The sequence below is a fragment of the Panthera uncia genome, chromosome X (genome assembly GCF_023721935.1).
Source record: "Panthera uncia isolate 11264 chromosome X, Puncia_PCG_1.0, whole genome shotgun sequence".
Lineage (NCBI taxonomy): Eukaryota > Metazoa > Chordata > Mammalia > Carnivora > Felidae > Panthera > Panthera uncia.
Genome location: NC_064817.1, coordinates 19,092,200 through 19,157,469, shown reverse-complemented (window position 1 = coordinate 19,157,469; position 65,270 = coordinate 19,092,200). Strand labels below are relative to the sequence as shown.

At 40.5% G+C, this 65,270-nt stretch overlaps 1 protein-coding gene across 1 annotated transcript; it reads left to right on the top strand.

Moving 5' to 3' along the window:
* The first annotated feature begins 12,217 nt into the window (after positions 1–12,217).
* KLHL15 (kelch like family member 15) lies at positions 12,218–47,674 on the top strand. The gene is made up of 3 exons (XM_049643607.1): positions 12,218–12,687; positions 25,186–25,897; positions 43,779–47,674. The coding sequence occupies exons 2-3, from the start codon at positions 25,193–25,195 to the stop codon at positions 44,886–44,888; spliced, it is 1,815 nt and encodes a 604-aa protein (XP_049499564.1). The 5' UTR covers positions 12,218–12,687; positions 25,186–25,192; the 3' UTR covers positions 44,889–47,674.
* Positions 47,675–65,270: the final 17,596 nt, after the last annotated feature.

Here is a 65,270-nt window from a genome sequence, read left to right as displayed (position 1 = left end):
GTCTCCCTCTCTCTCTGACCCCCCCCCGTTCATGCTCTGTCTCTCTCTGTCCCAAAAATAAAAAAAAAAATAAAAAAAAAAAGAATCTAGATTACCTGTGTTCACTGAATACTTAAGATGAAAAGGAATATATGCATTCTATCACATACGTTTTAGGTACAACAGTTTACCTAAAATGGGAAGTTCTATTTCAATAAATGCATTCATTGGTTAAGTGATGGTAGAGACTACAATGTATTATGTTTGAATGGAGGAATTTAGTTCCTACATTTAGGAACTCATACATTTGTAAGTTTATAAATTTAGAATTTCTCTTACATTCTGAATAGTTACATCAGCCAATTAAGAAAACCCACTGAGGTGATAAAAATGTAGAAATATTGAATCACTATGTTGTACACCTAAACTCATTATTATATGCCAACTATACTTCAATAAAAAACGTTGAACTAGGGGTGATGGTTGCACAATTTTGTAAATATACTAAAAACCAGTGAATTGTATGGTTTAAAAAGGGTGAATCTTATGGTATGTGAATGAAAAATAAAATTAATTGATAATAAATATAATATGCTTCATTGTCAGAAACTTGCACTGGAAGTAGAAATGTCACAAAAAATAATATTCATAAAAAATTACAGTACAGTTAAATATTGGCAATGACTCAACAAGTATTAACTTTATTTAACCTTCACAACAATCTGACGACGTAGATGGTATTATTCCCACTTTACAAGTGAGCAAACTGAGTCCACAAAAGATTAGATAATGGGCCCACAATCCCACAGTTTATAACTAACAGAGCTGGAATTCATAGGCAATTACGAGTATACTCTTTTTAAAAAATCACCTTTGAGGGGTGCCTGGGTGGCTTAGTCCGTCGAGCATCCAACTTCAGCTCATGTCGTGATCTCATGGTTCGTGGGTTCGAGCCCCACGTTGGACTCTATGCTGACAGCTCGGAGCATGGAGTCTCCTTCAGATTCTGTGTCTCCCGCCCTCTGCCCCACCCCCGTTCGACTCTCTCTGTCTCTCTCTCTCAAAAATAAAAGAATCAGCTTTGAGATAAAATTTGCATACTATGAAATTCACTCATCTGAAGTATACAATTCAATGGTTTTTAGTAAATTTACAGAGCTGTGTAACCACAACCCAGATTTTTGAATTTTCCACCACCCCAAAGAAATCCCTCGTATCTATTTACAGTCAATCCCCATTTCCATCTCTGGCTGCCGGCAGCCACTAATGGGCTTTGTCTCTACAGACAATTTCTGGACATTTCATATAAATGAAATCATACAATATGCAGTCTTTCGCATCTGGCTTGTTCGCTGAGCATAGTGGTTTTGAGGTTCTTCCATGTTGTTCATTCCTTTTTATTCCTGGGTAAATTCCATGGTATGGACATAGCACATTTTGTCAATCCCTTCACCAGGTGATGGATAGTTGGGTTGTCTGCATTTTGGGCTACTTTGAATAATACCATGAACACATGTGTACAAGTTTTTGTTGGGAATAATGCTCATATGAACGTTTTTATGAAAACATGTTTTCATTTCTCTTGGCAAAGATCTAGTTGTGCAATTGCTGAGTCCTACGGTAAATCTATGTTTAACATTTTGTGGAGCAGCCAAACTTTCTTCTAAGATAGCTGCACCATTTTATAGTCTTATCAGCAGTGTGTGAGGGCTCCAGTTTCTCCACATCCTCAACAATACTTGATACTGTCTCTTGTTTTTAGACATTCTAGTAGGTGCGGTTTTCATTTGTATTTCTCTAATAACTAATGAGGCTGAGCATCTTTTCATGTGCTTATTAGCCATTCATATTTCTTCTTTGGTAAAATAGCTATTCCAGTCCATTCTTAAGTTGGGTTGCTTATTTTATTATTGAATTGCGAGAGTTCTTTATATATTCTGGATACAAGTCTGTCTCAGATACATGATTTGCAAACGTTTTCTTCCACTCTGTTGCTTGTCTTTTCATTTTCTTAATGGTATCTCTGCAGAGCAAAAGTTTTTAACTTTAAGTCCAATTTATTTCTTCTTCCATGAATCATTCAGTGGGTATCATTATTTAAGAACACTTTACCTAACTCAAGTTCACAAAGATTTACTCCTAGGTTTTCTTCTTAAAGGTTAACAGTTCTAGCTCTTATATTTAGCTTATGATATATTTTGAATTAACTTTTGTGTATAGTGTGAGGGAAGGCTTTAACTCCATCTTTTTACATGTGGATATGCAATTGTCCCAGCACTATTTCCCTTCCCTATTGAATTGCCTTAGCATCTTTGTAGAAAATCAATTGACCATCAATTGACCATATTTTTGGACTCTCAACACCTTTCCATTGATCTACATGTCCAAACTTAAGCCAGTACCACACTGTCTTGATTTCTGTAGTTTCATAGTACATTTTGAAATTGGAAAGTATTAAGACTTCTAACTATGTTATTTTTCAAAACTGTTTTGGCCCTTCTAGAGCTTTTGCACTTCCATATAAACTTCAGAAACAGCCTGTCAATTTCTGCCAAGAAGAAGAAGAAGAGAAAAAGAAAAAAGAAAAACAAAGAGCCTGCTGGGTTTTCGATATGGATTGCTTTGAATATGTAGACCAATTTAGGGAGACTCACCATCTTGACGATATCGAGACTTCAATATCACAGGGCTATCCTGCCTCACCTATACTTAGCATTAAATTAATGCCCCTCACCCAAACAGTGCTGCTCTCTTCTCAAGTCCCTGGGAAGCATGAAGCTCAGCCGTGCTTCGGCCTGAGCCCTGTTGCTCACGTAATGCTTTCCCAGCTTCTCCTTCAGCTCCCACCGCCCTGCGCTGTGGTGGCCCGAACTGACTTGCCCAAAGTCCCTCTCTGCCCTGTATCGACAAAGACAGCTTGTCCGGAGAGAGCTATGCGATTACTGTTTTTTTTTTCTTTTTTTAAGAACTTCGTTTTAGAACCAATAAATAACCTCAGAGCCTGGCTTCAATCCCGTCTCTATCCTTAACCACACTCAAACCCTAAAGCTGTGCTTCTGGCAACAGTAATTACTGAAGGCGGTTTTTTTTCACTTCTTTCATTGCGCAAACACCATGTAGCAGCTCTTCATGGCTCCCGCTCACCTCAACTCTGGCGCTCACACTTAGGATGTGTGTGTGTGTGTGTGTGTGTGTGTGTGTGTGTGTGTGTGTACGCACATCTACTGAAATGCTGTGCTTATGAATATGTGGCTTGTACCTTGAGGCTTCTATAGTATTGCTTTTCATTGGCTCATAAAGAACATAAAAATGATTAACTTTGGGGGGAATTTGTTCTTTCTAGCATTTTCATTTACAAGGAGGCATTGTCTACATTGTTCCCAAGTAGATAAATTTCATTAAAATGATGACATTCATTTAATCTTTTATAGATAGTGGAATTATAACAACTTACAATAAATACTTTTCTATCTGGCTTGCCATACCACACTCTCTCTTTTACCCTTATCTCACTCGCTACTCCTCAGGCTCCTTGACAGCTCTCCATCTTTTCCTGGATGACTCCCTACTATTGGTATTGCCCCAGGGCCCAGTCCTAGTTCTACTTCTTTCAGCCCTTGGTAATCCCATAAACACTTCATGAAAATGTGGCTTGCAATGTTGAGGCTTCTGAAGCATAGGGTTATTTTTCATTATTTCAGAAGGAGCACAAAAATGATGAACTTTTTAAACACTTGTTCTTTTTGACATTTTCATTTAAAAATTTTTTAAAGTTTATTTAGAGAGAGCGAACGAGCAGGGGAGGGGCAGAGAGAGAGAGGGAGAGAGCATCTCAAGCTGGCTCTGTGCTGTCAGTGCAGAGCCCAACTCTGGGCTTGACCTCTTGAACCCTGAGGTCCTGACCTGAGCCAAAACCAAGAGTCGGAAGGTTAACGGACTGAACCATCCAGGCACCCCTGACATTTTCATTTTCAAGGGGACATTGTCTACACTGTATTTCAAGGTAAATATATTCAGTTAAAACAGCAACATTCAGGCCACCTGCGTGGTTCAGTTGGTTAAGCGTCTGACTTCAGCTCAGGTCATGATATCACAGGTCATGAGTTCGAGTCCCACATCACATAGGACTCTCTGCTGTCAGCACAGAGCCCGCTTCAGATCCCCTGTCTGTCTGTCTGTCTGTCTCTCTCTCTCTCTCTCTCTCTCTCTCTCTCTGCCTCTCCCACACTCAAGGTCTCTCTCAAAAATAAACATTAAAAAAATTAAAAGAAAACAAAATGGCAATGTTCACTGCACCTTTTATTGATGGTGAACATTGAGCAACTTCTACTAGTCTCTCCAGCTTGTAGCATACCATACTCCGGTCTCCTACACCTGCTCCCTGTTCTCTGGACGGCTCCCAGCCCTTGGTGTGCCCCCTTCTCTTTTCACGCCCACTCATTTCAAACCTGCTCCTCTTGAGGTCTTCCCCATGTCAGGAAATGCCAATTCCATCCTTCCAGTCACTCGGGATGGAAACCTAGGCGACTTCCTCATCTCCTCTCTTTCCTTTATTGCTACATCCAGGAAATCCAGTTGGCTCTACCTTCAGAATATTTGCTGAGTCTTGCCACTTCCCACAGTGTCTCCTTTAGCTTCTATTTCATTGTTAGATGAGTCTCCTTATCCCAGGTCCCTGCTTACATGTTCATCCACTTTAACTGTTTAATAGCCTAACTTTTTATTTATTTGTGCGTGCATATTATATTTCCAGTGGTTTTCTTTTCTTCCGATGTTACTGACATACAGCACTGTAGAAGTTTCAGGCATACAGCGTAATGACTTGACATGAATATATTGTGAAACGATTACAGTAAGTTAACATCCATCATCTCATACAGATAGAAGAGGAAAAAAACGTTTTTCCTTGTGATGAGAACTTTTAGGATTTAATCTCTTAGCAACTTTCAAATATCCCATACAGTAGTGTTAACTATAGTCACCATGTTGTCCATTACATTTAGGCCTGAATTCTATCATTTACACGAGCAGCCTTAGTGTTAGTGGTAGTGCTCCTCTTCTCAAGAGCTGCCAATGGTTCCCAATTTCTCAAAGGCCAAGGCCTTACAATGGTCTAAAAAGCTTTACACAGTCTGGTCCTTCACCTCCTTCAAGTCAAAGCTCAAAAGCAACCTCCTGCGTTGATTATCCCAGTTAAAACTGGAACACTCTTACTAATCTTTTACCCTGCTCTGTTATTTCCCACAGCGCTCATCACATTCTAATAGGCCACAGAATTTGCTTATATATTTTGTTTACTATCTGATTTATGTAATCTTTGAGATGGCAAAGGCTTTTTATATGTTTTGGTCTCTGACAGATTCCCCAATGCTTAGAACAGGACGTGACACACAGTAGGTGTTCATAAATACCGACGGCATGAATAAGTAAATTAGCATAGTAGATTAGGATAAATTAGATTACTATTAGATTACTATAGCAAATAATTTACGGAATTAAGTAGGAGTAAAAATGCAAGATCATTTAATACGTTCATCAGTATGACATCATGGTACAGTGGAAAAAGCATGGCGTGAGAGGCCACACAGGAGGGGAGAAGCCTTTACTGCCTCGGTCTAATACGCAGCAGCCTTGGTGGTTCTTCTTTTCCCTCTCCCCTTCTTGTGTACTATGCTGTCATCCTACAGAATTATCAGCGGTTCTCTAAATAAAGCTGCCTTGCTGTCTCTTCTAGGCCTGGAAAGCCCTGCGCTGTGGGGGATCCTTTACTCTCTTCCCTTTCCCCTCTATTCTTCCCTTTGCCCTGAATTTAGAAATTACTGCCTCGGGGCACCTGGGTGGCTCAGTCGGTTAAGCGTCTGACTTCGGCTCAGGGCATGATCTCACGGTTCGTGGGTTCGAGCCTCATGTCGGGTTCTGTGCTGACAGCTCGGAGCCTGGAGCCTGCTTCGGATTCTGTGTCTCCCTCTCTCTCTGCCCCTCCCCCAATCACACTCTGTCTGTCTCTCTCTAAAAAATAAACATTTAAAAATTTTTTTAAAAGAAAGAAATTACTGCCTCTGAGACTTGTTAGACCCTCTCAAGCCTGAATTACACCCCCCTACCCTTGTGCTGACTCACATAGCACCCCATGTTGTCTAAACCTGTCACCATGTATTGGGGACTCTGAGACCAAACCTGAATGTTTTTAAACACTTGTTAGCTGGCCACAAGCACAAAACAGTTATTCTCACAACTGCCAGCAGAGAATTGCTTGCTAGGGCTTTAAGGATGGAAGTGAAATATGAAGAAGCATTTGGTTCCAGAATCACATTGTTGAGTCCTCTTGGCCATACAGAAATAAGTCAGGTTATCAGTTCATTTTCATTGAGGTAACTCCCCACATTGGTGAAATAACAGAACATAAATACAGTAAAACCTTAGTTTGCAACCATAACCCGTTCCGGAAACATGCTTATAATCCAAAGCACTTGTATATCAAAGCAAATTTCCTCCTAAGAAATAATGGAAATTCAGATGATTCATTCCACAACCCAAAAATATTCGTTTAAAATGATTACAATCCTGTAATACAATACAAAATAATAAAGAAAATGCAAAATAAAGAATTTTTTAATGTTTACTTATTTTTTAGAGAGAGACACACAGACTGTGAGCAGGGGAGGGGCAGAGAGCAAGGGAGACACTCTGAGCTATAAGCACAGAGCCTGACGCAGGGGTTGAACTCACAAACCGTGAGATCATGACCTGAGTCGAAGTCAGATGCTTAACGAACTGAGTCACCCAGGCGCCCCAAGAAAACACAAAATATAAAGAAAAACAAATTAACCTGCACTTATCTTTGCAAACTTTCATGGCTGGTGTGAGGGCAACAAGAGAGAGGAGGGTTATTGCGTAGGATGACTTTCACTGTCACTAACAGATGTTGACTACAGTACAATGTGAATTAACTTGTCATAGACTGTATTTAATGCAACTGGCGATAAGGCAGCAGAGGAAAGTTTCCCTCTCTGCAGGCAGCCTGACCTAGAATGAAGCAAAGCATTCTTAGGCTTACTCTTGTCTGGAAAAGCAAAGGACTGTCCATCAGTGCTTTGAAGTGACAGAAAACACACTAGTGACAGTTGTGGGCACCTTCCAACGTTCTGAAAAATTACTGATTTCTGCCAGACACCGTGGCCAAACACCAAACACCGCATCCGAGCATGGAGATGATCATCCACAATCCCGCAGTGAGAGAGAGAGAGAGACAGACAGAGAGAGAGAGAGAGAGAGAGAGAGAGAGAACCATTGGCTCAGTTGTGATCTTGTGACATTTGGCATCATGTACTACTTGTATTGCAAGACATCGCTCGTTTATCAAGTTAAAATTTATTAGAAATGTTTGCTTGTGGGAGCGCCTGGGTGGCTCAGTCGGTTGAGCGTCCGACTTCAGCTCAGGTCATGATCTCACCGCTCCTGAGTTCGAGCCCCGCATGGGGCTCTGTGCTGACAGCTCAGAGCCTGGAGCCTGTTTCAGATTCTGTGTCTCCCTCGCTCTCTGCCCCTCCCCCACTCACGCTCTGTCTTTCTCTCTCTCTCTCAAAAATAAATACATATTAAAATTTTTTTAAATAAATAAAAGCTATTAAAAAAGAGAAATGTTTGCTCATCCTGTGGAACACTCGCAAAACAAGTTACTTACAAGGAGTGATGTCTTGAAATATGAGTAGTACGTGATGCCAAACGTCACATAATCACAACTGAGCCAATGGTTCTTGAAATTCACTTTGATACACAAGTGCTTTGGATTATAAGCATGTTTCCCAGAAGGATTATGCTCACAAACCAAGGTTTTACTATATTTCTTTTTTTTTCTAAAATTTTTTAATGTTTATTTTTGAGAGAGAGAGACAGAGTATGAGCAAAGGAGGGGCAGAGAGAGAGAGGGAAACATAGAATCCGAAGCAGGCTCCAGGATCTGAGCTGTCAGCACAGAGCCCGATGCGGGGCTGGAACTCGGGAACGCAAGATCATGACCTAGGCCGAAGTCAGACGCTTAATCAATTGGACCACCCAGGCACCTCGGTTTTACTATATTTCAGATACACTGTCTCATGGGGGAAGTGCCCTTTTGAGGGTTTTTGTGTGTGTGTGTGCCCACATTCCTTTTGGATGTTTAGGGACCTGGTACTCTCCTAGCTGAGCCCAAGGCGTGGATTTAAGGACTCATGAGATTGGGGAAGAGAGGAGATGGGACAAGCCCTTTTTTTTTTCTTTTTTTAAAGTCGATTATAATCAATTTACACTTTTTTCAAATGCTTATTTATTTTTGAGAGACAGAGCGCGAGCAGGAGAGGGGCAGAGAGAGAGGGAGACACGGAACCCGAAGCAGGCTTCAGGCTTTGAGCTGTCAGCACAAAACCCAATGTGGGGCTCGAACCCATGGACTGTGAGATCATGACCTGAACTGAAGTCAGACACTTAGCCAAATGAGCCATCCAGGGGCTCCTCTTTTTTTTTTTTTTTTAATGTTTATTTATTTTTGACAGAGAGACAGAGCATGAGCAGGGGAGGGGCAGAGAGAGAGGGAGACACAGAATCCGAAGCAGGCTCCAGGCTCCGAGCTGTCAGCACAGAGCCAGACATGGGGCTCAAAACCACATGCTGTGAAATCATGACCTTAGCTGAAGCCGGACCAACTGAGCTACCCAGGCGCCCCAGGACAAACCCTTTGATATGCTTAGGAGAGGGTTCCCACCTAATGATTACAATTCTGACTTACAGATGGCGAGAGAAGACATCCCTGTTTAGGGATCTCTAGAAGTCATGTCCTGTTTAAAGCGACTGAAGTTTCCTTGTGATGGCTTTAGGTTTTTGCTTTGCTAGAGAATTGGAGGGAGAGTCAAGTTTGTGAGGCAGGAAGTACACAGAAAGAGCTGGAGAAACGTGGAGATGTGATGACACACCAGAAAGCTAGAGATAGATAATAGGACAGAAGCTATGAGGAGCCATTCCAAGCAACAGGTGACCAGCAACAACCAAGGTATGTAGGCATTAGCCAGGAAGCCTCCAACATTCACGAAGACACGGATTTCCTGTCAGTCATGCAACATAAAGTCTCAAGTTATTCTACTGGGTTGTAAAAACAACAAAGTTGAAAGGCTGGAAAATTTGGGGACTCTCAGATTGCATTAAAAAAAAAAAAGCTTAGGAGCACCTGGGTGGCTCAGTCAGTTAAGCGTCTGACTCTTGATTTTGGCTCAGGTTGCCATCTCTCAGATCGTGAGATCGAGCCCGGAGTTGGGCTTGGGATTCTCTCTCTCTGCCCCTCCCTGGCTTGCATGTGCACGCTCTCTTTCTCAAAAGAAATAAACTTTAGAAAAATATTATTATTGTAGTAATCTCTATACCCAATATGAGGCTCGAACCCACAACCCCAAGATCAAGAGTAGCATGCTTTTCCGACCGAATCACCCAGGCACTGCTCAGATTGCATTTTGAAGGTTCTGTCTGCAATAGGGACCAGAAAAAATATTTAGGACAACAGCTACCAACCTGTTGGAATGTGTCAGTGTACAGGTCTTGGTGTGTACCAGCGGAAGTTGGTACTGATTTGGGAGGATGCTGGTGCATCCTGAGGGACTGAGATGGACCGGACCCCAACAAGATGCCTTAAAAACCATCAACAGCTATAAAGTCCCTGTCCAAACAGTTTTCAAGAGGAAAGGGAATGCATATGTAACTTTATTAGAGTTCACTGAAAATACAACTCTTTGATTCCCAGAGATTAAAGTGGGAGCTAGTTACATGAAAAGTGACTACCTTATCACAGACGCTAGGCTTCTGAAAAGCCAAAAAAAAAAAAAAAAAAAAAAAAAAGTGGGCAAGGAAAGGTTATAGAGTATCCTAAATCCTCACAACCCCCTTCCTTGGAACTTCCTTCCAACTCTACCACCATTCTTAGACCCAAGCCTCTAACATGCCTCGGGACATTTCAGACTGCAAGGTAGCAGATTTGAGGAGTATCCTGTAATACTTATGTTAGAGGGCTAGGAAAAGACAGCCTCCCTTTCCCCAGTGGGACTCTACCAGTGTGAAAAGATGCCCTCAAGGTATTTGGGAGCTCCCATTACTTTCCAGTAATTGGTGGGAAAAGTAATTGAATACAGGAATTACCTAGAGGAGTTAGTATAAATGATGTGGTTTCACTTTACTTGGTGTCAGAGAAGCAGAATGCTCCTTACAGCACTAGACCCATCTATACCCTTTTTTTTCTTAAATGAAAGTGAGGGAGGTATCATAGATCACGTATAACTTTTTTTTTTTTTTTTGAGGAATGGACTCTACATAGTAAATATACAGATTGGTGAAAAGACACAGCACACAGAAACAGTACTTTTAAAAAAGACGTTTTGGATATAACGGAATGTCATATATGAGGCCACGTCATGCCATAAGGGGTGTAATGATCACAGTGGTTCATGACATTACTCACTGTAGGTATATATACCAGCTACACACAACACAGACACATTTCAATTCCTGCTTGATTCAAGAACGTAAGTCTCTCTCTGTACAGGTCAGTGCTACACTATGTATACCTCAAAATGTATGTTTGTTGGCTAATACACAAGAATCAAAATTCACCCATTTTAAATGTTCAAGAATAATGTATGAAAACGCAAATGTTCAAAGTTATATGTATGTCATTTTAAAGTATATTTTATGGCTTACAGTTTTTTAAAGCTTGTTTTATAGTTTAAATCAGAAAAAGTAAGCTTATTTCCCTATTTCCTTAGGATTCAGGTGATTCTTTATTTTTTCCCACGAACTAGTCTACTTCAGCAAAAAAGTACACCGTGTGCTATCTTGGCCTCTTGGGAAACATGACATGTTCAAGTTTGCTAGAAAGAGATAATGATCGCTTTTAGCCACACACCTCACTGTAAATTCATGGGGATATTGGTGTAGAGAGAAAATGGCGGTGGGGGGTGGAGTGGGGGTTAGGGTAGGAGATCCTCAGTTTTAGATTAGAAAGGGGCACTGGATGACTTAATTTAAGGTTAGTTGTAGAACCACTGGCCTCCAGCTGTGTATTTCTGTCATTTACATTTTTCTCACAAAGAGGTTTCACAATAATAAATTTACAAAACAGGCTTTAGTATGGTTCTACATTCTTAAATCAAGTACGGCGATATATTTAAAAAACATTAGCTCAAATTCTACAGCTGATTTATTTAAAAAGAACAACCACCCCAAAAATCACTGCTCTCTGAATGTTCGTTCTTGCCATCTTATTTTGACGCAAATAGAACAGCGTTTTTAGATCCGACATTTCTGTGGGGCAGACATGCCGTTTTCTATGAATTTTCCCACCTCTGGGAAATGCATTCCCGAAAGAGTAATTGCTGTGCAATAAGCCAAGTGGAACTATGACGCAATAATCTCCTGCAAGTTGCTTTACAAAAATGATGTCATTTGGCGCAGAAGTAGTCAATTTTATAAAACAGGTAGGTAGGGCAAGGCTTCCTCCACGTCGTCGCAGACTCCCCCACCCCCACCGTGGTATTCAAGATGCAAAAAGACATTTTCCGGGCGCCCCAACCCTCAACTTTGTCGAGGGTGGGCGCACCCGCAGTAGCTTGAGACCACCTCTCATGCAGACTAAGCGAGACCGCTGCGAGGGGATAAGCACCACCCGGCGTTCCCAGCCCCGACGGCGACGCCACGAGGGAAACCGCGTCGAGCCGAGGCCGCAGTGCAGCGCCCGGCCGCCTTATTCTCTCGGTGGGGCCCGCCGGCGTGGCCAGCTTGAACGTGGGGCCCCGCGGGCGTGGGACAGCCCTGCCCCCACCCCGCTCCCACACCCGCTCCCGCTCCCCCGGCGCCGGAAGTGACGCGAGCTGGCTGAAAGATGGCGGCATTGGCGCTCGACCAGGGGGAAGGTAAACACCCTCCGGGCCGTGGCCCGCGCGCGGGCCCCCTCGAGGCGCCGATGGGGGACGAGGGCGCCTCCGAGGCCTGCTTTCCAACTGTTGCCTTCCCACCCTTCGACCTCCCTACCCGCGTGGCAGGCTTCCGCGTTGCGACGACGGCGCATGGAGCCCCCTGCCGGCGGGCCCCGCCTCCCTGGGCCGGCCCCGGGCGGCTCCCGCGGCCCGCAGGGGGCGCGCGGCCCGGAGCGGCCCCTGGCTCGTGGCCCCGCACGCTCCGCCCCTTGCCCGCCCCTTTCCCGCCTTCCTCCACCCCCGGCGTGGGTGATCCTGAGGCTCGGCGCGCTTCGGGGCAGAAGCCCGGAGACGCCGTCGTCGACGCCGCTACCACCCGTGCATCTGCCGCTGCCCGCAGCCCCCCAGCCCCTTTCCCCGCCCGTGGCCCCGAGTCGGCCCTCCAGCCGAGCCCCGCCGGGCGCCGCGAGGCTCCTGGCGTTGGCAAGGCCGGGCCCGGCCCCGACGCCGCGCCGCCTTGCGCCTTGTGCGGAGCCCGACTGTCTCGACTCGCGACTCAGCGCTGTCTTCTTTCCCAGGACTGGTTCCGAGGGGGCCGCAGGCGCGCAGACTCGCCCCCCGCCGGAGCGCCCCGGCCCGGCCCGGGAGCGGCCCCTTGTAGAGGTTCGAGGAGCCTGCCGAGTGCCATCCCGGGGCCCGACCGCCCACCGCCTGGCCCGCCGGCCCGCTTCTTCCTGATGCAGACTGCCGTCCACTAGAGGCTGGACAGACCCCCGAGGTGCGTAGCCGCCCCTGGCCCTCCGGCCTGCAGGAGCCCGGGCTTCGTCCGCGTCCCCGCGCTCGGCACCGATTTGGTAGCCTTTTCTGCACAGACCCGAGTCAAACATTTGGTAGACGCCGGGAACTAATTTGTCTTTGAGTTTACTTAAATTGTTTGAAATCTAATTTTTTTCAGGGAGGGGGGGGAGAAGGAAGAAGCATAATTCAGCCATTTTTTGCAGCACACAGCTGCAGGTACCATGATTATTTTCTCCCTAACCCGTTCCTTCCCTTTAAAAATTCTGTTTATGCCTGGAATAGAAGTATGCGAAATGCGAGGCATAAAACGTGGAATCAGAAGGTCTGGGTTCGACCGGGTGACGCTGAGAAAATCGCTTACTGATCCTCGGTTTCTTATCTATGAAATCTAGTCGGTAATAGCCACATCACAGGGTAGTGAGGACTATATGAGGTCATATATATGAAAATAACCTATAGCTGTAAAGTGTTGTAAAAATGCAAAGCAATTTTTTAAGTAACCCTTGCCAGAGTGGTTAACGTTGTAGTGGCTAACTGTTGCTGCCTCTTTTTTTTTTTTTTTTTTTCTGTATTATAAGAGTAAGCAATAAGTACGGAATAGCGAAGCAGTGCTGTGAATCGACCAGATATATAATAGTCACGTTGCTTGGCCTTCTTCCTACGAAATGCTAACTGCTTATTTAAATAACGGTATTCTTTAATTCAAATTTAACGTTACTGTAGTGCTTTGCTTTTCATTTTTCTAGGCCGCTTATGCCCGTTTTCTTACTCGGAATATTTATTTAACACTTTGTGTTTAGTCTTCTGTGTTTTCCGAATTTACATTTATTTTTGTTGATCTGATTAAATTGTAACTTAGAAAATGCTTTTAAGGTATATTCTTTAATTTTAATGCTGTTTTTCATATCTAGGGAACAGGATGCCTGGATATCTCTACTAATTTGAAAATTATTTTTGAAGAGCTCACAAATGCATTCAGATTTCTGTAATTCTTAACAGATCTAGAAATGTGTAGAAATTTTCAACTTTTTGGCAATGTACTAGTATTTGTGTAATTTAATTTTCTTTTTAAGTCATCACAACACTTAGTAGGTGCTTAAAACCAGTTTTTCAGTGGTAAAGGGTGTTAATTTGCGCTCTATTGCTGATTTAACTTGGGAGAAATAATAGAATAGTAAATATTTGTGGTTTGGACTTATTTGTCAGATTTTATAATACATATGTGTAAAAACAGATCAGTATGGAATAATTCTTACTGGGTACATCAAAAATGTACCATGTAGTATGTTTTGTTTTAAAAATGGCCCACAAAAAGTGAAAGAGAAGCATTTTTCTTAGTATATTGTTATTTTTAGCCAACAAATGGTTTTCTGAGACTTTTTATTTTATAATCTAATCCTGGTTGTTTTTTAGAGTATGCTTTTGTGTTTTGTAAAAAGATCGAGTAATATAAGTGGGTAGGATTAAATTAGATGGTAGAGCCTCTTGTAATGTGCTAGGCTTTTATACATTGGACTTATCGTTTGTCCTGAAGAAAAAATTTTGGTAAATCATTGCTTTATTGGGAATTTCAAGGTTTGACCTTCTCTCTGCCTTGATTTGGGTTATCTGGGGCAAAAATCTTGGAACCAGGGCTGGCTTGGCCTTCATGGGTGTTCAGAAGGGCCTCGAAGTTGGTATAATAATCTGCACATAAAACTGGCATTGTACAATATAAAGGTGAATGATGAAACTCATGCTAATTTAAATTTTTAATTTTTCTTTACTTAGAACGCGTTAAACAGCAAATAAAAAAACACCAATAAGTCGAGAGATACCTCAGAAGAAAGGAGAAAACTTTTTATTTTAGTACCTTTAATGACACTTTTTTCCAGCTTTTGGATAAGGGGGCCCGAATTTTCATTTCACTTGCGTCCCAAAAATTAGCTGGTCTGCTGTCAGCTCGCCCTTCACTTTGTAAATATTTTAAGAGTAAATAACGTTAACTGTAAGGAGAATTAATATTTAGTTTGAGAGGTTGGATTAATTTATTAGCGTATATTTTCTCTGAACTAGCATGCGGTAGTTTGTGTGGGGTTTTTTTATTGAAAAGAAATTAAGAGTCACTGGTGAAGCCTTGTAGGATACTGATTAAACATAGAGGCTCTGAAGTGGGACGGACCCCAACTCCACCGCTTAAGGATCAGGGCCTCGGGCAGGTTTCTTAACCTCTGTGAGCTTTGATTTTTCTCATTTTTAAATCAGGGGTGGTTACAGAACATGGATCGTTATGCGGTAAATGAACGGATAAATTTATCTGTTCAACAAATATTTATTAAGCACTTATTATGTGCCAGGCGCTGTTATTTCTAGGTTGTGAGGGATACAACAGTCAAAGCAAAACCAGAAAAAAGAAAAACAACCCAAACAGTAAACTAAACAAGGACTCAATTTTAATATACTATAGAGAAAAACTAAGCAGAAAAGTAAAGTGAGGATTTCTGGCAGTGGGTTTTGTTTTTTTGTTTGTTTGTTTGTCTTTAATTTTAAAGATGGGGTTTGGGGAAAGCCTCACTGAGATGACACTGGAGTAAAGGCCTGAAGGGAGCCCTATGTATCTGGAGATATAGTGATCCAGGTAGAGGGAACAGCAAGTGTAGAAGTCTTAGGATGGGTGTATGGCTGGTTTTCAGGAAATAGCAAAAGAGGCCAGTGTATCTGGGGCAAGGGGTACAAGGGGGAGAATAATAGGAGATAATACTATTATTGCTATTTTAAGAATCATCGGAGGGGCTCTTGTGGTTCATTTTTGCTGTGGGTATATGTTGTATTGCCGCTGGTACAAAAGTGGAAGGCCTTTTCAGAATTAGAAAATTTAACTTTGGAAGAAATTAGAAAAGGGGAGGTATTTCCTCAGATACTCTGTTTTTAATATAAGGCCTTTAAAGCTCATCTGGCTGAATCATTGAAGCAAATAAGAACAGATAGAAAATTTATTCTTTGTCTCTGATAAAATCATTGAATTTAGTTAATGATTCTACATCATTTAAAGATTTGCAGGAAATCTGTATCAGGACATCAAGATCCCTTCCAAAAGATTTAGTTTGTTTGTATAATTCTTGTAGAGAACTAAAATGTTAACACTATAATATTGATGTTTTCTTGTTAGGATATAACTTAGAAGATTTGGAGTTTTATTCCCCAGTAGAGGCTTTTCCTAGAATTCTCACTGGATCCAATCTCTAAAGGCTAGGGAAGCTGTTTTCCATGACATCACTCTTGGACTACTACTGCTTGTAGTGAGAAATAGGCAGAGCATTAAATGAAAATCTTCTGATGAAAAAATAGCATTGAAGCAGGAGTGGTTTTTTTTTTTTTCTTATAAGTTTTCTTGTGGTATAGAATGATTAAATGCTAAACATACCTGAAAAGTGAAGTAATTTGGATAATAGGTGCCAACCTGGCTGGAGGACCCAGAGCCTTCCTAAAAGCTCAGTTAAACGGTCATTTGCAGTTTGGTACTGAGTTGTAAGAACATTTAGATAGATAAGAAAGAATTTCCAGTATTAAGTAAATTAAAGTTATGTTGCCTTGCCTCCCATATTAAACTGAGTTGTCTCTCAATTTGAATAGCGTATCCAAGAATAAAATGACTGCTAATATAGGATGTTTTTACATTTTTCTTGCTTTTAGATTGAGAAGTTAACCACTTTGAGATTGCTGAACTTAAAATTTCTTTTTTATAAGTTAACAGAAATTGTGAGAAACTCCATGATTCTATTTTTGTCTATAGTAAGCCTTGCATTTTCTTTTCAGTGTGCGAGTATGGGATTTTCTGCATTAGGCATCAGCTTTGGTAAGCCACCAGTTTGAGGAAGAAGGTAGTATGAAATAATTTAAATTTTTCGTTGAAAACAAGTGTATCAAGCTTTGAGAATCTAGCTTTTGTTCCGAATGACTTAAGATTTTGTATGAATTTTCAAGGAGCTTTGGGAGGAACGTGAAAGCAGTAAATTATTGCTTAAGGCATAAACATGGAGGTTGATTTTGAAATACCTTCTATTTAAGTGCCTAAAATTTTGCCTTGAGATTGGAATGGCAGCCTTCTAACTGAAAAGGAAGCATTTAATTTCTTTGCGTTTAATTTCCTGTCCAATTTTACCCCCATCAGACTTCTTTCTTTACTGGTCACTAGAGAGTTTGAACTGTTAGAAATTTCTGTGATATAAATAGCAGTAATAGTCTTCCAGGGCAGAGGTAGGAAGAATATGTTTTGTGCATGTGTGTGTTGTCATCAATCTCTTATACTGTCAGGAGCACTCAAACCTTTTGGTCTCAGGACCTCATTATTCTCTTAAATATTTGGAGGACCCTTAAGAGCTTCTGTTGATGTGGGTTGTATCTATTTATATTTACTAAAATAGAAATTAAAACAGGGAAATTAAAAAAATATTTGTACATACAGTTTATTTAAAAAACCCATTACAGGTTAATCTGAATAACATTTTTTTAATGAAAATTAACTGTCTTCCAAAACCATACTAAACTTGGTGAGAAGAGTGGCATCATTTTGCAGATCTGATTAATGTCTGACTTAAAGACAGTGGGCTTCCTATAGGCTTCTGCATTCAGTCTGTTACCGTATCACACGTGTAGCCTCTGGAAAACAGAATGAAAGTTCTGGAAAAGACAGACAACTTTTAAAATTATGACTCTGAAAATAGTTTTGACTTGGTGGATTTCTTTTAGGGGACTAGGACCTCATTTATCCCTGGACTGTACTTTGAAAATCACTATACTAATCATTCTTAGGTGTAGAAAATACGAAGGTTTCTCTTTAATCAGTGCCAAGTTTATGAAACAAGACAAACTCTTCAGTATTTTTTTCCTAGTGAAGTAATTATGTCTTGTCATTTAGTTTTAAGTTGGTTCCCCTTTTGAAAAAAAAACCTGCCATTTGAAATTCTGAAGGCCAAGTGTAGAATATTTGTGTGTGTGTGTGTGTGTATATGTATATATATATACATATAAGTTTATAAACCATGATTTCCTTTAATCTGATGATCTGTTTTGAAAAGTGAGGATACAGAATTTATGTGCATGGAACATCTTGTAAGTCAGTAAATACCTCTTCTCAAAACCCCTGAATGGATTTTTTTCGCCAGACCTCATTGATTTATAGTCCTTATTTGAGTTTAGTTTTACAGAGATTCATTCTTAAAACTATTTATTCCATGAATTGCTATAATTTTAAAGAAAATTCTTATGCATAAGATTTTGTGGGTTTTTTTTTGTATCCTTATAATTTCCTCTTTGTAGGTATTATTTTTTTTTTGTTTGCTTACATGGGTGTTTTGTGTTTTTATTTTAAGCCTCACTTTTTTTTCTTTTCTTTGTAGCTTCCAGGGTATGGATTGTGAACAAGTTGGTTTTGTTTCACATGTTCCTTTGTAAGTTTGGTTGTTTGATGCCTTAAACATGGATGTTGTAGCTCTGTGCTGCCCAATAGAATATAACACAAGACACATGTAATTTAAAATTTTTTACAGCCACAGTTTTTTTTAAAAGTAAAAAACAGGTGAGGTTACTTTTAGTGTATTTTATTTAACCCATTATATCTAAAGTATTATTTCAATGTGATTAGTACAAAAAATTGTGTAAAGAGATAATTTACAGGGTTTTTTTGTACTAAATCTTCAAAAATCTGGCATTCATTTTATACTGAGAGCACATCTCAATTTGGACGAGCCACATTTCAAGTGCTCTATATCCCCATGGCTAGTGGCTTATATATTGAACAGCACAGATACAGAGAGTGGCTACCCTGGTTAGGGCAGAAAAACTTGAAAAGCCCATAAAAGCTAGAAAATTATACTTGTGTGTTGAGAAAAAGTAGAAAATAATGCCATTGTAAAATGAAGTCCAGTGTTTTGACTACCAGTAAGAGATCTCCTGATCTCTTAGGAATTTTCATTTTAATAAACTTTAGGGAGATGTGGGGTCTGTAGAGGTGATTTTGAGAGGTACCAAGTTCCTATGGGTTTTTTTTTTGTTTTGTTTTGTTTTGTTTTTTTTTTTTTGGATGGTAAAGGAGCATTAGGCAAGAGTTGAACAATGAAAGCCATCATTGATTGACCTCTGGTGGATGCCTTGCTCTGGGCTAGGCATTGAAGTGACTTCATTTAATCACTACCCCAATTCAATAATAAGGTGGTGGTGATGATAATTCCTAATGTATGAATGGAAACTGAGGTCAGGAAGTTAACTACATTTCTCCAGGTCATGCAGGTGGTGAGTACTAGAAAGCACTCTAATTTCAAAAGTTTTGCTCTTTCTAACAAAACACATTTTTTTTGTAAATTAAATTCTAGTTTTAACTCTATTTCTAACTAGTTGTATGACCTTGAAAAATTTCACCCATAGACCTTAGTGTCTTTATCAAGTTAGAGTTGGCCTGGCTCCTAAGAGACTTCACTGATAAGACAGGTTGGGGTTCTAAGGAAGTGCTGTTGCTAGGGAGAAGGGTTCTCTAGAGACAGCTGGACTTGTTTGTTTGTTTGTTTGTGATCTCTACGTGCTCTGTGGGACTTGAACTCACAACCCCGAGATCCAGTCGCATGCTCTACTGAGTGAGCCACCTAGGCTCCCTGAGGCAACTGGACTTTTAAAGTGGCCGTTTGACTCTCTTGGTTCCACTAGCACCAACTGAAGGGGCCTAATAATGAGCCCTAACATTATGGTGTACTTAAGGGCCATATACTGTCTTTACATGTATTAACTAAGTCTGTACGTGTATTAACTCCTGCAATCCTCACAGCAACCTGTGAGGAAGGTTCTGTTGATACTGGTGCCTGCTTTTTACAAGTGAGGACATTAGAGCACAGAGAGGCTCAATATCTTGCCCCAAGGTCTCAAAGCTAGGAAGAAGTTAGAACCAGGATTCAAAACAGGCATATGACTCCACACCTGTGCTTTTAACTCAACTATTTCCATTTAGAGATTAAATGTTGGTCAGTTAATCACGGAGTATTTTATTGTTTTCTCCTTATAAAAATAAAAATACAAAATACTGCTGTTGCTCTAAAGCTATTACTTATTAGTCTTATTGATAGATGCACCAAACTTTTTCATGTAGAAGTTACTGATAAGTCCCAGCTATCACAAATTAGTTTTAGAAATCAATTTAGATCAAGTAAACTTCACAAATGAATTGCTAAGGCTTGAAAAATAGCTACAGGTTATTTAGCCTGCACACCTACGTAAGTGCATTATACCTCTGTAAAGTCTTATAAAAAGTAGGAGAATAAATGAGAAATTATCTGACTAAAAATTTTGAGGTCCTCATGGTGAATGTTCTCAATTTTACAGATGCAGAGATAAGACCAAGAAGGTTTGAATAACTTAAAGTATAGCAGTTTCTGTTCTAAAACCATATTAGTTAGGGACCATGGTTATGTGAAGGGAAAACACACCTATAGTAGTAAAGTAGGAATTTGTTCCAAGCATGGAAGGATTTCTCTTAGAACCCAAGGGCAGGAATAGAGCTGAGCCTAGGAACTGGAAAAATGAAGGTGTTAGGGAGCACTCCCTGTCCTCTTGTCTTGGCTTTATCCTTCTTTCTCAGTTCACTGGCTTTCTCTGATATTCGGCCCACATGGCAGGCAGAAGTTGGTGCCTACAGCTGCTTTTTGACATGTTCCAGTTCCAGTCATACACAGTCAGTGCACGTCTCTCTCTTTTTCCTTTTTCTAAATTCTTGACAAGAGAGTGAGTGTTCCTCTTGATTCATATTTCCCACCCCAGTCTGACCGTATGTGACTGGACAGGATCACAGAGTGAAGCCTGCCTGCTTGGAGTCCCCCTTGGTGTGCTGGATCCCAGAGGAGTATGGGTGCTGTCCTTATATTTTTTAGGGTCTTTTGACTCACAGTTTACCAATCATTCTCCTTTTTTTTTTTTTTTTTTCTTCTTTGCCCTTTTTTTTTTCTCCCATAGTAAGTATCTGGAACCTGAATTGTTTTTTTTTTTTTTTTTTTTTTTTTTTTTTTTTTTTTTTGAGAAATCATAGTTTCTCCTTTTATTTTTATTTTAAAAAATTGTACTTTTTAGGGGCGCCTGGGTGGCTCAGTCGGTTAAGCATCTAACTTCAGCTCAGGTCATGATCCTGGGGTTTGTGAGTTCGAGCCCCGCGTCTGGCTCTGTGCTGATAGCTTGGAGCCTCGAACCTGCTTCAGATTCTGTGTCTCCCTCTGCACCCCCCCCCCCCCCCCCCCCCCCCCCCCTCCCCCTCTGTCTCTCAATAATAAATGTTAAAAAACTTTTTTAATTGTACTTTTTAAAATTCAAGTATAATTAACATGGTCTTATGTTAGTTTCAGGTGTACAGTATAATGATTCAACAATTTTATGCATTTCTCAGTGCTCATCAGGAGAAGTGTACTCTTAATTCTCTTTATTTTCACCCATTCCCCCTGCCAGCTTCCCCTCTGGCAATCACCAGTTTTTTCTCTGTGTTAAGAGTCTGTTTTTCGTCTTTCTTTCCTTGTTCATTTGTTTTTTAAGTTCTACATATGCGTGAAATCATATGGTATTTGTCTTTGACTTATTTCACTTAGCAGTATACCCTCTAGGGCTGTCCCATGTTGTTGCAGATGGCAAGATCTCATTCTTTTTTTAATGGCTGAGTAATATTCTATAGTATGTGTATGTATGTACATACACATACACGTGTTCTTTATCCACTTATTGATCAGTGGACACTTGGGTTGCTTCCATATCTTGGTTACTACAGATTAGTACAGTCACTGTGGAAAACAGTGTGGAGGTTCCTCAAATAATTAAAAATAGAATTACCATATGACCCAGTTATTCCACTTCTTGGTATTTACTCAAAGACGAAAACATGAATTCAAAAAGATATATGCCCCTCTATGTTTATTGCAGCATAGTATCTCCTTTTAAAAATTTCCTTCAGATGAAACCTTTTCCAGAAAGGTGAATAATAGCTGTTGGAGACCTTATCAGATAGTGATAACTGTTGAATAGAGAGTGTTACTTTGACAGGAAGTGAAATATATGGTATTCTAGGCATTGTCAAAATAACAGATGAATAAAACACAAAGAAGTCTATTCTCACGTATACAAACCCTGAGGTCGAGTCTTCTATTACTAAATCTCCATTAAACGTGACCAGTATCTTGACAAGTCACAGTGATAATTGGTGTCCATAATGATCCTGAGAAAGATAATGAAATATCAGACATTTCATCTGGTCCAATTTATTGTATTTTTAAGTTCCAGTTATTTTGAAAACTGATCATTAGTGTGATGTGGGTAGTCTGCTATTAACCATAATGTTTGATTATTCAGATACCACGCCGTGTGACGTTCCTTTTGTTCCCAGTGCGCATTTGTGTATGTATGCCTCATATCACTTGGAAGATTCTAAGCTCATTAATTTTACCTTTAAAAATAATTCAGGAAAAAACCCCTCATATCTTACTTTAATCTTGAATGTGTTAGTAAAGTTGTTTTGCCAAGAATTACTTGTAGCGTCTAAATTATTTTATATCTGTTTTCCACATGGTAGACAAACCTCTTGTGTTCTGCCTTCAAAGTGAAAATATAGCTTTTGGAACAATGGAGTACTAATAAAAAACTTGATAGTAATTTCACTGTGTGCATACTTTGCTGTCTTAGGTAAGTGATTGTATATATATATATATATAATTTAATCAGTAAGACTTGCAGGTAAGTTAGGGACAAATTGAGTGAGAGAGTCACCTAGACTGCCTCTTGGTAAGATGAGGAATATGGAAGAAAGAACCGGTTGGGAGAAGGTCATATTATGATTACTTTTAGACATGATGTTTTTGAGATCCCAGTGGGACACAAGAAGAAATGTTTAGCAACCATTCACTATTTGGACAGAGATAGTCAAGGTTTTGGTAAAGGTAGGTGTTAGAAGAAACCATGGGTTTAGATGAGATCATTGAAGGAGATACGGTGTTAAGATGAAAAGAGAAAAGGTCCGAGAACAGAATTCTGGGGAACACCAGTGTTTAAGGAACAACTCAAGAAAAATGAGGCCAGGGAGGAGATTGAGAAATAAACAGCCCAGGAATAGGAAGAGAATCAGGGAAGTAATTTCATGAAACTGAGCCAAGGGAGTAAGTCATGTTGCGGAAGGATTCTGCAAAATAGGGACTAGTCTATAACCATTGGACTTGGCGATTAGTTTTTCTTAATATTTTTAAAAATGAATTTTCAAAACAATCATATACTTTTGCTGCAGATAGATTAGAAAACACAGGTCAGCAAAAGGAAAAAAATTAGAACTTCTTGATACTCTGCCATCCCGAGATAACCATTTTTAACATTTTGGCATATTATTCTTTCAGACTTTTGTCTTGCTGATTAACAAAGGTGTTTTTTTTTTAAGGTGACTTCAGACGGGGGTAACTACTGAATCAATGGGTTAATACATCAAGAAGTTAAATATGGGGTGTCACAGATAACATTGATGAAACAAAGAAAAATACCGTGATAGTCTACTCACAAGATTGGATACGTAGAGCTGTTAGCATGTCCACAGAAGATGCCTTTCACTCTCAGCATCAGAGGCTTCTTCCAAATCCAGGGTGCAGAGGGGATTCCTGAAAGGCACATTCCCCCATGCCTAACATAATGCCTGGCACACAGAAGTACTCTTTTAGCAAGTAAAGGAGGAGGTTTTGGTAATAGAGTGGGGAGATTGGAAAGGAAAGAACTTGGGAGATTGTGTCCAACACCAGAAGATCTAAGCTGGAGAAGGATACAGGTAAAGTTTGGAAACGATAGACCAAGTGAAAAGGGAGGCAAAGATTAAGCCAGAGTGAAGAGTTGACAGTTAAGATTTTAGATGGGGACCAGTTATGGATTGTGTTGACATCTAGCAGGTACAGGAATAAGATTTTAAAATGGAGTAAAGAGGGAGGCCGAAGCAGTTGAGGTGGTCAGGGAAATTTGACTCTTCAGGTTTTGGATGAGTGGTCTTATGTGAACATCGAAGAGGTGGAGAACATGAGTCTTAGCCAGGTGCCAAAGTTGTTGGCAAACGTGCATGAGAGAGTGATCGATCTGGATGTGTGTTTGTGACAAGTGACAAGAAGCAATAGAAGATGAATTTTTATCTGAGCAAAAGGCCGTGTTTTAGAAAAAGGACAGTAGAGAGCTAAAAAGGAGCCTTAGAAAGTAGGTTTATAAGCTATAGAGGAGTATGTTTTCATATTTAAATCAGACTGCGGGAAAAACTTTGTGACCAGCAGGAGGCTGTAGGGGAGTTTGTTTTCACTGAAGCAATATTCCACAGGGCACAGTGGAAAGGGTAGGGAGGGAATTCGGGGAACGGAGGAGGCCCCAAGCTGTGTGAGGTTGAGAGGAGAGGATAGATGGCTGGCGGGCAGGGTATGAGGGAGGGTGCTTGTGTGAAAAGGAGAAAATTGCTTTGCTTCATAAACAGTCTAATAGACTGAATTAGTTGATTCTGCTTCGGAGATCTAATTATCAGTCCACTGTCTCGGCTTCATTTCTCGGATATGCAAAAATGTGGTTTAATTCCCTTTAAAAATTATATATTTATATTTTAAATATATAAGCAATGTGTGATCATTGTTTTCTTAGGATAAGGTTAATGAGGTAAGTAAAAAAGAAAAGGTAAACTTCAACATTTCTTGAAATCCCATTACCCAGGGACATCGTTTTGGTATATATTCCTCCAGACTTTTTCTCATCTAAACATATGTGTGTGTATTTAATTTTGGAAAATGCACCAAGTAAACTGTAGTTGTGTGCTTTTTTGTTTTTTCACATAACAGTACCTAATAAATATCCTTTGTCAGAGTAGGTATATTGCTGCCATCATTTTTAGTTGTTAAAGTTATCCATTATAGAACTGCATGCACCATATTTATTTAATAATCTCTTGTTGGGCTTTTGAATACTTTCCAGTTGTTTTTTTTTATTGTAAGTAAGGCTAGAAAGAAAATCTTGTGTGTGTACAATTTGGCGTATTTATCTCATTATTTTCTTTGGGTAAGTTTCTAAGAGTGTTCAAGGTCAACTGTGGTACTTTTTGGTTTGGTTTCTTTCTTGTTGTTTTTTCTCATAATTTAGCGTTTGGCTGAGAAATTCTTTTTGTGTTGAAAATCTGGGAACATATTGAAATATATTTGGTGAACGGTGTAAAATCAGTGGGATAGGCATATATTGTTTGTAAGTTAACAATTTACCATTGTTTGATAGATACGTGATCATTTAGATATATTTTTCCCCAGGTAGGGAAGCCAAAACATTATCCTGCAAACCTTTAGGTTGTCTTCTCCCAAAGGGCTTGTACATGTATGATTTAGGCAGTGGAATTGAGATGATTATGAAAAATTGTTTAAGCTCTTAAGTTAATAATGTCTTCAGAATGCATGGAAATGATTAACACAGTTTTCTTTGATTACCTTTCTTCCAGGTGATTCATGGCAGGGGACGTGGAAGGATTCTGTTCCTCCATCCATGACACCAGTGTCTCTGCTGGGTTCAGAGCACTGTATGAGGAGGGATTGCTTCTTGATGTCACTCTGGTTATTGAAGATCATCAGTTCCAGGCCCATAAAGCACTCTTGGCCACCCAGAGTGATTACTTCAGAATTATGTTTACTGCAGACATGAGGGAGCGAGATCAGGACAAAATTCATTTAAAAGGTTTAACTGCTACTGGTTTCAGCCACGTGCTTCAATTTATGTACTATGGAACTATAGAACTGAGTATGAATACTGTTCATGAGATCCTTCAGGCTGCCATGTATGTTCAACTTATAGAAGTGGTGAAGTTCTGCTGCTCTTTTCTGTTAGCCAAAATCTGCTTAGAAAATTGTGCAGAAATTATGAGACTCTTAGATGATTTTGGTGTTAACATCGAGGGAGTCAGGGAGAAGTTGGACGCCTTTCTGCTAGACAACTTTGTGCCACTCATGTCCAGGCCTGACTTCCTGTCTTATCTTAGCTTTGAGAAGCTCATGTCTTATTTGGATAATGATCATCTGAGCAGGTTCCCAGAGATAGAGCTGTACGAGGCTGTGCAGTCTTGGCTGCGGCATGATAGAAGACGCTGGAGACATACCGATACCATCATACAGAACATCAGGTTTTGTTTGATGACCCCATCCAGTGTTTTTGAGAAGGTTAGTGCATTTGAAAGCAATAGATAGGACTCATATAGGTGACATTCCCAGGCTTGGTCAGGAGCTAAAAAGAGAATAGTTTATAAGAATAGTTTATGTGTAAGAAGTCTGATTTGTTGTAGCTTGTGCATTTAGGTTTTTAAAAACACATTTTGTGGGTGAAAGATGAACCAGGTAGGTAGTAGAGTAGTTTGTTTTAAGTTGAAGCATAATTACGTAATGCAAAATATTTCAGGTTTGCTTTAGCTCTTCTTTCTTTTCACAAAGTAATTACATCTGAACTGCATCAGGCTAGCTCTGTTTTTAAAAATTAATTTAAGTGATACATGCTGAAATTAGAGTTGAGAGGAGTTTTGTAGTTCTGAATGACGTGCATTAAAGCACTTTGGTGTTCCTCTAAAACGTAGTGAGTAAACATAAAATAGCTCTTGAAAACCAATAGGCCCTAGTGGTGATTCTTCCCTACCCATACCTAGTTGATTTTCTTCCCTGCTCTTCAGTAGTTCTGTTTTTCCCATTTCACTGTGAATACTAACTAAATTTAACCATGAAAACATGTTTATGTCTAAAACCATTGTTTTGGCATTTCTAACTAAATAGGCCATCAGTCATCTATCTACATTGATCAAACATCCCTGTGCACATTTTACCATGTAACAGTTCTCTCTTAAAAATAGTCTTTCTTCAAAACAGCCTTGCCCTTTTTGCATGTAAGCATATTTCATTTTTATGTCAGAGTCTCACTTGTGATCCTTTCTTGCGGAAAGGAGAGAAAGTGGTTTCAGTAATTGCTTAACTTAATTGGTTTCTAATCACATGGTTACCTCTGGGGGTCTGTTTACCCTCTTGCATCTTTCTAGAAAGCGCACTTAAAGCTTTGGTCGACACCCTTCATGTTAAATAGTTACTCAGATTTAGTTACCAGGCCTGACGATAAAAATATAATATTTGCAAAGGAGAGTTGTTTGCACCATTTGAAAAATAAACAAATTTGCGACTTCAGATAACACTCAGCAGCCTGGCATGTTCCCCCCCCACCCCAAAATGTTGTGAAATGTCATTAACTTACACTTTTTTTTTATAAATTTTTTTTTAACGTTTATTTATTTTTGAGACAGAGAGAGACAGAGCATGAACAGGGGAGGGGCAGAGAGAGAGGGAGACGCAGAAGCAGAAGCAGGCTCCAGGCTCTGAGCTGTCAGCACAGAGCCCGACGCGGGGCTCGAACTCACGAACTGTGAGATCATGACCTGAGCTGAAGTCGGATGCTCAACCGACTGAGCCACCCAGGTGCCCCTAACTTACACTTTTAATAGAGAATTCAATTTTATGGGATTTTATCTTTATTCTCAAAATGTACTGATCTAACAGAAATAATTGAGGCTAAGAATACATTTCTTAATCACTTTTTGTTGGATAATAACCACTCCCAACATCAACTATATAAATCATTTGTGTCTGATTTGATTTTTTTTTCCTTACTGTTGTTTTTATTGCTCTCTTTCCCTGGGGAATCCTGTTTTGTCTTATATATTAAATGCAAATGCTTTCCCACTACTAAAAGAAACAAAAACCCTCCCGACTTCAGTCCAGATGGAAGTACTGGTGAACAAGAAAATAAAATTTTCCTCTTGTGGTGCAATATGATGGATAATTTTTAGCAGTAAGTGATTTTTAAGTGCTAGAGCAGAGCCTTTTTATATTCTAATCACCAGCTCAAGATGGTCAATAGTGATTGGCTGAAATGAAAGTTAATACCGTCAGGTAGTTTTGTAAATTATATGAAACATTACTTGTACCTTCTGATGGATTTTGTTTGCTTATGTAGTATAAGAGGTGGTTATTAACCATTGGCCAGGTATTGAGCATCTCATCAGAATAAAAATGTTAGGGCTTCCTACTTGAGTTAATTTCTTAGGAAAACTTCATAAAGCCCTGGCCACAGAGAAATCTTTCAGTTCTTTGTTATATAGTGTAAGTCTTTCACTTTTATTTTAATAATACTGGTAAGATAAATAGAAGGTAGGTGTCTCTGATTCTTACCTTTGCGATATGAGAGTTAATGTTTATCAAAGGAATCTGTGGCTTTCTATTTTATTTTAATTCCAGTAGAGTTAACCTACAGTGTTATATTAGTTTCAGTAGGCCTGTATGGCTATCTACATTTTAAGAACCACTAAGTTAGGCAATTTTTTTTTTAAGTTAGGCAAATTTTTTTTTTCTCTTTTATTTTTTTTATTTTTTTTTATTTTTTATTTTTTAATATATGAAATTTACTGTCAAATTGGTTTCCATACAACACCCAGTGCTCATCCCAAAAGGTGCCCTCCTCGATACCCATCACCCACCCTGCCCTCCCTCCCACCCCCCATCAACCCTCAATTTGTTCTCAGTTTTTAACAGTCTGTTATGCTTTGGCTCTCTCCCACTCTAACCTCTTTTTTTTTTTTTTCCTTCCCCTCCCCCATGGGTTTCTGTTATGTTCTCAGGATCCACATAAGAGTGAAACCATATGGTATCTGTCTTTCTCTGTATGGCTTATTTCACTTAGCATCACACTCTCCAGTTCCATCCATGTTGCTACAAAAGGCCATATTTCATTTTTTCTCATTGCCACGTAGTATTCCATTGTGTATATAAACCACAATTTCTTTATCCATTCATCAGTTGATGGACATTTAGGCTCTTTCCATAATTTGGCTATTGTTGAGAGTAAGTTAGGCAAATTTTTGAGAGCTTATCTCTAGAAATAAAACTTCATAAACCAAACTAAAATGGAAAATTGGGTTGGGAAATAAGAATTTGAACTATTTTATACCATACTGTTTTGAGCTCCCTTGAAAATAGGGCCCATCTATTTTTCCATAGTATGCTGCAGGTCTCACACAAAGCCATTTTAATATCCATTATATATTCATGGTGCCAGAAAGGGCACAGGAATAAAGACGTGTTACATCTGCGCTGGTCCTTTTTTAGTATGAGAATCTACATGGGGAAAAGCGTAGGCAGTTTTGATTTGTGGTTTTATCCTATTTGCCGAAATTTAGAAAAGTGGAATATTGATACGCACTTCTTATTTTTAGCTTTAAATTTTTAAACACTTATTATGAGACTTTCTAAACATAAAAAAAAAAAAAGTCTGAGGGGCACCTGGGTGACTTCGTCATTTGAGCGTCTGATTCTTGATTTTGGCTCAAGTCATGATCCCAGGGTTATGGGATCCAGCCCTGAACTGAGTGTGGAGCCTGCTTAAAATCCCCCCATCCCTCCCTCTGTCTCCCTCTGTCTCTGCCTGTCTCTCTGTGTCTCTCCCTCTGCCTCTCTCCTCCACTAGCTCCCTCTCTCTCTTTCTCTAAAAAATAAAAAGGGCCGAAAGAATAGTGAAATGATCACCCATAAACATCCTGTAGGTCAATGTTTTTATCATCTTGTCACATTGGCTTTAGGTATGTGAAACCATTTCAAAGAAAGTTGTAGATACTATTACACTTCATCCCTAACTACTGGAGCAAGCAGCTGATCTCCCAAGAGTAAGGAAATTCTCCTACATAATCATACCATTATTGAAGTTAACAATCATTCCTTAATGTCATGTAATACCCACTTCGTTTTCTGGTTTTCTCACTTCTCCCCCAAATGTCTTTTTTAGCTACTTTTTAAGGATTTAATCAAGGTTCATACAGCATATTTGGTTGTTATGTCTCTGTTTTCATCTAGAATTTCTCCTTATGATGAGGATGTTTAAACACAGAAAAAGTTGGAAGAATAGTATAATGGATACCTATATAGCTGTCATCTAGATTCAAGAACTGTTAACATTTTACCATATTTTCTCTGTCTAGATTTTTTCTTTGCTGAACCTTCAAAAATAAGTTGCAAACATCATTAATGCCTCATCCCTAAAAACTTACATGCCTCTTGTACGAATAAGGACTTTATCCTACCCAAGTTCATTGCCATTCCATCTAGGTAAATTAACAATAAGGCCTTAATATCATCTAATAGCTAGTCCATATTCAAATCTTCCCTTTTCTCACAATGCCCTAGAATCCAGTCATTATTTATGCATTGCTTTTGGTTTTCATGTATGTCTAATCTTAACCTAAAACAGTCCCCCATTTTTTTTTTTACATTTATTTATTTTTGAGAGAGAGAGAGACAGAGCACAAGTGGGGGAGGGGCAGAGAGAGGAGACACAGAATCCGAAGCAGGCTCCAGACTGAGCTGTCAGCACAGAGCCTGATGCGGGGCTTGAACTCAAAAACTGTGACATCATGACCCGAGCCGAAGTTGGATGCTTAACTGACTGAGCCACCCAGGCGCCCCAGTCCCCTACTTTTTAAAAAGAAAGATCACTGATTGCCTTAGTGTATCCCACATTGTGGATTTATCATCTTTTTTCTTTGTGTTAGTGTTAACTTATATTTCCTCTTTTCTTTATGTGTCCCTGTTAACACATCTCCTTTTCAGTGTTGTGATTTTTCAGTAATGGCTGCAGGAAAATCTTGTAATGCTGAAGAAGTCTTGGAAAAACTACTTAGTAACTCTGATCAAACTTAGAATTTACCTTTCTTTTTTTTTTTATATTAGGAAGTCAGGTAGCCCAATCCTCTGACTAAAATAGTCACAAATTTTATTCACACTATTCCATTAGATTTCTTTTAGATTGATGAAATTTCCCTCCTTTAAAAAAAATTTAAATCTAAGTTAGTTAACATAGTGTAATAACGATTTCAGGAATAGAATTTAGTGATTGATCACTTACACATAACACCCAGTGCTCATTCCAACATGTGTCCTCCTTAATGCCCATCACCCATTTAGCCCATTCCCCCTACCCAACACCCTGCCAGCAAAATTGTTCTTTGTATTTAAGAGTCTCTTATGGTTTTTCTCCCTCTCTGTTTTGATCTTATTTTTGCTTCCCTTACGTTCATCTGTTTTGTACCTTAAATTCCACATGAGTGAAATCATCTATTTCTGTCTCTGACTTAATTCGCTTAGCATAATACACTCTAGTTTCATCCATATTGTTGCAAATGGCAAGATTTCATTCTTTTTGATCACTGAGTTATATTCCATTGTATATGTATACCACATCTTTATCCATTCATTCGTCGATGGACATTTGGACTCTTTCCATACTTTGGCTTTTGTCGGTAGTGCTGCTATAAAATCTCCCTTTTAAAAAAATTTAAAGCCTTTCCATTCAATTTACTGGGGTTAAAACTAGCTGAAGTGTCAAAAGATTACTCTTACTGATAAAAATTTTAGTGTATATCTATGACTCTAGAACTGCGCTGTTCGATATGGCCACTGCTTGCGGCTATTGAATACTTGAAATGTGGCAAATCTGAATGGAGATTTCAAAAATTAAGATGACATAGGATGTAAATGACCCCATTACTAATTTTTATATTGATTACAATTTGAAATGATATTTTGGGTATATTGGGCTAAATAAAATACATTATTAAATGTTTTTTACTTTTTTTTTTGTTTGTTTATTTTTGAGAGAGAGAGAGAGAGAGCAGGGAAGGGGCAGAGAGAGACGGAGACACAGAATCTGAAGCAGGTTCCAGGCTCTGAGCTGTCAGTACACAGCCTGATGCGGGGCTTGAACCCACGAGCTGTGAGATCCTGACCTGAACCGAAGTCAGATGCTTAACTGACTGAGCCACCCAGGTGCCCCAATGTTTTTTACTTTTTTAAATGTACAGAAAATGTAAAATTAATCATTGGCTCACATTTGCGGCTCTTTCTGTTGCACAGCGCTGCTCTAGAAGTTCAAGGAGTGAGTTGTTCATTAGAAACTCTGAATCTGCATACAATAAGCAGCTTTTCTCACATATTAAACCCTTCTCCTGGTTTCTCAGCCATTAGAAATGTTCTGTACAGTTTAGTATTAAATGAACTGACCTACCGAACTATTCTGTAGAGTGGCTGATGAAGACAGCTTGAGTATAGCATCTCTTTGTCAGGATCCTTACCCTGGCCTCATGAAAATTAAAAGCTAGTGAGCAAAGCTTGGTGAAACGAACCTGTGGAGATTTTAAGTCTTCTTTGGAAGTAACAAACAGATCTGAGCAGAGGCTTCCTAGTGCGGAAAGGGGATGTTCTGCCTCTCCCCAAGGAATAGCCCTCCTTCACTCCAGGGACCTGAATCATGCTCCGTAGCTATGCTGAAATCTTTAGGTTTATTCTTCTACAATATCTTTCCCCTTAGTCCTCTACTGGGTTTTCTCCCCAGCTGAAAACTTTTGTACTGAGTACTCTGTGGGAGCATCACCAAAGAGATCAAGACTTCCAAATTTCCTCCTGGAATTCCTTAGAAGCAGTGATTCTCCTTATTTGAACACCTTATGTTCAGGTCGCGCGTACGCTAAGCGCTCTCCGCGTGGGTAGAATCTATAGGTTATCTCCATTTTATAGATAAGAAAACAGGCTCAGAAAGGTTAGGAATCTTATCCCATGATGAATGACTGAGTGAAACCTAGGTCTGCTTGCTTCCCACTGCAAGGGCTTCCTATTACAGCTGCTGGAGCAGGGAGGGAGAGGCCCCTAAGGTGCAGAAGCATGCACTTGTCTCTGTGGCCCAGCTTGGGTCATTTAGAAGTTGCTGTCTAGAGTCATGAAAATTCCAACGTGTTTGCATGAACAAAATACAGCCTGAGAAGTGTAATGGCACTGAAAAAAGTACAGGGTGTGGGAAAACCTTCAGATGTGAAAGCACAATTCTGGGGATGGCAGTGTATAAGAAAGCTGAAAATAAATATCAGAATCTTGTCCTTTTAACATAGTTGTTGAAGAGTTCTTATGATCCCTTTTATCTGTAGTGGATTCTCAATTTTAAAACTAGACTTCAGTTTCAGTTTTTACTCCTACAAATGTCTGTGGCATGTTTTTTTACTAGCTCCGAGGGTCTTTGCATCTTGGATTTAAATAGTTTACACTTTGCTTTCTTTGGTCCTTTGGTTTTTAAAAAACAATTACTGCCTTACTGAAAACATTGTATGAGGCAAATCTATATTTAGCCAAGTGCATATTATACTTGACTTTTTTGCATGGGAAAGATCTTTTCAGCAAAATTGTTAAATTATTCATTAAAATACCCATATGTTGATTCTTTAGTACAGTGATATTTTAACATTTTGAACCCAGGGTCAGTATGATAAATATGTATATGGTAAGAGCTTACCAATGATCCCCTTAGAAATTGTATCAATCAGAAAATCTTCCAATTTTTCACAAGGAAAGAAAATGTATTTTAAATCCTATAAAGATTTACAAAGCAAATTTGTTTGGCTTATAATTAGGCTTTTACAGTTGATTTTTCATTGGCTGTTGACTACGGAAGCAGATTATATACATGTATTCTGCTTCATTCCAAATGTTTTTATAAACTAGCTCATGATATTCAGACTCCCTACTGTGCTTTTTTCCTGATCTATTAAATGTAATTCATCATCTTCCCCCCAAATTTGGATGTATGTAACTTTTAAAGAGCAAAGTTTATGTTTTAATGAGAAAAAAGCTCTTTTACTGAGAATATATTTCGATTTAACAAATCATATCTGCATTTTATGAAAGCTTATTATAAGAATAAAACTTTGAGGTAATTTTGATAGTCTGCTGAAAAAAAACTTCATTACTAGTGAAAAGTAATCCTAGGATCAGAATAAAAAATGCTTCAGAAGAGCTTTCCAATACTTTTTTTAAGAAGTGTCTTTTACTTAAAGTACAGAATTTGTGGCTTTAAAAGCTACATCTTAAAATGGGGATAAGTGATCTTGTACTCACCTTGAAACGGATAGAATTCAAGGATTACAAATTAAGCGTCCAAGTATAGTATACCTTGGATGCTTAAGAATACTAGTAGCTCTCAGAATTGGTCTTCACAGAGTGTTCCAAATATTTGCGCTATTAGCATAGTTGATTTAGATAGCATTAACAGTGGACTATATGACACATGAGGAAATCAATTGTTCTTAATGTCCTGCTTGGATGGTGTGATATTTTGGTTAATTGAGGTACAGACCACTTGTAATGACGTTGTATGGATAAGGACGCATCTGTTTAAAGTGCAGGTGCTGTATACCCTTTAGAATTCCTTTACTTAGGAGCTGTGACACGTTTTGACTGATCTAGCACTTGAGCAATCCAAAATTTCTGTCTAGCAACAAGACCATTAACTGTAGTGTTAATTACGGTTTAACGGAAAACTCAAAAAAAGTTTAATTATTTCTAATGACTTCAGCTATAGCCAGACAAATCTAGAGGAGAGAACAGAAGTTTCCTTCTGACCCACACGGAAGTACATGAGAAACACAAGCAGTGCTGTATTTGACAGTACAAATATTTTTTACAAAGACAGTAACCTAGATTTCAAATGTGAAATTTGGTTACAGTTCTTAATGGGTTTGAGTTGTTTTTGAAAAAGTTTAAAACCCCCTTGAATACATTAAATAGTCCTTATACAGCTATAAACTTGAAATTGCTTAACAATCAACTCACTTGCTCCTTGGAGTGAAAGCACAGAGATGACCAGGTTTTCTGTTGGAAATTAGGTCAATAGGGTAAGCGGACTTTCACCGTTCACTTAATGTCTTTTTTACATCCATCTCTTTTCCCAGCCCCTCCTCCCCCAGCCCTGGGGACTTGGATGATTGTAATTAACACATGCACAGTTCTTTCAAAATCACCCAAGGTGTTTTTCTTCTCTCAACTCTTCTGCCTTTTATATATAGAAGTAGAGTGCTCTTGTTTTCTATCTTTGACTTGGATTCATCCCAGGTTTACAGGTTCGTGGAGGGTACAGTAATCCAGGGTGTTGACTGCTGTTAGATCCCCTGGGAGAGAGACTGTCCGTAGAGGGTGTATTAAGCAGGCCAGAACCTACTGAAAATGGTAGTTCACAAATTTAGTCTTACTTGCTGATTTTCCTTTTAAGTAAAATAAATGGGAGATGAAAACAAAAGTCTAGAATTGGAAATTAACTGTGGAGTGAAAGGGAAGGAGGAGATGGAGTGGAGACAGCTGTTTTCTTATAAAAGGAGAAAAATGTTTTAATGAACGAGGGAACAAGGAGGGAGAGAAACCAAATGAGAAGCCGAAATCAAAAAAGATCAGAGAAGTCAGAAAATGGAGGCAAGGTTAGAAGCAGGAAAGGAACAAGAGCAAATACTAAGATTGTAGGCTTTAGAGTTTTAATTCTCTAATATTTACTCAAAATGTTACATGAGTCATAGGTAAGCCTTGCTCATTCAGAAGTTAATTGTAGGATTAAACCTTTTATTTGGCTTTCCTTCTCTTTTAGCATATTTTTCAATAAAATTAAAACATTTACACAGTTGAGAATATTTCCATAAGTAGGAAAAAGTCCTCCTAAGTTGTGAATTGTAGAATACAGTTGTACTATCTAAATATTAGTATAACCAGATAATAAGATGGTCCTAAGGCTTTCTAGAAATTACATAAATTTTTACCTTTTAGGCTTGTGCACGCTTATTTAATTTCTAGTGATGTTCAATGACTACTGCACTGGAATTGGAAGCAAATTAGACTTTCTGAGCATATTTATTTTTTGAGTTACATATTTTTCATCCTAGGAAAGTTGAAGGGATAGAGGACTAACCAAATTGTGCTCAATCTCTTATTAGATTATTGTCTTGAGGAGGGTCTTCTCCCTCACCCCCATTTATGCTGGTCACTTGGCTTTTGAAGTTCTATTCGATAATTTAGATTGTTGCCTGCTTGAAGAAGAGAGGATAGGTAAATCCTTACTAAAATTTGTCTTTACTGTTTGGTGTTTGACTGCAGTTACAGTATTACTGAGAGGATTTGTACTTAGCAGGAACTGATTTTTTTTTTTCTTATAGCTTTATCCTTGGTCATTAACTCAGTTTTTCAGGACAAAGGGATTAATTAAAGGTATCTTGCACCTAGCTTTTTGTAATTTTAACATAAATAAGTATGAGCTTCAGTTCTGAGCATGAATTTATAAATAGACTTCTCATACCAAGGTGGATGCTTTTGTAATATGGCACATAAAGACTGCTCCACATTTTGCTGAATATCAAAAATAATACTAGATGTAGCTGTGGTTCCCAAAGGTATAATTCGTTTTAGTAACTGCTTTATTTCTGGATATTTCTTTTGAGCAGATTGGATCATAGAGAAGGGATGATAAAACTGATAGCTAGGACTCTGTCTTCCTTCCACATGATCCCTTATACTCATCATTCTGAAAATTAGGGTATCATTTTTGGATGTAGGAAGGGCCAGAGGTGTCTTCATGCAACTGACTCCTATCGTAAGGAGAAAATGTCTCAACTAGAGGCTTGTCCATGGTCATACAGTGACTTAGGGATGGCATCAAGCCCAAGACCTAGGATCTTTAGTTCAGGGAATATTTCAGTCCCCAGTGGCACCTCCAACCCCCACTGATGGATAAGCTAATAAAAGACGGGGTTTTTTTGTTTTTTGTGGGGTTTTTGTGTGTGTGTGTGTGTGTGTGTGTGTGTGTGTGGTTTTTTTTGTTTGGTTTTGGTTTAGTAGAAGTATATTGGGCATTTAAAAACATTTTGAAAGGTGAAATAGCTGTTAATATCTTAAATTGGCTAAAGGCCTAAAATAATTTTAGATTGTAGCCAGTTTTTTTTAAAGTGACCTCTACACCCAGTGTAGTGCTCAGACTTAAAACCCCAAGATCAAGGGGCGCCTGGGTGGCTCAGTCGGTTGAGCGTCCGACTTCGGCCCAGGTCATGATCTCACGTCCGTGAGTTCGAGCCCCGCGTCAGGCTCTGTGCTGACAGCTCGGAGCCTGGAGCCTATTTCAGATTCTGTGTCTCCCTCCTCTCTGACCCTCCTGCATTCATGCTCTGTCTCTCTCTGTCTCAAAAATAAATAAACGTTAAAAAAAAATTAAAAAACAAACAAACAAAACCCCAAGATCAAGAGTCACATGCTCTACCAGCTGAGCCAGTTAGGCACCCCAGACTAGCCAGTTATAGTAGATTTTTTTAAATTGCAGATTTTTAATCACGTGAAGTTATGTAGTAATAAGCTCTGTAGAAATGCTTGTTTTATTTATATTGCCAGTTTCACTTTAATTCTTTAAAACAATTTTTTTTAGTGTTTATTTATTTTTGAGAGAGACAGAGTGCAAGCTGGGGAGGGGTAGAGAGAAGGAGACACAGAATCTGAAGCAGGCTCCAGGCTCTGAGCTGTCAGGACAGAGCCCAACGTGGGGCTCGAACTCCCAAACCATGAGATCGTGACCTGAGCTGAAGTCGGACGTTTAACCAACTGAGCCACCCAGGTGCCCCAGTTTCACTTTAATTCTTAAAATTAAGAATGATCTATACGAATTACCTTTACAATTAAAAAATTGAATGAATGGATTATGTAACGTTTTGACAGCAACAGGAGAAACCTGGAATATTTGCCCAGTGGTAATGGCTAGCTCCTGTTTGTTCCACTTAATACACATTTCCAGGAGCCTCATTCAGAATTAATAGTACCTCACATTTTCTCCTGTACATGCATGTGTGCACACAGTTACATGAAACTAAAGATCAGAGGAAATGGCCAATTTAAATTTTCAGATCACTGTTTTTAGGAGGTATCATACTTTTATTTTTTATGCAGCATAAGACAAAATACTTTTCATAATAAAATTTTTAAGTATCAAGAAAAGCGATAATGAATATATTCTTTCTAAGTGTTAAAACAAGACCGCTTTTTTAATCCTGTGAAAGGATAAGGAAAGTAGTTCTTCAGAACATGAAAGAAATGTCATTTTTCCCCCATATCTTTCTTTTGGAAGTAACTGATCTAGAGATAAACTGTTATGTGAGCGAATGATGGGAGAAATGCTTTCTCTATGAAAAGATGAGCCACATGTTTCTTTTTTGATAGCTTTCTTCATTAATGTATCTAAATGATTCCATTCACATAGAAGGTTTTAGCCCTACGCTTTTTGTTTTAAAGCAGAGTATATCTGTAATTACTTTGTCCAGGATTATCAGAGAGGCATTAATTCCCCATTTCTATAATGAAAGAAGAAACTAATTATGCTTATTGATATTATGTAGTTGTAGAGGAAAATTGTAGTTCTGGGGAAAGAGCATGGTAGATCTAGAACTTCTAGCTGTGGCAGAGAGTAGGAGCTGAATTTCTTAGGTTAGAAGACATTTTACAGTATAACCAACTATCTCAGAGGCACAACTTCCATTGTTGGGGGCTTACGGTTAGAACAAGCTGGATAAAGATATGTGGCTATGATAAGGACTTTTAACATAGAGTTGAAGTAACTCTTTAAACTCTTTGGAACCCTGGTTTCAAAGGAACACAATAGAATGAATGGAGAAGAGGACAAAGGGACCGAAACACTGGGTAGGAAACAGACAGGAAAATGACTTTAAGAAGCACTTAAGCTGGTTCAGGTTGATGGGATTTGCAAGAGACTGGGGTTGGAAGGTGGAGGGCTGTCACAGGCCATTGTGCCTAGTCCTCATGTGACACCAGAACCCTCTCCACTCCTGACAGGCAGTCACACATGGACTACCTGAAGTGACAGGATTGCTCACTGACTCCGGAGGTAAACAGTCCTGACTTGGGGCAAATATGTACCCATACCCTTTTTACTATAGTCCTTGTGAAAAAGCCAGATACAGACCTGTATAGATCCTGAAAAAGGGCAAGTCCCCCAAAAGTTCACTGGTAACCATATGTTGTATGTGTATACATGTTTTCCTCTGAATACACTACCAGCTGTTCAAAGCAGGCCACTTTTATTTTTTGAGAATATTGTATATATTCTTCAGTTATCATTTGACACTTTGAACATCTGTGTTAGTGCATGTGGATTAACTTCATTCTCTTCATGACTGCATATGGTAAAGTCTGCATACCACAGTTTATCCAACTGATGTCATTGATATTTGAGTTGTTCCTGGTTTCTGTGCTCTTCTACTAATGTGATGGATATCCATTATCTTGGTAGGTCTAATTACAAAGCTTTTCTCTTTGTTGGCCTAAAATCTTCCTCCAAACTTCCGCTTACTGGTCCTGAAAATGGTTGCCATCTTTCTCCTGAGTCTTCTCTTGAACGTAAACATTGCTGATCACTTTTACCATTCTTCCTATGGTTTAGATCCCTTCGCTGTCTTCAGACTGTGGTCCACTTTGTATTGTCTAAATTGTAGCGATGGAACTAAACGCTCTGAGCCGTGGTTTCATCTGATGGAGAGGGTGGGATTGTCTAATTTAATTAGGTCCATGATATGACTCTGCTCTATCACATTGTACTGAGGATAGTCAGTTACAGCTTTACATTTAGAGTTCATGGATCGTTGGAGCATTTGATAAAAGCTGTGGACTTCCCACCATCTAGCCTTACCCCCGGAATGCATTAACACAATTATTGCTACAATTGCAACTAGTTCATGGATCCCTGGTACTTCTCTTGATGATTAGACTTATTGATTACTTTGCCAAAGCCATAGGTTCTCTCATTGTCTACTGGTTCTGTTACATCCTCGGACATTAAACTGGAAGTGTCAAGTTTTGGCATTATTTGGTGGGTCTGCTGCCTCCCAGTGTGTAACACTTTCTTATTTGCAAGTGGTATTTTTTAACAATTCAGGATCAGCCTCTGGCTAACTAGTCTAGTTTGGAAGTCTGGCTTCTAGTCGTTTTCCATTCTTCATGATTCCGCACAGATTACGGAAAGCAGTTAAGCAACCTTATATGTGAAGCCTCTCAGGATCCCAGAATGTGATCTTGAGATGAAATGACTTGAACTTAGTGACAATATCTTATCTAGTTTTTCTTTTTTTTCCTTAGCCATCTTGGATTTAAGTTTCTTTGTCATTGTGTTTGATCTTCAGATTGGACAGAATAAAACATTGTTAGCTGAGAATGGAAATAAAATAGAAGACTATTTGTCTTTGCTAATATTACATTAACCATCCCATCCGGGAGGGGCTTCACTTTTGCCTCCACTTCTTTTTACTTTAACCTCCAAGATGCCACTTAATTCAATACCTGGCACTTTGCTAAGTCACAGTTCATCCTGAGGCGTTAGCCTTGTTCACAGTATTCTTACAGCTCCATCTCACCCTTTGTAATACTTGTTTTATGCGCCTGTTTTGTTTTGTTTTGGCCATCTGTTGTAAGTGGTTTTTTAACATCTGAATTCCAGAAATCTCTCTGTGCTGCACATCAGATTTTTTAGATACTTTCCCCTTTTCTTCCCCTCATCAGTGTGTTTTGCAATTATGCAGTCAGCATTATGCTTTTGAGAGCCTCCAAGCCTTCTTGAGCTTCTTTACACAGTTTCCGATCTTGGAATTGGTCCTAATTTTCCTTTAAAACACTTGAAATCTGCCTGTCCAATATGTGCAGTGTTCCCCTTCCTTTTTCCATCTCTAAGTGACATGGCTGCTTTTGGGAAAGCTTCCTTCTCTTCGAATCTTACCAGTCAGGTTTTACTGGGGAGGATTAGGTCCAGGGTAAGTTTGACTCATTACTCCTCTCGTTTCTAAAAGACTGAATTTTTACACAGACCAAAAACACACCATCAGATGCATTGACTTAAGTTGACGGACACTTCCACAGATGTCCACTGGTGAGTAATAATAGCTAATAACTGCTATTATTTGTTGTACACTGCCACATGACAGGCACCGTAGTAAGTCTTTTTCACTTGGATTATCATGCTTATCTCCTACCTTAGGGTTATGAGGCATAGGTGCTATTGTTATCTCAATGATACAGATGAGGAAACGGCTGTAAAGATGTTGAGTTACTTGCCCAAGATCCCACAGCTTGTTGAATGTGAGTCGGATATTTTCTAAATTGGATTCTTAGTTGTCTTACCAGGCTGCTTGACGTGGTGCTTAATTACGGTGCTAGACCAGATTCTGTTACTTCAAAACCTGTGTAGCTCTCAGGCCACTGGCTGTGCACAGTAGGCACTTAAATACTTAATTTGAGGTTTATGTTTCTTGTTGATTTCCAGGGTATTGCCTTTTAGTCTTGCACATATGAAAAAGATGAGAAAAATGGGCGAGGTACACTATTAGGCAATTCATAGTAGAAATGAATGGAAAATGAAAAGATACGTATTTTTACTAAGCAAATATATTTTTGATGGTTTTAGGAGACCCATTTTTTTAATGGCAAGATTCTTCTTGTTTATAAATAATGATACATTAAAAACAAAGAATGCAAAGATGTTTGTGAAGTTTTAGAGACAATCACTATTAACACAGCAAACGTACACAAAATCTTCTTTAATTGGGATACCAGTTTACTATTGCTTTTTAAAAACTGAATATATTGTGAACATCATTGCATATTGATAAATACTCCGTGAAAATGGCTTTATAGGTTTCCATTGTTTCTCATAAGAGATTGAGGCTCGCTTCATTTCCTTTATTCTTCTATATGTGAAGTGAAAGTAGTAGAGAATGAGAGTTCATCTCATATTTTTATCATATTAGTACTCTCTTTATTGAAATTACTTGTTTACCATTACTCATTATTTTGCTGTGATTTCTTCCACACTTAATATTTTGCTAGGAAGAATTGGGTTGGATGCCCAGTCATTTGTGATCCATGTGATTGATTCTTTAAGAACCATTATATTATCTTTTCTTTGAGAAGGGTCATTAGGCTAATTCATTAAATATGTTAAGTGTTCTGGGGCGCCTGGGTGGTGCAGTCGGTTAAGCGTCCGACTTCAGCCAGGTCACGATCTCACAGTCCGTGAGTTCGAGCCCCGCGTCAGGCTCTGGGCTGATGGCTCGGAGCCTGGAGCCTGTTTCCGATTCTGTGTCTCCCTCTCTCTCTGCCCCTCCCCCGTTCATGCTATGTCTCTCTCTGTCCCAAAAATAAATTAAAAAACGTTGAAAAAAAAAATTTAAATATGTTAAGTGTTCTAAGAATTGAGTTTGTCATTTGAAGAGTTTTCTAAAGACTAAAGGAAGCTGTGCTGTAACCTATTGGAAATTGATCTTCGGAGCAAGACTGTCCTGGTTCAAGGTTCAGATCCCAGCTCTCCTGGTTTTAGTCATGTAAACAATTTGGGCAAGTCACTTAAGATTCTAAGCCTTAGTTTTTTCATCAGGAAAACAGGGATGATTATTAGTCTCTCGCAGGAGGAATAATTTAGCTTGAGATGTTGCACATAAGGCCCCCAGTGAAGTAATGACGTCCGTTTGTTCTCTTTTATGTAGTAAGACCAGGAATTCTCTGCTGGCCTGGTTAAATCCACCGAAGGACCCCTTCTCAGAATAATGATTTTAAATCCATAAAATTAACTGCTTGGGATCACAAAGGAAGCCAATCGTATTGAAACGCAGTTAACAAAATACTTAAAAACACATTTGCGGTGCTTTCTGTTTCAAACTTTTTGGACCAAGGTGGGCGTGAATGAGAAAACTAGGGAGGAGGAAGGAAAAAGGAGAAGAAGGAAAGAAAGCTCCTAAACATTTATGTGTAGTTCTGGCTCCCTCCCACACAGCCACGCTGGGTTCCCTGTACACTCCTAGACGTCCCCGCCTCAGCATCCTCCCACCAGTGCAGATTGATCACCAGCGAAGTGGAATGCCTCTCCAGAGTCCCTTAGTGATCCCGCTCTCACGAGCGCCTCAAGTCTAAATCCTCAGATCAGTTCAAGTCATCGCCTTTGCTCCCTGTCTCTACTTCACATCAGTCGTACTCTTCTGCCCGTCTTCTGTCTACAATAGCTGATTTTCCCCCTTGAAATTGAAGATTCTTGTCTCATTCTTGCCACTAGGATACAAGCTTTTTCTTCATGGATTCCAGCTTCCTACCTCTTCCACGAGGTAACCCGTGAGTGTTTTGGGCCAGTTTGGTGTATGTTCCGTGTCCTAAGTTCTACAGAACTCCCATATTACACCCTCATTCCCAACTGTCAACTGCCTTGTTTATTTACTTACTGGCAACTCTATCTATTTTCATTTCCCCAGACACAGATTCGAAGTTCTTTGAGGAAAGAGACCCCATCTTAACATTTTTATGTCCCTATAGAACTTAGCACAGTACTTAAAAGTGCTTCATAAGATCTTGATAATCGTCACAATGAGGTAGTTCCAGCTCCAAAAAAAAGAAAAGAAAAAGAAAAAAAAAGTTGGGGCACCAGGTGGCTCAGTCGGTTGAACATCTCACTTTGGCTCAGGTCATGATCTCATGTTTGTGAGCTCAAGCCCTGCATTGGGCTCTCTGCTGTCAGCGCAGAGCCCTCTTTGGATCCTCTGTCTGTCTGTCTCTCTGCCCCTTGCCCTCTCTCTCTCAGAAATAAACAAATGTTTTTTTTAAAAAAAGGAAAAAAACTTGACCTTTCCTTGTCAACTGGGTTATGATTGTAGGAGTTGATGATATCAAACCAATTCTTTATATCAAAAACCTGAGAATTTTATATATATTTAAATTTTTACTAACTCACTAACTTGATTGCCCAAGTTTTTCAGTCATGGCTGTTCTTACAGTGTTCCTTGTGGTTAAGAAAACCATGGCCATGATTTCCTCTACTGTGAAACCTCTGTCCTCATAGCCACCACTTGTATCCCAGGGCCTGACATACAGTAGATGAATGATTAGTACATTTTGTTAGAGGAATGTAGCTTGTGCCTGGAAAATAAATATTTACTTTAAAAGGCTTGGGGATGTGCATAGATTATTATGAAAACAAATATGATAAAACTTAAAAAATAGTATGTGATCTTAACAGGAGAAACAGTTTTAGCAAAGTAAGCCTCAAATCGTACACTAATCATCTTAGTTGGCTTTGATATCTTGTTTGCCATTGATGTTCTTTCTTTTGGTTAAATTCTTTTACTTGTATTCTTAGGTTAAGACATCCGAATTTTATAGATACTCCCGACAGCTGCGCTATGAAGTTGACCAAGCACTGAATTACTTTCAGAACGTTCACCAGCAGCCTTTGTTGGACATGAAGTCAAGCCGCATCCGTTCTGCCAAACCCCAAACTACAGTATTCCGAGGCATGATTGGACATAGCATGGTTAACAGTAAAATTCTTCTCTTAAAGAAACCAAGAGTCTGGTGGGAACTGGAGGGCCCACAAGTTCCTCTGCGCCCGGATTGCCTTGCTATCGTCAATAACTTTGTGTTCTTGTTGGGCGGGGAAGAACTGGGCCCGGATGGCGAATTCCATGCTTCTTCCAAAGTGTTCAGGTATGACCCCAGGCAAAACTCTTGGCTCCGGATGGCAGACATGTCTGTGCCACGTTCAGAGTTTGCAGTTGGTGTCATTGGAAAGTTTATTTACGCTGTGGCAGGCAGAACCAGAGATGAGACTTTCTATTCAACTGAGAGGTATGACATCACCAATGATAAATGGGAATTTGTGGATCCTTATCCAGTTAACAAATATGGACATGAAGGGACAGTGCTCAATAACAAGTTGTTCATCACTGGTGGAATCACCTCGTCTTCCACCTCCAAACAGGTGTGTGTGTTTGACCCCAGTAAAGAAGGGACCATAGAACAGCGGACCAGGAGAACTCAAGTGGTTACCAACTGTTGGGAGAATAAGAGCAAAATGAATTACGCAAGATGCTTCCACAAGATGATTTCTTACAACGGCAAGCTTTATGTCTTCGGTGGCGTCTGTGTGATCTTGAGAGCCTCTTTTGAGTCTCAGGGATGCCCTTCCACAGAAGTGTACAACCCAGAGACTGATCAGTGGACCATTTTGGCATCCATGCCAATTGGCAGAAGTGGTCATGGTGTGACTGTGCTGGACAAACAGATAATGGTTCTCGGAGGCCTTTGCTACAATGGTCATTACAGCGATTCCATTCTCACTTTTGATCCAGAAGAAAACAAGTGGAAGGAAGACGAGTACCCGCGGATGCCCTGCAAGCTAGATGGTTTACAAGTATGCAACCTGCATTTTCCGGAATATATACTGGACGAGGTCAGACGTTGCAACTAATGACATCTTTCTCCCTTTAAATAAGCCAAACAAAAAATTTGTTTGTGACAGAGTAGTTAATTAAAAAACATAAAGAAAAACCTCACCAGTTTTACTATCAAAGCCATTGGTCTAATATCGTAAAAAATTCTTCATTCTGTGCTAGCATCCTTTTTTTTTCTTTTTAGTGGCCTCAAACTCATGCAATAAGTTAATTCGAAGCGCTAGCTCTTGAAACTACTTCCAGAAGCAGTTTAATAGAGTGATCCACTTATCTGGGAAGTTGATTTTATGCTTTAAACATTTCTTTCAGATGTCAGCGTAGGAGTCATGCCTCTTCTAAGAGAAGACCTGATAAGTGTCACTGGATGTAATTTCGGTTCCTATCTCAATCTGAAATCTTTTGGAACATTTATTTCAGTGTATTTCAGTCTGTTAGACCTTTTGGTTTTATTATTTACGTTAAAACTCTTGACCTTTTTGCATGGCTTTTTGCTGAAAATGCAAAAATATAAATTTTCTACAAAGTTAACTTTTTTATATTCAAAACACTATTTCTAAGCTGCCTTCTCTTCTCTGCATTGTGTTAGCGAAAGCATACCCATACTTGCGTACATCTTAGGAACATACAAGGCACATCTCCTTTTACGCGTGGTTAGGATTCTATATTTTTAAGCTAGTGCACTTGCACACACGGTTTGCCATACTTGTTGAATTTTAGATGTAACGTCTTTTCATGTACTAACATTTTTAGAAAGTTAAAATAACTGGAGTCCTCATTTGGTATCAAAGTAGCCTATCTTCAGTCCATACTGATTCAGTAATATTTGAGCTCCTTGTATTCCTGAAACATGTATGGATTTCTGAAAACTAACATTTTGTATTTTATTTTCAAAAGTAAACGTTTAGTGTTCCTTATCAATGTATGTCTTCTTTTTGAAAATGTTTTTCTTTGCAGTCTGTTTAACGTTACCCTGTTTTTAGTGAGAATCGGAGTGGTATATGCAGTCCTGGCCCTGCAGCGTGCAAGCACTTTTAAAGAGAATTTAGGTAATACCAGACTCCTAAATAAAGGCCCCCTAAAAGTAAGTGCAACTCCCGTTCTTTACATTCAAGAAGGCTGCTGCATCTGTTGTTGAATGGAAAGTAGCATCTCGTGGAAAATTTGAGTTCATTTTTGACTTAGAGGTAAGAAATAGAATTACAGTCTTACTGGTTATATCTACTTGTTTATTTAGTACAAAATATTTAGTGGCACTGGGGATGTAAGCCCTCAGCCTTTGTTTTATTTACTGAAAGCTACTAGCATGAAGGATAGTAACCTCAAAATTCAGAATGCATCAAAGTTAACTGTTTAAAAGCATTTATAAAAGTGTTGTAGGATTAGCTGTGCACCTTTCAAGTCTTTCAACTCGAAGGAAAAACATGTAGTTGACAAAATTAAGCAAGAATAACCAGGGAGTGGATCGTTCAAATTGATGCCATTTTCTCTTGAGTAAAGTCTATATCTGATACAGACTAGATCTACACTGGCAAAACTTGCCAGAGCTTAGGATATTGGTGCAATATTGCAATGCCTTCTTCTATGGCTGTTGTATAAATTTTCTAGTTTCACTTTTTTGGTTTTGTTTTTTGTTTTTTATTTTTTGTTTTCATTTTTGTTTTTTTGTTTTTTTGTTTTTTTTGTTTTTTTTGCTGCTGCCACCACTGAACACAAAATGGAAGAGTGAAGTCATGATCTTGTTTCCCATGGTAATATGGGTAAAAGTCTTCTTCTACCTTTTAAAAATCATTTTTTAATCATTTTATTTTTGAAAACTAGGAATTAGATTAGCCATTTAATTCTTTTTCTAATATATTAGTTGGTTTAGTGCTTTGTGTGCTTTCTTGCTTTAAAGAAAATAATGATAATGTCTTCATTATTTTCCTCATTGTTGTCTTTTGCTGGAAAAGACCGAGACAGGGTACCCCTATCAGGCTTTTACACTTTTACACACCAGTGGTGGTTCTTGTTAATTGCTTAGATACGACTTCATAGTCCTAGTTAGCGTAAGATCTGGGCAAACTGTTGACTATTCTTGGTCTTCCACTCTCAAGACACAAGACCAAGATCACAGTTCGTGTTTTGGAAAATTTGTGAAATCTTAACTTGAACTAACTGTGGGTTCAGCTTCACACGTGAGTCATGTCTGACCTGATGTTAGCTGTAGTCAGTTTTGAGCTTTAAGAACAGTTGGTATTGCTTGGGTTCTGAATGTATGAGAAAATTCATCCGTTTATATGTAGTGCTAATATAGGTTATTTTAAATCCACGATTAACCTACATTCCCTTTTAAAATTACGGTTTCATTGCTGAAAGAGATTTATTTTTGTTATACTAAACTATGGAAAATTTTTCCATAGAATTTTTTTCACGTTTATTTTTTGTGTGCTTCATTTGGAACCATTTTTTGTTTAGATACATTGTATGTGCTCAAGGTAGTGGTTTTTAAAAATTCAGTAAGAGATTGGAAACTACAGTGTAACTGTTGTGATCTTTGTGTGTTAATTTTCACCTTACATTTTAAACACCAGACTTGACAAAGATAGCTGATCTTCAGTAATTGCATCTTAATTAGAAATGTTTGTTCTGTTCCCTATCTTTGACCTTGAATTTCAGTTTTGACTTTAATCTGCTTAAAGAAAATCCTTGCACTACAGCCATTTCACAAAATTCAAGATTCTCACATTGAAGGTTTTGTATTGGAAGAAGTACTACTGGTTTTTATAAAAGCAAAGCGTAATTAATAGAATTACTAGCTTTTCTTGAGACAACATTCTCTGTGTCCTCATTGCTCTGCTCTGTGTGTGCGTGTTACTCTAATTTGTGAAATATTGACTGAGCCCTTCACTTATCTTTTCTAAAGCAGCACCTTTGGACACCTCATTCTGGGAAGCCTGCTCGAGTCATAGTAAAGGACACACACATTTGTGTGGGGAGAAGTGGTAAAAATGGAGAGTTTTGTCTTAATTACATGAAACTAAGCTTTAAAATATTTTATAACAAATTATTTGAGCTGCATAACCTAAACATGTCAAACGTTCAGTGGGACTATTTTTATATATGTATATGTGGTTGTAGGTCATAACATTTCAGTTTATAATATAAATTGATATTTCAGTTTATAAGCTATCTCTCAGAAAAGACTAGCTCTTTTGAGAATACATAATTTAAAGTTTTAGACTGAAGTAAAACACAACATAGATAATAGTGTAAATTAGCTGTAACTGAGGGCTATATGGCAGTAAAACTGCCAGTGCCATTTTTCTTGTTTGCCTATTACACGTTTTTGATTTTTTTTTTGTACTCAACATTTTTAGGGATCATACGTTTATTCAATCAGATTAGAGTTGGTTTGGGAATAAATATCTTCTAAAAGAGATTTATCTTCAAAACGAAAGTCCTGAGAAATTAGTTTATCGAGAGTTTATAAAGTCAAATATTCAATAGACACAGACCAGAATAGGTAAGCTCATGCAAGTCCTACCCTTGCAGTACATACACCCGTGTGACTTCACTGGTACACGGGCGACGCTGAGAGAATGCCCTCAGCGTGGTTTGTTCCCCCTTCATAATCTGGGATTTTCTTTTTTTACATCTTTGGGAACAGCTACATTAAAAACCTTATTAATCAGTATATCAGTAAGGGTTAGGTGTTTGCTTTCTGAAGGAATGTTCCAGTGAGATAGTCAGAGAGGTTATTTTCTACCTAACTTGTATATGCCCTGTACCTCTTGGGCATACTTTGTCTATAGAAAAATATTTTGACCTTTAGGTACATTTTGGGCCAGTAGTCAAATAATCCTAAGGCCGATTTAAAAATCTTAGAATAATTTAAGGTTTGCCTTTTATACCTGTTTTGAAAGCCTTTACATTTTTGTCAGGTAATTTTTCCCAAGCCGTGAATATAATCTATTCAAACATGTTTATGCTATCCATTCTGTTTTTAAATTGAAAAAAAATGTTAAAAGTGTTTATGAAGAAAAGTTTAAATAAAATATTTTTAATCTTTAAAATCTATTTATCTCTTATTATTTGCTATCTTTATGCAACCCATCACTTTCCAAGTCACTCATGACCTGATTAACAGCATACATTTTGTTTCCCTTCGGCATGCCAAGGAAGTACCATAAAAACGTGATTTCTCCCACTGCTTTCAGTCACAGATTCAAATGAGTGCATTGGAGTGAAATTACTTACACTTACATGCAATGGAAATTTTATAACGAAGCCAAGTAATTAAAGTTCCACTAACACAGAGTTTTGCAGAATGGAAATACGGAATTGAGAAAGAGCATTTACAAGCCATAAGCCTTAGTGTGGTGATTTTTAGGTTTCCTTTAGCATTTATTTCTGAACTTAGTGGCGAGGCAGAAATGAAGCTGCTGCGTCACAAGCGCTTGGCTATCCATAGGCTCCTCCTCTGTGCCTTCTTTAAAATGGACGCCTGAGAAAGGATTCCCTGGGCCCTGGCCTCAAGCCACCTTCCCAGCCTCTTTTTGTTGCTTCGCCCACTTCATTCTGTTGTGATCTTTGTTAGTTTCCAGCTTCTTATTACCTGCCTCCTTTCCCCTTCCCTGCTTGCAAAATCCACTTTCCACCCCAACTCAAATGCTCTCCTCCCTTCCTGAAACCTGTGTTCTCTCTTCCATTGAATTAATTGCCTCTTCAACATTCAGCATATTTGTAGCTCTTGATTTCATTTTGCATAATAGGTGGGTATAATTCTTTCTCCACGACTACATCCTAGTCCCCTTGGATGAAAGGACCTTCTTGTATTCCTCTTTGTACCCTCATATCAAGCATGGTACTTTTTGTGCACAAGTAGGCACTGAGCTAGATGTTGCAGCACGTAACACATTCCGTAAGTTATAGGCAGAGGCTATAGGCGTTCAGAAGAGGAAGATAGAGTTCCCCATGGTTTTGTCTGCTTCTCAGTCTACACATTCCCTGCCCGATTTCACCACACCTGTGGCTCCCGCAGCTTTTATTCTGAGTTCTGACACCTGTCAAATCTGGGTACATCTCAACCCAGAGTTCCAACCGTCTCCTTAACGTCTCGCACGTGTTTTATCAGAATTTCAAACCGAACAAGTGCAAGGCTGAGTATATTCTCTCCTTCCCAAATACCTGCCCCTCATCCCGAGTTCCCTCTGTTATGTGGCTGGACCATTGTTGAAGTTGGAAACCTGGGAGTGGTCTACCACTGCCTCTCTCCCCTGCCCCCCCAGCATCTCGGTTCGTCTAGCCCTCACAATTTCACCTCTCAGCTGCCCCTCTCCGTCTTTACTGCCCTTGTTCAGATCCTCATTATTCTTGCTGGCCTCCTGGAGCTTGCTTTCTGATCTACCTCCGCAGTCTGTTTTCTACACTGCTGCCAGAGGGAGCTTTCAGAAGGTAAATCATCCTGAGGTTCAACAGCCTTTCATAATCTCCCTTCACTCTGAGAGTAAGAGCCAAACTCCCTAGCTAGCCTGCCACACAGAGCCCTTCATCTTTTGCTACCTTTGTACCTGTTCCGTCTTTTATACCCCATACTCTAGCTAGGCAAACTACTTGGAGCTCCCTGAATATACCATGTTTTCTCCAGCCTCTTGGACTTTGCACATGCTCCTCCCCTCTTCCTTGCCCGGCTAAGCCTTCCTTGGCCTTCAAGAACCAGCCTGGACATGATGGCCTTTGTCAAGTCTTCTTTCACACCTTGGGCCGGGTTAACTGTGCCGTTGGTCTTCCTACAGCACCTTGTGGATGCCTACATGCCGCCACCTCTGACGCTCAGTTATAACTCTTCTCCGTCGTGCCCTTAACTGTACTCCTTGAGGGCAAATACTGTGTCTTTATTTACCAAGAGCCTTACTTAAGCCAGGCACATGGGAAGTCCTCCTTAAAGAAACACAGAACCCAGAAACTTGGAAGGTTACCAATGAAATGCTCCCGGTGAGGACGGGCAGCTGTATTAGCTTGATTGTCCACAGAAATTGACCTCACTGAGGGATTTCCCTCCATTCATTTCCACTACCACCATTCCCATGTCTAGAAGGTTGATGCATCCAGCTGTCATAGTTGTGAACATACTTCTTCCCCTAACATCTCCGTATTTCTTATCCAGGCAGAAAATTTCAAGTAAAACACACCGAAGGGTATTTTGAAGATCGGCAATCCCTTGAAGTGTGGGGGGGGAAAAAGTTCATTGGTCGCAGTGTTGAGAAAACACTACCTATTTTCTTTCCTAGAGAATCTCAACAAACAGCATATTAAAAGGCTCTGAGAAGTCCTGATGTTGACTCCTTTTGATTTTGTTTAGCTTAACGTAAATCAAATGTTGACCATAGAGCTTTTTTTCTTTTCTTGGAATGTAATGATCCTTGAATGCTAAGGAATAAGTGGAAGAAAACAAGTACGGAGGACCACTAATCCAGGTGCTCTGGTCTGCACAGTTGGACTTTCTCCTGCAGATCCCGTTAGTTTCCAGGCTGAAGACACTTTGCCAAGGTGACATTACCCTGGGGATTTCATGTCCCAAGGAAGGTCCCACTTTCTCCCTCAAGAAGAAGGATGAATTTGTATAATTTGTACAACTTGTGTGGTTTACAGAGCAGGACTTCCAGAGTGGCCAGTTAAGGAGCTCAGCCAATCCTCTCCCTTAAAAGCAATGGTAAAGTTAAGCAAACTTGTCCAAAAAATGTAGACTCTGGAAATTGACCAAAGGCATACAACAAATCAGAGAAGCATTTATTCAAGATGTGCTGAACCTCTAAGAACAGTGGGAGTCTGGGATGTTTCAGCCAGGGGCTGTTCCCATCTCAGCTCCCCTTCCCCCAGCCATGTGGCACAGAGGTTCTACCAGGCCCTCAGAGGGGCCTGCCTTTATTTGGTATGGACAATCCCATGTCATTGTTGCCAACTCTGCAGCTAGCCTGGGGGTCTCAGTAGGGATTGGTTTTGAAGAGTGGCAGAGAGACCAGCCAGAAATTTAACAGACCTTGGGAATGAGACAGCCTACTTTATCCCTGGTGGTCCAGAGAAGGCTGTGTTCACGGACAAGGCTGTGTGCACCTAACGGGAGACTGAAGAGGGCCCTAGCGAGCTACTGGTCCGCGAATGGATGTGAAACCTTGCAAACCCAAAACAAAGGCTGGAATAGGGTTGGAAACTACTCAGAGTTTGAGTGCCTTCCCCAGGCCACACACAAATTCATTAGCAAAAGATGGGAGCCTTACTGGCTCAAGGTGTTGAAGTGTAGCTTCTGCTTAACCGCTGGCTGACCACTAAGCTATGCAAACTCGGGCGGTGCGTGGGAATCCAGGCTTAAAAATAAAAAATTTAAAAACCCAAACTGAGCAGACATAAATCAATGGCCATACACCGTAGGGGAGGGGAAAGGGTGGGGAAAAGACCACAGAATTCGTCGAGGCAAATCACAAAACACACTACAAACCAAAAAATAGCAAAAACACCACACACAATCCAGAGTTGCTACGATACATTATCTAAAATGTCAAGTTTCCAACAAAAAATTATGGGACATGCAAAGAAACAGGAAAGTGTGACCCAGGAAGATAAGGAGCCAATAGAAAACTATCCCTAAGGGATCAGAGTGTTAATGGAAATCAGTATAATTATAATTTTGTATCCCGTATTTCACGTAAAATTGTATTAGAAATAATTTCACCAGTCATTGAAATTTCTTTGAAATTAATATTTTTAGTGATTGTTTAGTGTTCCATAATATAGTTATACCATAATTGATCTAAACATGCCTCTGTTGTGAGACGTAACTACATTTTTAAACTTCTTTACACACACACACACACACACACACATGCACACACTGTCCAAATTTAGGATTATTTCCTTAATATAATTTCCTAAAGATGAAGTTTTAAAATGAACCATTTAAAGTCCCTGGCAAATATTACTAGAATAAGCTCCAGGAAAGTTGTACAATATTATACCCACATCAGCAGTGAATATGAGTTTCTTTATTACACCTTGACAGCTTGTACTTTAATAAAGAGGAATAAGCAATGTAATAGGTGAACACTGTAGTTTAATTTCAGCTTTGATTATTGTGATTGTTGAGTAATTTTTCACATCTATTTGCTATGTATGTCCTATGACCTTTTTCAATGTCATTTTTTTCACTGGCATTTTGATATTTGATTATGGATTTGGAAGAATTCCTCATCAACTATGCCTTGCCACACTTGAGCATATTATTCCAAATGATGACTAGGTATCTTTAATTACTGGGGCAATTTAAAAAACCGTACAATCAAATTTCATTAAATGTGAAAAGCAAAACAGAATTTAGAGAAAAGAGATGGAAATTGCACTGATGGAGCAAAATGATTAAGAATCGAATGTATCTGAGAGATGGCAGCTGATAAAGATAGTGAGAGGCATGGTGTACATTACAGATTTTTAAAAACCCATTCAAAAGTTAACAAATAGCATTCTTAGATCTGGAGTATGAGAGGTTTCTCTGTTATGGAAACATACATTCAGACTTTTACTGAATACCTGCAGTGTGTGCTGGTAGGAGTGGAGTTAGGTGGGAGTGAAAACAAGATCCACTCTGCTCTCAGTCTGATGGGGAAATAATTAAAAATCACTTAAGGCAAGAAAAGGTGCTAAATAGAGGAAAAAGCAGGCTGCTATCAGAGCTCAAAATTACAATTACTATTGATGAGAATCAGGAAAAGGTTTATGGAGGAACTGGCATTTCTACTTCATTATAGAGATTAAGATTTCTCTAGGTGGGGAATATAAAAAAGGGTTCTCAAGAAAGGATGTGCAAAAAAAGTACAGGAGGTCACATGAGGCAGGAGGTTCTGACGCAGGCATGCACCCAAATCAAATCTATCAGTCTTCAAGTGGATTCTAGTACTGGTAGGAATAAACATAAAACAGCGCCTACAATAGTTGCTGTGAATGAACAAAAAAATGGCTGAAGACTCATTTTAACTCAGTAACAAAATGTTTGACTCTGAGAATTTAAAAAACCCTGACTGGGTGCCTGGCTGGCTCAGTGGGTTAAGCGTCTGACTTCATCTTAGGTCATGCTCTCACAGTTAGTGGGTTCGAGCCCTGCGCCGCCGACAGCTCAGAGCCTGGAGCCTAGAGCCTGCTTCCGATGCCGTGTCTCCCTCTCTCTCTGTGCCTCTCTCTGCCCCTCCCCCGCTCGCACTCTGTCTCTTGAAAATAAATACATGTTAAAAACGTTTTTTTTACAACACCGACCATGGAAGATTTAGACCCCATAAAAATAACACAATAAAACTGTCAATAGCAAAACTTTATACAATTACATTTGTAGCCTTAAGTTGGGGTCCCTGGAAGCTGACTTCTAGAGGAGAATCAGAGTATAAGTAATTAAGAGGTCATTTCAGAAAGCATCAGTAGGGTGGGGGAATTAAGACAGATGAGGATGAGCCAGTTAAGGGTACATCATCAAGCAGCTTTCGACCAGAGGTAACTGGCTTCTATACCACCCCCCCCCCGCCCCGCCCCACCCCCACACCCCAGGGAACTAGGAAAAACCAAGTAGAACATAGCTAAGAGTCATCCCCCCACCCCCAGGACATGGAAGCTGGGGTGTTTACCCTCCAACTTGCCTCTGTCATTGGCTGAGGATTGTCCCCGGGGCACATCAGCTCCCCAGCACTTCTGGCCTGGCTGGGGTGTCGGGCTCCGAGAACGCCCGCAGGTGGGGGGTCGCAGGTGTTTGCACTCAGAAGCCAACCACCGTTCCTGTGTACTGAAGGGTGGGTGCCAAGGGGGCCTGGGGGGGGGTCACTACTACCTGCTACATTTGTTAGCGATTCAAAACACTTGGAAGAACCACATTTTCTTGGGGCGCCCGGGTGGCTCAGTGGGTGAAGCATCCCGACTCTTGACTTTGGCTCAGGTCATGATCTCCGGTAGGAGAGTTGGGAGCCCCTCTTAGGTCTCCGCACTCACAGCCTGCTTGGGATTCTCTCTCTCCCTCTCTGTCCTTCCCCAGCTTGCACCCATTCTCTCTCTCTCTCTCTCTCTCTCTCAAAATAAATACAGAAACTTAAAAAACTCACATTTTCTTAAAAAAATTTTTTAATGTTTATTTTCGAGAGGGAGAGAGAGAGAGAGAGAGTGTGTGTGAGTGGGGGAGGGGCAGAGAGAGAGGGAGACACAGAATCCGAAGCAGGCTGCAGGTTCCGAGCTGTCAGCACAGAGCCCGACGTGAGCCTCGAACCCACAAACCGTGAGATCATGACCTGAGCCGAAGTGGGACGCTCAACCGACTGAGCCACCCAGGCGCCCCCAAACTCACATTTTCTTGACAAAATTTAGGCCCACAAAATTCACAACATGGGAAACTGGCAGACCTAATTGCCACAGAAGTAAACTCACTCGAAAGAGGTTAAAATGTAAAAATTTTGATTTAGACAAGTTTTCAAACAGATCACAGTGACATTTTTATGAATAAGAATTTTCCAGATGAAAATAATTTCATTCACATAAAAGCAAATAAAAAACACTAGAAATGCTTTATCTGCATTAGGTAGAAAATTGATATTAAGGAATTAAAGTGATTTGAGATTGCTTGGGAAAATATGTTCTTCATAAAATTTCTTCAATGTTGGCGCGATTCTGATTAGAATGTTTGTACTAACAAACATGGAGTCACGGTGTCCTCGGGCTCAAAACAAGCGGAGGATCGAAACATCCTGTTCTTGAGTTGCTAGAGGCCAAAAACTGAAGAGGATTTGTGCCAGGGGAAATTGCACGGGTAAATGCAGAGTGGAAAAGCATATGGAATGCTTTGGGAATGATGAATTCCTTACTGACAGAGCTATGGGAGCAGATGTGAAGCAAAAAAAAAAAAAATTATATTCATGAATATTCTGTAGATCTGCAGATTTCTTTGTTGAAGGAGGAGAAGAGAAAAATTGGATCTACAGTCCACCAGTAAACTCCTCACAGCTTTCCATTAAAACATCCCATGTCCTCATAGAAAAATAATAAAAATCCATTAAAATAATGAGAGTTTGACAGACAACATAATATAAAATTGTGAACGGCCTTGAAAATAATTGTAAGGCAAATAGAGTTTGAGAAAAAGGGACACATACTTCACCGAATGGAGCACTCGGGCTTCCTTTCATGAAAGAGAGCAACTGGGGATAGATTCAAACAAACAAACAAAAAGGTACATTGTTCTTGCTACACCTATTGTGTCCTGACTCAGAAATTGGGGCCTTTACTCGCCAGAAGACTGCGCATTCATAGCTCTTGATCCCAAGGAACTATACTGTCATGCAGGAAGTCTTGTTCCTGAGTTTTGCCCCTTGTCTGGAAACCCCTCTGTGTCCTCTGCCCACCTCGAGTCCCCATCCTCTCTGTCCCCTTTTGTCCCCCAGTCCCCCACAACCTCCAGTCTACCCACTGCATTTTTACATTTTTACATTGAAACAGAACGACCTTGAATTTTTTTGTTATTTATTTTTTTAACGTTCATCTGTTTTTGAAAGAGTCAGAGTGTGAGGGGGGGAGGGGAAGACACACACACACACACACACACACACAGAATCTGAAGCAGGTTCTGGGCTCCGAGCTGTCAGCACAGAGCTCAACGTGGGGCTTGAACTCAGGAACCTCGAGATCATGACCTGAGCCAAAGTTGGACGCCCCACCGACTGAGCCAGTCACCCCGAAACAGAACAACCTGGTTAATCAACTAGGTAGGAAGTAAGGGCAGACTGGCTGTGGCATAAAACGTATCCTCCCCCATTACTCACTCACTGTAGGTGACCACAGACATAGGAAGAACCGTTTCGCTTACTGTCATTGGGTTCCAGTACCACAGACGGAGACAATAAGAGGAAGGTGATAACCACAGGAGAACAAGGAGGTACAAAAAGGGAAGGCCTGTTAGAAGCTGGAACGTGGACAGGAGGCCATGCCCATCAACTAACTCACTTTGCAGCTGCAGATATCAAAGGGTTGGAAGCCCTACCCAAACGCATACAAGCTGGGACTAAAGGCAACCCGCACATTTTATTGACACACTAAGTCTGGAAGGGTCTTAGATCTACAACCAAAGACAATGGGATAAAAGAAACAGTAGGAAGACTGAAAGAAAGGAAATACTTGTGGAAAATTATTGGCTTTCAGAGACAGAAGGAAAAATCAAACTATTTGGCCTCTTCAAAAGATTGCAAATAACCATAACTTCTGTGCATGAGAAGCAAAAGGTCATAGGTAGACGAAGAGCAAAAGTTGACAAGGTAGTTGACTCAAAGAAGACTGGAAGAAAATTCGTAAGGCATCAACAAAATTAAAAGCCATATAGTCAGTAAGGAATAGAAAGGCTGACGTGAAAAACATCCTTGAGATACTTTCCCAGAATGCAGGTGAAAATGACAGAGACGATCCGTTCTTCACCACACGCTTCGTGAGCACCTACTAGGTGCCAGTTACATCCAGGTACTGGACCCAAAGACCCTCACGTTCTTTGTCATCAGAGTGGGAGAGGCAGCATTTGAACACAAATTAACATATAACTGCAAATTACGGTGGTTGCCACAACTAAAAACTGGCACTATGAAGATTGCCTGGGAGAAGCTAGTTCTGATGGGGGGGTTAGGGAGTGTCTCTCTAAAGAAGGAGTAGATAAAAAAAAAAGAAGGAGTAGATAGCTGGAGATACAAAGGATGAGTAAGAGAGGACGAAACAATAGAAAATGGGCAGGGGTGTGTAGCCTTGCAGCAGAAAAGCATGTGGGGCAGCAGAGAGACTGAAAGGGGACCGGGGCACCTGGCTGAGGAGAGGAAGGCAGGGAATGTGGTGCAAGGTGTGGCGGACAAATACGAGGGCCACATCACACAAGGCCACCGAGGCTGGGTGAGAAGTCTGTATTTTACTCCAAGGGAAAAGGGAAGTCATCGAAGGGCTCTAAGTAGGTGGCGGATGTGATTTATGTTTTCAGAGGTCCTCTGGTCCCTGAAAGGGGGCAGCATAAAATCGGAAAGCTCACCGAAGCAGGCAGGGCCGTGTAAAGGGTGATGGCAACTTGGACGATGGTGGTGGCTGACACTGCAGGCAGAGAAGAGAATGGCATTCGGACACGCTCTGGAGATTACAGCTGGCAGAACCTGGCAGTGAATTGGTTATACGAGGTAACAGAGAAGAGATGGCACCCAAACGACTCCTGGGTCCCTCTTGAACACAGGGAGTGTGATGATGCTCTTAGCTCTGGTGGGAAAGACAGGAGAGCGGTTGGGGAAGGGGTAGCAGGAGTGCAGGTCCTGGCCCATCAGGTCTCAGAAGTCTGTGAGGTGTTCAAGAGTGAAGAAGTCAGAAATGTCACCAGATATGCCAATCTAGATGAAACGGAGAAGGAAGTCCAGAACTGGAGAGATACATTGGCCAGCCATCTGCCATGACAGATAGTACTTAATCGTTTTGACTCCGTGTCCCTTTCCCTTATGGAAATATTCAAAGAAGTAGACAAAATAGTACGCTGAATCTTTACCCATCATAGTACAAATAATATTTTGCCATGAGAGTGCTAAGTGTCCTGAAGAGAATGAGAAAGATTCCAATTCCCACCGACTGCTCCAGCCTGAGCTTCCTCGTCTGAAAAATGAGAATATTTCAGCCCACCTCAGGGAGTTCTGGTGACAATAAAAGAGAGGAATGATGTCAACGGTGTGTGGTAACCAATGTTAAACATTAATATTGTAAAAAAAAAAAAAACCCATTAATATTGTTATTGTTGAGTGGGCAATATTGATCCAAAGTACATCAAAGTTCGTGAGTGGAAGCTCAGGGGAGAGTATTGAGATCAGGGAGCTCTTACGGAGAGAAGAACGAACAAAACAGAAGCTGCGGACACAACTCTGGCAAGTTTGGGGTTCTCTGAGGGGTGAAGGGAGCCGAGGACACGGCAGGAATGTGACGGAGTAAAATTAAGGTTGCAATGAAGTGTGAATTGTGCACGTAAGACTCAGGCGATGGGCAACGGAGTCCCCAGTTTATGGTCATGAAACTTCACATGAAAATGCAGTAAGAAGTAGTCAGAGCCTGACATGATCTGGTCTGGTGAGGAGTTGGGAAGGTTTTCCCCGTAAAGAAAGACCCCGTGAGTAGCCAGAAAACAAACGGATTATGAATCAAAGGGTTACCGAGTCCCGTGCTCTGGAGCACAGCCTCTGCAACTTTAAGGCGCACGCAACCCCCACCCCGCACCCCCCCCCCAGCCCCCACCACCGGGGGCGTCGTGAACGTGCTGTTCCGCTGCAGCAGCGGGGCCAGGACCTCCCGGAGGCTCTGCATTTCCAGCAAGCCCCTAGGCCGGGCCTCTGGGCTGAGCAGCGGGGGTTCCTGGGATCGCCCGCGCGGTCGGTGGCTCCTCGCGCTGACCGCTCAAGCGTGTCGCTGAGAAGTCGTGTGCCGCTGCCAGAAGGACAGTGGGCCGGGCGAGGGGCAGAAACTCATTCCCTAAGCGGCCGGGCCGGGGGCGGCCGGTGCCTTGTAGGCCCTTCCAGGGCCTCAGGGCCCAGGAGGCTGGGAGGAAGCCCTCCGGAGATCAATACCGGCACCCACGTCCCCGCCCCCGGGAACTCAACGTTCGGAGGTGGGGACGGATGGTAGAGACGGGGAACACAGACCGTCGCCCACAGGCAGGTGCTCGCCGCTCCTAGCCAAGAGGCGCAATAACGAAAGCTCGTCGGGGAACCAAGGTTTTCCTAAGCTTGGGGAAGATCTCTCTCTCTCTCTCTCTCTCTCTCTCTCTGTGCAGGCTGAAAGAGCTCCCCGCACTTCGGGGAAAATCACCTACCCACGCACAGACACAGTTGGCAACAATCTGTAACCACAACTTGGAACTACAAAAAGCCCCGCAACCACTGAGGCGGGAGGAAACCGTCGTTCGCTGAGGGCTCAGCCCGTGTTCTGCACGCTACTCGCGGCTCTACTGAATTCTCTCCCCTAAACCTCACGGCTTCCAACCAAGCCGCGCGCGGCGCCCGCCTTGACGTCGACTGGCCTCGGGAACCCTGAGCGAGTCTGGCGGGAGCCCTGTGCGCTCCAGCCGCCCCCGCTGTCCTCCAGCCCTTGCCGGAGCAGACGGGCGCCTCTGGGCTCCCGGCGGCCCAGTCACCCTGGACGAAAGAGAGTGTGTCTTCGGTCTCGCCGCGGAACCGCTCGCTCGGTTGTCTCTCTGCCGCGTGCGTGCCCTCGGGTCGGTGGCGGAGGCCGAGAGGCCGGAGTGAGATGACTGGCCAGAGGCTGAGGCCGCTACGGTTAGAAGCCCTGGCAGAATGAAAAGGTCGGAGTGAGGGAAAACGAGCCGATGGAAGGGAGGAAGGATGGCTTGGCCAGCATGTGCAAAGGGCCCAAGGCGGGGAGGCCTAGGACTTGCCCCGCTTTACACACGATGCGGGCAAGGACTGCAGAGGTCAAGTAACTTGCCCAGAGTCACACATCCAGAGCTCTCCACCGCTAGGCTAGAAGGCAACAAAGTCAGTTTGATGTCAGGCTTCTCTGCAACATCAGTCTTCGGAAGAAAATGGACCAACAGCTAGGGTTTTTAGAGAACAGGGTTATACCGGAGGATTCCTACTCGCGGCCAAATGGTCTTTCGCAGTAATGGCTGGCAAATACTGAGCACACGCTGGCAGGCCCTCTTCTAAGTGCTTTGTATATATTGACTCATTCACTCCACCAACCCCCGTCATTTTACAGAGGAGAGAGCTGAGAGTTTAGGGAACTTATCTAAGAGCCAGGACGGGGTCCAGGCAGTCAGGGCGTCTGCGCCCCTGCTATGAACTGCTCTTCCCTACTGCCAGGGTTCAAATGTGTATCATCAACACCCACTTCCTGAAAAAATTTAATACACACCATAATAACAAGAGATTAAAAAATAGTTCAAAACTGAGAAAATTGTGTGAAAATGACAGTTTTTAAAAGTCTAAGTGATTACTCTGTATCAAAATCTAACATTTTAGTAACAAAGACAAGAGGGAGGAGAGTAAGAGTGAGCTCAACTTGGCCAAATCAGGAGGAATGAAAAGATGACCATTTTGGGGCACCTGGAGGGCTCAGTCAGTTAAACGTCCAAGTCTTCATTTCAGTTCAGGTCGTGATGTCACGGGGGTGATGTGGACCTTTGTGCTGGGTGCAGAGCCTGCTTAAGATTCTCTTTCCCTCTCCCTCCTCCTCTACTCATCCCCTGAGCACACACTGCCATTTCGCTTAAAAAATACTGATAATTTGGGGCGCCTGGGTGGCTCAGTCGGTTGAGCGCCGACTTCAGCTCAGGTCATGATCTCGCAGTCCGTGAGTTTGAGCCCCGCATTGGGCTCTGTGCTGACAGCTCAGAGCCCGGAGCCTGTTTCAGATTCTGTGTCTCCCTCTCTCTGACCCTCCCCCATTCATGCTCTGTCTCTCTCTGTCTCAAAAATAAATAAACATTAAAAAAAATTTTTAAAAAAATACTGATAATTTAAGAAATATAGGCCACAGAACGCTTTTTCAAACTGTTGTCCCATGTCAATATTTTATTTAGCAGTTTTCCAAATACAGCTGGTGCCATAAACTCCTCTAAAGGAAAACAATAGTTTTTGTCTTTTTTTTTTTTTTTTTTTTTTTTTTTTATTTTTGTGGTAAAGAGAGACAGAGCATGAACGGGGGAGGGGCAGAGAGAGAGGGAGACACAGAATCGGAAACAGGCTCCAGGCTCCGAGCCATCAGCCCAGAGCCTGACGCGGGGCTCGAACTCACAGACCGCGAGATCGTGACCTGGCTGAAGTCGGACGCTTAACCGACTGCGCCACCCAGGCGCCCCTTTGTCTTTTTTTAAGGGTAGATGGTAAGGGTTTTTTTGTTTTTTGGTTTTTTTTTTTTGGTAATATGGACTCACAGATTTACCCTTATGTCATGTGTTTCAAACCACTGCAATTATGTTTACTGATGCTCTAATTATCCCAACTGGGCAGGGGGTACTTTGAGTCCTTTTGCCATGTCTTCGTGTCTCTGATAGATTTATTGCCATCAAAACATCTTGTATGTGTTCTTCCCCAGACCCACAGAAAGCTTAAAGCCCATACCTACCAGTCCTAAAAGGAGTGTATGTGCCTTCCAAAGCAATGAAGTAGATAAAAACAAAGAAAATACTCATGAGAGAGAAACAAATCATAAAACAAAGGAAATGGCAAAGAAGCATTTAAAAACAGCATAGAAGAAGATGAAACGTAATATACTAAATATATTCATTATAATGATAAATATCAATGGAACCTACTTTTATATTTAAAAATAAAATTTCCCACACTGGATTTTTAAAAATCAGTTCTATGTTAATTTAAAAAATCACACAACTGGGATGAGCACTGGGTGTTGTATGGAGACCAATTTGACAATAAATTTCATATATTAAAAAAAAAAGAATATTAAAAAAATAAAAAATAAAAAAAATAAAAAATCACACAACTGCACAAAAAAGATCAGTGTAAGAGAATGGGAAAAAATACGAGAAGCAGACACAAAGGAAAACAAAGGATCAAAATACTTAAATTAGTAGAATTTGAGACAAAAAAACTAAGCAAAATGGCATGAAATGTATACAATCAAAATATGAAGGACAGAGATTCACTCACTTACTGATAAAATCAATGTCTTATTTAAAAGCTTCCTGGAAAAAAGACATGTATATGTACTAGACAATATGACTTTTTTCCTAGTGCCCATGGGACACTTACAAAACTTGAATATATATGTGCACTAACAGTGGCACTTAACCGGGGTTCAACTGCTGAAGAATACGCGCAGGTCCCAAAATGACAAAGCCTACAAAGGTACAGTTTATTACAGGGAAAAGACATGCTATGGCAAAAGCCTGAACGTCAGAATATACATCACAGCCTATGGCTCACAGTAGGGGTCTGCCGCAGCCAGGTGCAGGTTCCTAACGTCCCCTTTCTGTAATGGCCAAGCCAGATGTCTCCTGGATTGGGAACCACTGACGTGTGCACAGAACCCTTCAGACCCAGGCAGACTAAAATGAAGTATCTGCTGACGTTGTGTATTCTATGCTGGTCACCGAGGCACATTCTGGCTGCAGAACCAGCAGAGCCCTGGGGTGGGGGCTGGGGAGGATCACTCCAAGACCAGGTGCAAGTCTTCAATCTCATTGTTATTAATAAACAATGCCTACGAGCTGTGTCAGACTGCTCTGAAACTCTTTGGACTCATGGTTACAGAGACGCTCTACATCATTGTTTCGTGCTTTGACCAGGAGTCGTGTCAAGCAGGAGCTTTAATTTAAGCAAACAGCTCAGGTTAATTACAGAACTGCTGTGATTAACCTTTACAGCACAGTAGCAAAACACTAAATGTATCTCAATAATTTGCAACATGCTGAAACCATAAAACCCTATTTTTGGGCCATAATTCAAAAAAATGAATAAATGTGATGAATACAAAGTAATCAAAATGCTGATTAAAACCAGGTACTTTTCAAAGAATGCAAGTCTGATGGAAATTAATAAGAATGTTAATATCGAGGGTCAGCAAGGATCTAGGGGAACTAGGCCTCTTCAATCACTGCTCCTGGAAACATACATTAGTAGAACTTTCCCTGGTACGTCATGGTAATCTATCTTAAAAAGGTACATTCTCTTGACCCAGAAGTCACATATTTGGCATTTCATCCTGAGCAAATAATTGAGGATATGGGCACACTTGGATGTTTATCACAGTGCAGTGGATAATAGCAGAATATTGGCAACGATCAAAACCTCCAGAAAAATGGGCCTGCTTCAGTAAGTTATATCCATATATCATTCAAAATAATTTTGTAGAGGTCTATTTGTGGCAGGCTATGTTAGATGCATGTGTAAATTCCTTTGTATCTTTTCTATACTAACAGAACCCAGATACTATTCATGGGAGCAATGTTCACTGCTCCAGGCACAAAATCATGAAAATTCAGTCCCCACCTTCCCAGCTTCCCTCTTACCTGGCAGTGACCATGTGATACATTTCTGGTCAATGAAATGTAAGGAGAAGTCTACTACGGGCTTTGAGAAAGTTTTTTTTTTTTTTTTTTTTTTGCTTTCCTAATGAAAGAGAAAGATGATGTTGATGCCAAAAATCATCTACTGCAGACCTTATATTAAGTGAGAATAAGTAGCTATTTGTTAAGCAAGAGTTGGTTGGATTTTCTGTTATTTGGAGCCCCAAGTGTCCCTCGCTGGGGTGGACATTATGACGTTCTTCCCCAGATCCCCCTTGGGGACTTCCAGATTCTGAGAGTGCTGCAGGCTGACAATCGTCATCTGTCTGGTGTCTCCAGGAATTGCATGCAGTAGAAGTTGGCTGCCTTGCCTTCCCAGGGACAGCCCACATCAAATTCCACAGGAGTAAGAAGGCCCAGCCTTCTTTCTTCAGTTTAGGATAAGGCTGCAGGGCCCCTTCCAGATTCAGAGCTGAAGCCTTGGGACTGATAACTGCATCACTGCCTAACGTCCCCCTGAACCGACTTAACTCCTTCCCTGGTGGCGTTGATCTTAAAAATACTCCTTAATAAACTTCCTGCACTCAAGTCTCTGTCTCAGAGTCTGTTTCCTGCACCCAGAGCATCAGTGACACATTTATTTACATAAACAGTTGTTCAAAATATGTTGCTAAATGACAACAGGTTAGAAAGCACTATGCATGGTGTTTTCTTATTATACAAATCATACATCTGCATAGGAAAATTTTCTGCAAAGGAAAACACTAATATTTTAACAGTAGGACTTGTGTTTGCAACAATATGCTGGCTAGATGTTTGGAGAAACTTCCTTCTAGTTCAGAAAACAGTAAATGCCAAAGAAAGGAGTTTTAATATTTCAGTCTGTAGAGTAGTGGTGGGAAAGTAAAGGAATTCCTGGGAGGGGGGTGGGGCAGAAATGATAGGAAAGCACAAATCCACAAGACCTACAGATCATATTTTCTCTGGAAGCATCTGCTGATTCGTGGTAGTCTAGAGCCAGGTTCTGACAAGCTATCACTGTGGGGGACAGTCGACAAATCACAGAGCCCAAGCAGTGTGAGAGGTCAGCTTGGAGACCCTCTCATAAAGGCAGGAGAGCCCAAGAGCACCAGCCTCAAGAAGTTCAACTGGAAAAAGCCCACCCTGCAGACAGAGCCGTAAGAAGCAAAGTCTATGGGAACATCCAAATACAAGCAAATTGACACAGGTGTGGGCCAGGTCCAAACCAGAATCTCTGTGACCCAAAATGAACCCTGTGTCAAAAGCAGAGTTCAAAGTGGACCTTGGGGGGCGCCTGGATGGCGCAGTCGGTTAAGCGTCCGACTTCAGCCAGGTCACGATC

Excerpts from the sequence above, each read along its gene's own strand:
- KLHL15 (XM_049643607.1), top strand. The coding sequence starts at position 25,193 with ATGGCAGGGGACGTGGAAGGATTCTGTTCCTCCATCCATGACACCAGT. Across the intron at positions 25,898-43,778 it reads CATCCAGTGTTTTTGAGAAG|GTTAAGACATCCGAATTTTA; the intron begins GTTAGTGCATTT and ends TTGTATTCTTAG.